General features: G+C 48.2%; 2 pseudogenes; both read left to right on the top strand.

Annotated features, from left to right (window-relative positions):
* Positions 1–32367: 32367 nt before the first annotated feature.
* On the top strand, positions 32368–33984 carry LOC125514596 (annotated as a pseudogene).
* Positions 33985–39545: 5561 nt separating this feature from the next.
* LOC125514595 lies at positions 39546–41145 on the top strand (annotated as a pseudogene).
* Positions 41146–72089: the final 30944 nt, after the last annotated feature.

Below are 72089 nucleotides of genomic sequence, written 5' to 3'. Positions count from 1 at the left end.
GCTATTATATTATCTGTTTTGGATGTTTAATGGGCTTTAATTTACCTTTTATATTATTTTTGGGACTAACCTACTAACCAAAGGCCCAGTGCAAATTGCTGTTTTTTTGCCTATTTCAGTGTTTCACAGAAAAGGAATATCAAACGGAATCCAAACGGAATGAAACCTTCGGGAGAGTTACTTTTGGAACAAACATGATCCAGGAGACTTGGAGTGGGCATCAAGAAAGAAGCAAGGAGGCTACGAGGCAGGGAGGCGTGCCTAGGGGGGTAGGCGCGCCCCCAACCCTCGTGGGCCCCTCGCAGCTCCACCGACGTACTTCTTCCTCCTATATATACCCATATACCCCGAAAACATCCAGGAGCACCACGAAACCCTATTTCCACCGCCGCAACCTTCTGTACCCGTGAGATCCCATCTTGGGGCCTTTTCCGGTGCTCTACCGGAGGGGGAATCGATCGCGGAGGGCTTCTACATCAACACCATTGCCTCTCTGATGAGGTGTGAGTAGTTTACCACAGACCTTCAGGTCCATAGTTATTAGCTAGATGGCTTCTTCTCTCTCTTTGGATCTCAATACAAAGTTCTCCTTGATTCTCTTGGAGATCTATTCGATGTAATTCTTTTTGCGGTGTGTTTGTCGAGATCCGATGAATTGTGGGTTTATGATCAAGATTATCTATGAACAATATTTGATTCTTCTTTGAAATATTTTATGCATGATTTAAATATCTTTGCAAGTCTCTTTGAATTATCAGTTTGGTTTGGCCTACTAGATTGATCGTTCTTGCAATGGGAGAAGTGCTTAGCTTTGGGTTCAATCTTGCGGTGTCCTTTCCCAGTGACAACAGGGGTAGCAAGGCACATATTGTATTGTTGCCATCGAGGATAAAAATATGGGGTTTATATCATATTGCTTGAGTTTATCCCTCTACATGTCATCTTGCCTAATGCGTTACTCTGTTCTTATGAACTTAATACTCTAGATGCATGCTGGATAGCGGTCGATGTGTGGAGTAATAGTAGTAGATGCAGAATCGTTTCGGTCTACTTGTCATGGACGTGATGCCTATATACATGATCATGCCTAGATATTCTCATAAGTATTCGCTTTTCTATCAATTGCTCAACAGTAATCTATCCACCCACTGTAGAATTTGCTATCTTGAGAGAAGCCACTAGTGAAACCTATGGCCCCGGGGTCTATCTTCCATCATATTATTTCCTTATCAATTTTCTATTTCTATTACCATTTATTTTGCAATCTTTATATTCCAATATATATCATAAAAATACCAAAAATATTTATTTTATTATCTCTATCAGGTCTCACTTTCGTAAGTGACCATGAAGGGATTGACAACCCCTTTATCGTGTTGGTTGCGAGGTTCTTCTTTGTTTGTGCAGGTACTAGGTGACTTGTGTGTTACCTCCTACTGGATTGATACCTTGGTTCTCAAAAACTGATGGAAATACTTACGCTACTGTATTCCATCACCCTTTCCTCTTCAAGGGAAAACCAAAGCATGCTCAAGAGGTAACAGTGCTCCCCCCAAGGGCCCAAGGCGCCTAGGGTTGGGGGCGCCTCCCACCAAACTTGGGGCGCAGGTTCCCCCCTTGGCCGCCCCCCCCTCTAGATGCATCTAGAGGGGCGGCCCCCTTTCCCTTCATCCTATAAATAGAGGGGGTGGAAGGCCATCCGTACCCTTCCCCTGGCGCAGCCCTCCCCTTCCGAACACCTCCTCCTCCTCCGTAGTGCTTGCCGAAGCCCTGTCGGAGAACCACGAGCTCCATCACCACCACGCTGTCGTGCTGCCGGAGTTCTCCCTCAACTTCTCCTCTCCCCTTGCTGGATCAAGAAGGAGGAGACGTCCCCGGGCTGTACGTGTGTTGAACGCGGAGGCGCCGTCCGTTTGGCGCTTGATCGGATCTTCTGCGATTTGAATCACCGCGAGTACGACTCCATCAACCGCGTTCTTGTAACGCTTCCGCTTAGTGATCTTCAAGGGTATGAAGATACACTCCCTCTCTCTCTCGTTGCTAGCATCTCCTAGATTGATCTTGGTGACACGTAGGAAAATTTTCAATTATTACTATGTTCCCCAATAGTGGCATCATGAGCTAGGTCTATGCGTAGATTCTATGCACGAGTAGAACACAAAGTACTTTTGGGCAATGATTTGTTCAATTTGCTTACCGTTACTAGTCTTATCTTGATTCGGCGTCATTGTGGGATGAAGTGGGCTGGACCGACCTTACACATACGCTTACGTGAGACTGGTTCCACCGACTGACATGCACTTCATGCATAAGGTGGCTAGCGGGTGTCTGTCTCTCCCACTTTAGTCAGATCGGATTCGTTGAAAAGGGTCCTTATGAAGGGTAAATAGCAATTGGCATATCACCGTTGTGGCTTTTGCGTAGGTAAGAAACGTTCTTGCTAGAGACCCATAGCAGCCACGTAAAACATGCAACAACAATTAGAGGACGTCTAACTTGTTTTTGCGGGGTATGCTATGTGATGTGATATGGCCAAAAGGATGTGATGAATGATATATGTGATGTATGAGATTGATCATGTTCTTGTAATAGGAATCACGACTTTCATGTCGATGAGTATGTAAACCGACAAGAGCCATAGGAGTTGTGTTAATTTATTGTATGAGATGCTTGTCAATGAAAACGCCATGTAATTACTTTACTTTATTGCTAACTGAAAGTGCAACTATCCCTGGGTGGTTTTGGTAATTCCTAACAACATATAGCTCATTGAGCTAACATTATTCCAAGATTAATATTTCAGGAAAAGCTCAATGAATGGCATGGCATGGATGAGGAAAGTGGATCCCTCAAAATTCTAAGGACAAAAAGTTTGGCTCAAGCTTCAAAATCAAGACTCTACATTTTATATTTTAGTGATCCAAGATCACATTGAGTCTATAGGAAAAGCCAATACTATCAAGGAGGGATGAGGTGTTGCTTAATGGCTTGCTTGCTCAAAGTGCTTAGTGATATGCTCCAAAACCCTCAACTACCTTCCCACATCCACATTTGACCTAAACCAAAAGTCAAACTTGGCCCCACTGATTCTATCTATCCGGCGCCATCGAGTTTCAAATGTCATAGCCACTGCCACAAACCCTAGCAATTCGGTTTCACCGATAGGGATCTCGGTCTCACCGAGATGGGATTGTAATCTCTCTATTTCCCTTCGTAACGTTTCGGTCTTACCGAGATGAGCGATCGGTCCCACCGAGATTGCAATGTAAACTCTCTGTTTCCCTTTTGTAACATTTCGGTCTCATCGAGATGAGCGAATCGGTCCCACCGAGTTTACCTAACCAACTCTCTGGTTAGCTTATTACCAAAATCGATCCCACCGAGTTTGTGTAATCAGTCACACCGAGATTACGTTATGCCCTAACCCTAACCATATCGGTCCTACCGAGTTGCATCTCAGTCCCATCGAAAATCCTAACGGTCACTAGGTTTGCTGAATCGGTCCGACCGAGTTTAACCATTCGGTCCCACCGAGTTTGGCAAATTGTGTGTAACGGTTAGATTCTGTGTGGAGGCTATATATACCCCTCCACCCACTCTTCATTCGTGGAGAGAGCCATCAGAACATACCTACACTTCCAATACACATTTTCTGAGAGAGAACCACCTACACTTGTGTTGAGGTCAAGATATTCCATTCCAACCATATGAATCTTGATCTCTAGCCTTCCCCAAGTTGCTTTCCACTCAAATCTTCTTTCTACCAAATCCAAATCCTGTGAGAGAGAGTTGAGTGTTGGGGAGACTATCATTTGAAGCACAAGAACAAGGAGTTCATCATCAACACACCATTTGTTACTTCTTGGAGAGTGGTGTCTCCTAGATTGGCTAGGTGTCACTTGGGAGCCTCCGACAAGATTGTGGAGTTGAACCAAGGAGTTTGAAAGGGCAAGGAGATCGCCTACTTCGTGAAAATCTACCGCTAGTGAGGCAAGTCCTTCGTGGGCGACGGCCATGACGGAATAGACAAGGTTGCTTCTTCGTGGACCCTTCGTGGGTGGAGCCCTCCGTGGACTCGCGCAACCGTTACCCTCCGTGGGTTGAAGTCTCCATCAACGTGGATGTATGATAGCACCACCTATCGGAACCACGACAAAAACATCTGTGTCTCCAATTGCGTTTGAATCCTCCAAACCCTTCCCTTTACATTCTTGCAAGTTGCATGCTTTACTTTCCGCTGCTCATATACTCTTTTGCATGCTTGCTTGAATTGTGTGAAGATTGCTTGACTTATGCTAAGATAGCTAAAATCTGCCAAGAACTAAAACTGGGAAAGGGCTAGATTTTTATTTGGTCAAGTAGTCTAATCACCCCCCCCTCTAGACATACTTTCGATCCTACAAGTGGTATCAGAGCTTTGGTCTCCATTTGCTTTGATTTCCATAGCTTTTGGTGGTCATAGCCTTGGTTTCACAACCTAGGAGAGTATGGCGTCTAGCGAGGGAAATTATCACCGTAGAGGTCCTTACTTTGATGGTACTAATTTTGCTAGTTGGAAGCATAAGATGAAAATGCATATTCTTGGACATAACCCCGCCGTTTGGGCTATTGTGTGTGTTGGCTTGCAAGGTGAATTCTTTGATGGGAAAGAACCAAATCGTGAAGCTACAGCGGATGAGTTGAAGATGCTACAATACAACGCTCAAGCTTGTGATATCCTCTTCAACGGATTGTGCCTCGAAGAATTCAACAAAATCAGTCGTCTTGAGAATGCAAAGGAAATTTGTGATACTTTGATTGACATGCATGAAGGTACCGACTCCGTCAAGGAATCCAAGTTGGATGTGCTTCAAAGTCAACTTGACAAGTTCAAAATGAAGGATGGTGAAGGTGTCGCTGAAATGTACTCTAGGCTTGCTCTTATCACAAATGAGATTGTCGGCTTAGGGAGTGAAGAGATGACCGATAGATTCATCATCAAGAAGATCCTAAGAGCCTTGGATGGAAAATATGATACTGTGTGCACATTGATCCAAATGATGCCCAGTTACAAAGATCTCAAGCGAACGGAAGTCATCGGAAGAATTTTTGCTCATGAGATGTCACTCAAGGATAAAGAGGAACTTCACAACAAATCAAGTGGTGCTTACAAAGCCTCATGTGAAGCCCCCACATCATCAAGTGAGAAACAAACCTTCAATGAAGAATTGAGCTTAATGGTGAAGAACTTCAACAAGTTCTACAAGAGTAGAAGCAAAGAGAGAAGCTCCAAATCAAGGTCCTACAATGACAAAAGATCTTCTAGTCGAGAGCGAAACTGCTACAATTGTGGAAGGCCCGGACACTATTCCGATGAGTGTACGGCCCCCTACAAGAGAAGAGAAGATTCTCCCAAGAGAAGAAGTAGAAGAGAAGAATCACCATCTAGAGAAAGAAGGAGTAGAGATGATCATTATGAACAAAGACCCTCACGGAGAAGCAAGGATTCGGAAAGAAAGGACAAGTCATCAAGGAGCTACACAAAACGAAGACATCAAGCTCATGTTGGTGAATGGGTATCCGACTCCGACTCCGAAAACCACTCCGAGAGAAGCTATCACTCCGACTCCGGATATACTCAAGATGAGGGTGTTGCCGGTCTAGCACTTGTGACAACCAACTCCTACGACATATTTGACTCACCAAATGAAGGAGTTGGAACATGCTTCATGGCTAAAGGCCCAAAGGTATCACACCCCGAGTATGTTGATTTCAATAGTGATGAAGATTACTTGTTAGGTGATGATGATTTACTTGTTGACAACTCTTAGTGATGAATACTATGATGAAACGTCAATTAATCATGATAATCATGATAAAACGAATGACAATGATAAGGAGAAGATTGAGTCTCTAACTAAAGAACTAAACACTCTTAAGTTAGCTCATGAAACTATCTTAGGAGATCATCGAGAACTTTTAAGGACTCATGAGAAATTGTGCTTTGAAAAGCTCAACCTTGAGCAAGAGCATGAGTTCTTAAAAGCAATCAATGATGATCTTCGCAAGAAAATTTCTTCTTACATTGCCAAGCGTTTACTCTTATCCACTTACATGCCTCAAGTCAAGTCTAGTAACAAGAACAAGAAATATTCTTCCTCTAGTAGTAACAATAATCATGCTAAATCCAATATTGTTGCTTCTAGTAGTTCTCTTGATTCCACTAATGATTCTCTTAGCCAAGTTACACTTGAGCAAGAAAATAGCTTATTGAAGGGAATTATAGAGAAAGGTGTTTACAAGAGCCTTGCCGAAAGTAAGCAATTCGAGGAAATTGTACGCAAGCAAGGAAGGCACCGGAAGAATCAAGGTGTTGGTTTTGAACGAAAGTTCAATGCCAATGGAGTTGAGTGGGAAGAAGATCAATACCCCAAGACGAAGTTTGTTCCTCAACAAGAAAAGTATGATCCTACTTCTCTCAAAGGGACACAAGCTCAAGATGATCTTCCACCACAAGACCACAAGCAAAAAGGCAAGGACAAGCTTCAAGAGGAAATTGATGCATTTGAAGAAGCTCCTAAGGCCTTGGTCAAGTGGGTTCCCAAGACTACTTCAAGTTCCACTTCATCAGGTACAACTACAACACCGAGTATTCCCATCAAGATGGTGTGGATCCCGAAGAAGAAGAACTAGAGAGTTCTTGAGGGTGACTCCGCCAACATACTTCACTCTTATCATCTTGGCAAGAACAAGTGCAATCAACTTCCACATCTTGTACTAGTTCAAGGAGTCACAAACCCTCTTGTTGGTAAGACAAGGGACAAGGTAACCTAAAAGCTTTCATAGACATCATCTTGTGTGTGCATCACTCTATGTCTATTGATATCCTTGTTTGTTCCTTATGGGACTAACCCGTGTAGGTATTGAAAGTGCAACTCACTCCAATGGATAGCTCCAAATGATCTACATCAACATTGAGAATCCACATCTTCAACATCTACATGAAGTCATCATCGACAAAACCCAAGGTTAGTTCATCCCTCTTAGGGGGGATCTCACATCTAGGGGGAGATTTACTCTAAGAATTGAGCTAAAGCAACTCTAATGGTGTGAGCACAACGATGCTTTATGAAAAAGTGGTAACCCCACTTGTGCTTAAACGATGAGTATGACCTATGATCAAATGTTCTCATTTGACTCCTAAGTCAATATACTCATATATAGATGACCTAGTCATCGCAAATTGTTTGATAGATGCTAGAATTGGTTGTGCATGCTTTGCCACATATTTCAATTGCCATTTTATTGTGTGAGCATGTTGATTGCATATTTTACTCATTCGAGGACATCCACTTGTTGTTTTGATTGATTGGTTTTCTTTTCTTTTGCCAAGTGGATGGACAAGAATGCCTAAGAACCCTCTCTAGCTATCTATGTTTTTCTCGTCTCAAACTCTATTCATGCTACATCACAAAATTTGATCAACTCAGATTCGAACCACTCTGTGCGAGGAGCACTCGGAGTCCCCGATTCGTCATAGACTTAAACTTCCAAAACTTCTTTGTGCGTTTCGGTCTGACCGATTCATCCATTTCGGTCATACCGAGATCACTAAGTCGATCTAGGTTTTCAATCTCAGTGCAACCGATTTGAACTTTTCGGTCACACCGAGTTGCTGTAACTGTCAACAGTTATGCATCTCGGAGCCACCGAGTTGTTCCACTCGGTCACACCGACAGGGTCGGGCTATATATACTCACGGGCAAAATTTTGGAATTTTTTCCGAAACCCCTTCGCCCGCGCATAGCTCGCTCCGCCTCCTGTCGCTGGTCTCCGCCGCCGTCAATGGAATTCTTCCCCGCCGTTGCCGCCGTAGCGAGTTCATCGCCAAACTAGGGTATGGACTCGATCACAGTGATATCCCCATCCGATTCCTAGCACATTGTGTTTATTATGATTCTTACCACGATTGAAACGCTTCTATCCAGTCAAAACACTCCGTAGATTAGAGTTGAATCGAAAATTTAGGGTTAGGTTTCCGCCGAAACCTTCTCGGACCCACCGGGTTGCAGAACTCGGTTCCACCGATTCGGCCAAGGCCATTGCACATGTGGTTCTCGGTCTGATCGAGAATTGCAAATCGGTGTGACCGAGTTCAGGACTTTGTGAAACCCTAGCAGTCTCGGTGCCACCGAACCGTGACTCGGTCTGACCGATTTCACTAGTTTAGGTTCCAACAGCTGCTTCGATATCATCGAGTTTGCAAATCGGTTGATCTGAAATGCTTTCTGTGGAAAACTAAAACTAAGTTTTTGACTCATTCTTTTGCAAAAACCTCTGTATTTTGTGATGCTCATCCACTCTATCTCATCTATATCTATTCACAGGGTCTGCTGTCAGTGTTTGCAACATGTCTGACCAGAGTGACAGCCAGAACAGGTCAGAGGAGCAGGTTCACCTGAGTGAGGGCACTAGTCCCTCTAGCAGTTCAGATGATGGTAGCAGGAGCACCCCAAGCAATTTGCCAAAGGCTGCCACTAGAGCAAGCAAGAAGAAAACTTCAGAGTCTGAGGATGAAGACTATGTGGCCACTGAGGATGAGGCCACATCAAAGAAGAAAGTGGTTAAGAAGGAGTACAGCTCAGCTGCAGTTAAGCCAGGGATGAAGATCAAAAGGCCAGAAGGAAGACAACCAATGTCTAAGGCCAGAGCATCCTCTCAAGCATCTTTGGAATCTCAACCCAAAGAGCCTGCTGCAGAAGGAAAGAAAAGGAAGGAAAGGGTCAAGAAGACCATGGCCAAAGTGATTGGAAAGGCTTCCATGATGGAAGAAGAGGAAGAAGAGGTTGCTGCACCAGCACCCAAGGCACAGAAGCTTATGGGTGATGCTATCAGGACAGGGGCTGCATCATCAAAGCCCAAAGAAGCACCCAAAGCTGCCTCCAAGCCCAAGACTGCACCAAAGAGAAATACCAGAAACATACCAGCTACTGAGAAGAACAAGGCCCCGGTGCCTGAGACTATTGCTGAAGAAGAAGATGAAGAGCATGTTCTGAGAAAATTGAAGCCAAAAAATCCAGACCACAATGATGCTCATCCTGTGGCTGAGAACATGAAGATCAGGAGAGACTCAGGACTGAGGAAATGGAGAGAGACAGATCCATATGCTACCAGGAGAAGGACTGCTGTTGATTACAGGTTCCACAAAGGAACAACAGGATTTCTATGAGACAGTGCTGCTGGACAAGAAGCCTATAGTGTGTGAAATGAAGTGGGTCGACTGGAAGTATATCAAGGAAAATGAGGAACACTATCCTGGTGTGTTTGACAGCTTCAGTGCTTGTGGAGTTGCAGACTTTGTTGGGCAGAAGCTCACAAAGTGGAATGAGGAGCTCATAATGCAATTCTACTCCACAGCACACTTCTATCCAGATGGCAGGATAGTATGGATGTCTGAAGGTACAAGGTACCACTCAACTATTGAGGAATGGGCAAATCTGATCAATGCTCCTAAGGAAAAAGAAGATGACTTGGATGTCTATGCCAAGAAGAAGATGGATCACAACTCTATAGCAAATATGTACAAGGAGATTCCTGAAGATGATCTTAAGACTCACCAGTTTGGGTCAGTAAAACACTTGCTGTCAGGGCTGCCTACAATCAATTGGATCCTTAGGCACACTCTCTTGCCCAAGTCTGGTGATCACAGAATGATCAGAGGCCACGCAATTAACTTGCTACATATATTTGATGTGCCACAGAAGTTCAAGGTCATGAGCCTTATAGTTGAGACTATCAAGAGGACTGCAGCTGACCAGAAAAGAAGTTGTGGATATGTCCCACAGATCCAGGAGTTGATAAACTTTAAGATGGGCACAGGCACATACTTGTTGGATAAGGAACACTTGCCTATCTATCCTGACTTCGAGGACAACCAAGTTGTGATGAATGAAGATGAACCCTCCTCAGTGCAAGCACAAGCAAAGAAGGAGAAGGCAAAGATGGAGAAGGCTGCCAAGATGCCAACTCAAGAGGAGGCATCTAAGTACTTTTTGAAAAGCAAGCAGGACCAGCTTGGTTACTTGATAGCATCATCTCTGAGGATTGAGAAGGGGTTGGCCACCCTAACTCAAAACCAGGGGAGCCTGGAAAGAATCGTGGAACAAAAATTCAATGATTTAGATGTCAAAGTAACTGGGATTCAGTCTGTTGTGGAGCAGCTACAGGATGACATGCAGGAGAGGAAGGGCATGACAACCACTGATGCATTTGCCAGAGTGCCTCGAGCTCAGAGATCTGCTGCAGTGCCTGTACTAGACACTAGAATCACTTCATCTGCACCAGTTACAGCTCCAGCGCAACCAGCTCCAGCACCTACCCCAACAGCTCCATCTACTTCAACTGAAGCCTTCGTCCTTGGAGTTCTCTGGACACCACCACCTGAAGACCAAGCCTGAGAGACGTTTTAGTGCTATGCATTTGTCAGGACCCCGATTCCAAGCCACATCGATCTAGCCGGTAACACCTCATATCACTTTGCGGCCTCACGCACGGTATCCCACGGGTATCTCCTTACCATGGCCCGGGACCGTTTGCGCCTTTTGGCTCACGTATATGATAGTGTCGCTAGCATCCATATGAAGGAGAACCGGGGCGGACATGGCTAGTCGTGAACCCCAAGCGGCACAGACCTATGGAGACAGGCATACATGAATCACATCGAGCATGTCGGTCATCAGGAGTGATTCCGGGCTGTAGCACTGGGCTAACAGGACTCCGGGGAACCCGGGTTGTAGCAGGCTAGGCAGGACTCCGGATATCACCGCGTGACTTTTCCCCGAAGGGACAGACATAGGAACGAAGTGAAACACATGCCGGCCAATCAAGTGTCCTGAACAGTAGTGCTGGGCTAGCAGGACTCCGGTGAACCGGGCTGTAGCAGACTACTATGGCTCGAGGAACACTAGACTACATTTCCCCATAAGAAAGGCTGCCAAGGATAAACAACTAGATTGTCGGGTCCCACTCATACCAAGCATTTCAATCATACACACAATATGCCCGATATGAGTACATACAACATGGCATCACAACAAAACTCTACAACTCAAGTACTTTATTTAAAGGCTCCAGAGAGCCATACATAACATGTTCATACAGATAGGGGTCACATGACCCGACACTCAAGTCATACAATCATACAAGCACAAGCGGAAGCAACTAGTCTGAGTACAGACACTAGAAACAAAGAAGGCTTCTCGAAGCCTGTCTATCTACATAGGGCCCTCCATGGCCAGGATCACCACCTGGGTGGCTAGTCACTCGTCGACGTCAAGGTCTACGTAGAACCCATCGGAGGGGGCGGTGTTGTCGTCTGAAAACAGTAATTAAGCAAACATGAGTACAAAGGTACTCAGCAAGTCTTACAACAGAACCTACTTTACATGCTCATTCTCAAGAAGGTGGTGGGGTTATTGCAGCAAGCCAGCTTTGACTCTTGGCTAAGCTATCCTACGGAACTCCACTAGTAAAATAGTTTTCGCACACGAGTCCACTACTCACCAACACAATACTCCACCGTGGATCTCAGTTCTTATGGACGGCCTCAATGAAACAACCCACCATGTACTCCTACATGGCCTCTCATCGATTCCTTTACCAAAACATGTTCCACACATCCCTCACATTACCGACATAATCATTTCACTCTAGCCCATCACCCAGATGAACCAGACCTGACACAACTCTAAGCATAGCAGGCATGGCAAGGTAGGAATCACATACATGGCTCAAATAACTCCTACACATGCTAGTGGGTTTCATCTAGTTACTGTGGCAACGACAGGTCATGCAGAGGATAAGGGTTCAACTACCGTAGCACACAGCAGTTTGAATCGCGTTGTCTTAATGCAGTAAACAAGAGCAGAAGCGAGAACATGGGTTGTATCGGAATGATCAATGGGTTGCTTGCCTGTTGTAGAGGTAGTAGGGTACTGCCCTTCAGACGGATACTCAGGGTTATCCTCGAAGGCAGAACCTACCACGAAAGACACACCGAACATAATCAACACATGGCAATATGCAACAATATGATGCATGCTATGACATGGCAAGATGGAAGTGTCTTGGCCTAATGCAAGCTAAAACAGAAAGGGGTGAACTCATTTGAATCAAAGATTCAAATATTAGCTCATTAAACATGGCCTTATTAGTGCATCACCTTATTCTGCTTAAACAGCAAGGTTAACTTGTTTTGTCATGCATGAAACCATTATAGATGGATAGATTGAATTTTTCTGATCATTTTTCATATATAAATCTTTGCATTTGGAGCCATGGTTGATTTTCTATGATTTTTAGAAGTTTTGACTATTTTCTGGAATTTCCTATTAAAGAATAAATCCAGTAATTGAATTAATGTGTCAGCATGACATAGGTGTGACGTCAGCGGTCAACTGGGTCGGCCAGGTCAAACCTGACTGGTGGGCCCTCTCTGTCAGTGACTCAGCTAATTAACAGAGTTAAATTAACTCTAATTAACTGTCACTGGGGCTTGGGCCCACATGTCAGTGACTGAACTAATTAAACTTAGTTAAAACTAATCCTAAACTAATTAGCAGTCCGGCCCCACCTGTCATAGACTCAGGGGGGTCTACCTGGGCCCGCACAGGGTCAAACTAAGTCAAACTCGCCGGCGGCTTGACGCCGGCGACGTCAGACGCGGCGGAGGGGCTCGGGTTTGCGTTTCCGGCGACCAAAACGACGGCGGAGAGCAGCTACGTGGCGCGGGGAGAGAGCCGCATCATTTGGTGGAGGACGTGGGGCTCGGGGAGGCCGGAAACGACGCCGGCGACGACCTTGGCGGTCGCCGGAGTTCGGGCGTGGATGAACCCAATGCTACGGGGCACGGCAAGGCGCGGGGAGTAGTGTGTTAGGCTCCTGGGAGCGCGTGGAAGACGAAGGCGTGCTCAGATTCGAGCTTACACGCCTGTGGCCACGGCGGTGACATGGCCGGCGGAGCCGAGCTCTCGGCCTCGACGGCAGAGGGGGTTGGAGGACGCGGACGAGCGCGGGAAGAGGGGCGGAGGAAAGATGGGCTCACAGGGAACTCGCGGAGAAGGCTAGTGAGCTCGGGGAGGACTTGAGGTCGACGAATCGAACGACGGCATCCGGTGGCCGTAGACAGGGAAGAAGGTCACCACGTCGTCTTGGGGTCGTCCGAGCTTGCGTGGGTCGACGGAGAGGTCGAGGACGGCAGCGCGGAGATAATGGGCTTGTCGGAGAGGCGAGGCAGTGGCGATGGGCGCGGCAACGGCGTGCGGCAGCGACAATGGCTCTCGGTGCGTGCGAGAGGAGAGCCAGAGGAGGGAGAGGAGCACGGGGAGAGTGAGGGAGGGAGAGAGGGGGACGTGGGGGTCGGCGTGGCACCCCTAGACGCCTCCAGGGCGTCGGCGGAAGCAGGAGGTGGACGGCGTGTGGCCGCGGGCGCCGGCCATGCGCTCCTCGTCCTCCTGGCGGGAGGAGGAGGACGACTGGCAAGGCCAGTCGACTGGGCCGAGCCAGGTGGGCTGGGCCAGCACAGGTGTGGCCCAGGTGGGTTTCCCTCTCTCTCTTTTTCTTATTTGTTTTTTGTTTTCTATTTTTTTCTGCAACTGTTGGGCTTTATTAAAAAATACCAAAATGTTTCCAAAAATCCTGAAAATAATTGTGGGCTCTGTTTAGAATGTTTCCAACAGCCCACACTTATTACCAGAATTATTTGAGCATTTAAATTATTTTATAGCATTTAAATGCCCAAAATCAAATACTTATGATTTAATTCAATGACCTTCTGTTGACCTAGAAAATTGTGCACCAATTTTGCCAGAGGTTCTAACCCAAGACAAAGAGAGTGAACTTTTTAGAAGGGCATTTCAGGTTCATTGAAAATAATTTTAGTAAACCCTAGTTGTTTCCAGGGGGTGCTGGGGTTTCTGTCTTCCCCATTTCAAATTTAAGTGGAATTTAAACATGATGCACACTCTAATGCTTGAACTATCTAGGGTGTGACAGCATTTTCTATGAACTTTTTGGTAACTTGTTGCCAAAGGGGGAGAAAAATGTATAGATCATAGGCTTCGAGAGAGAGCGTTGCTTTTTATTCTCTCTTGCTTTGGTGGTTGAACTTTGTTTATCTTTTGATTGCTTGAGATACTATGCTATTATCTGTGAGACATTGATGATCATGTGGTTGATCATAAGCTACACTTATGCTTGTTAGATGATATTATCTTACTTATCCTTATATGATCATTCACTTTGCTTGGTGATGAGTGCATGTATTTAATTCTTATCATTTTGAGCGCTCCACCAAGATGTATGTGGCATGGAAGAGTAACCCAAGATCCTAACTCATTGTGCATTTGCAGTCCAAAGCAAATCTTAAGATATGCACAAATTTAGGGGGAGCTCTTGCTTTTCACATACTTCTCAAAGCGATGATATCTTTCACTCTTATTATCATTTGTCGAAGCTTTGATCTATATGTTGCCATAAATTACCAAAAAGGGGGAGATTGAAAGTGCAACTATCCCCGAGTGGTTTTGGTAATTCCTAACAACATATAGCTCATTGAGCTAACATTATTCCAAGATTAATATTTCAGGAAAAGCTCAATGAATGGCATGGCATGGATGAGGAAAGTGGATCCCTCAAAATTCTAAGGACAAAAAGTTTGGCTCAATCTTCAAAATCAAGACTCTACATTTTATATTTTAGTGATCCAAGATCACATTGAGTCTATAGGAAAAGCCAATACTATCAAGGAGGGATGAGGTGTTGCTTAATGGCTTGCTTGCTCAAAGTGCTTAGTGATATGCTCCAAAACCCTCAACTACCTTCCCACATCCACATTTGACCTAAACCAAAAGTCAAACTCCGCCCCATCGATTCTATCTATCCGGCGCCACCGAGTTTCAAATGCCATAGCCACTGCCACAAACCCTAGCAATTCGGTTTCACCGATAGGGATCTCGGTCTCACCGAGATGGGATTGTAATCTCTCTATTTCCCTTCGTAACGTTTCGGTCTTACCGAGATGAGCGATCGGTCCCACCGAGATTGCAATGTAAACTCTCTGTTTCCCTTTTGTAACATTTCGGTCTCATCGAGATGAGCGAATCGGTCCCACCGAGTTTACCTAACCAACTCTCTGGTTAGCTTATTACCAAAATCGATCCCACCGAGTTTGTGTAATCAGTCACACCGAGATTACGTTATGCCCTAACCCTAACCATATCGGTCCTACCGAGTTGCATCTCAGTCCCATCGAAAATCCTAACGGTCACTAGGTTTGCTGAATCGGTCCGACCGAGTTTAACCATTCGGTCCCACCGAGTTTGGCAAATTGTGTGTAACGGTTAGATTCTGTGTGGAGGCTATATATACCCCTCCACCCACTCTTCATTCGTGGAGAGAGCCATCAGAACATACCTACACTTCCAATACACATTTTCTGAGAGAGAACCACCTACACTTGTGTTGAGGTCAAGATATTCCATTCCAACCATATGAATCTTGATCTCTAGCCTTCCCCAAGTTGCTTTCCACTCAAATCTTCTTTCTACCAAATCCAAATCCTGTGAGAGAGAGTTGAGTGTTGGGGAGACTATCATTTGAAGCACAAGAGCAAGGAGTTCATCATCAACACACCATTTGTTACTTCTTGGAGAGTGGTGTCTCCTAGATTGGCTAGGTGTCACTTGGGAGCCTCCGACAAGATTGTGGAGTTGAACCAAGGAGTTTGTAAGGGCAAGGAGATCGCCTACTTCGTGAAAATCTACCGCTAGTGAGGCAAGTCCTTCGTGGGCGACGGCCATGACGGAATAGACAAGGTTGCTTCTTCGTGGACCCTTCGTGGGTGGAGCCCTCCGTGGACTCGCGCAACCGTTACCCTCCGTGGGTTGAAGTCTCCATCAACATGGATGTATGATAGCACCACCTATCGGAACCACGACAAAAACATCTGTGTCTCCAATTGCGTTTGAATCCTCCAAACCCTTCCCTTTACATTCTTGCAAGTTGCATGCTTTACTTTCCGCTGCTCATATACTCTTTTGCATGCTTCCTTGAATTGTGTGAAGATTGCTTGACTTATGCTAAGATAGCTAAAATCTGCCAAGAACTAAAACTGGGAAAGGGCTAGATTTTTATTTGGTCAAGTAGTCTAATCACCCCCCCTCTAGACATACGTTCGATCCTACACTAATTGTTAGCCATAGTAGTAGAAGTAATAGTTGACGAGACAACTTCATGAAGACACGATGATGGAGATCATGGTGTCATGCCAGTGACGATGGTGATCATGTCGTGCCTTAAAGATGGAGATCAAAGGCGCAAGATGATATTGACCATATCTTGTCACTTTATGATTTGCATGTGATGTTTGTCATGTTTACATCTTATTTTCTTAGAATGACGGTAGCATAAATAAGATGATCCCTCACTAAAATTTCAAGAAAAGTGTCCTCCCTAACTGTGCACCATTGCGAAGGTTCGTTGTTTCGAAGGACAACGTGATGGTCGGGTGTGATAGATTTCAACGTTAGCATAGAACAGGTGTAAGCCAGATCTACACATGTGAAACACTTAGGTGACTTGACGAGCCTAGCATGAAGAGACCGAAAGGTCGAACATGAGTCGTATAGTAGATACGATCAACATGGAGATGTTCACCGTTGATGACTAGTCTGTTCATCTGATGATCGGACATGGCCTAGTCGATTCGGATCATGTATCACTTAGATGACTAGAGGGATGTCTATCTGAGTGGGAGTTCATTAAATAATATGATTAGATGAACTTAATTATCATGAACTTAGTCTAAAATATCTTTACAAAATGTCTTGTAGATCAGATGGCCCACGCTAATGTTGCCCTCAACTTCAACGCGTTCCTAGAGAAAACCAAGCTGAAAGACAATGGTAGCAACTATACAGACTGGGTCTGAAACTTGAGGATTATCCTCATAGCTGCCAAGAAAGAATATGTCCTTGAAGCACCGCTAGGTGACGCACCTATTTTCCCAGCAACTCAAGACGTTATGAACGCATGGCAGTCGTGTAGTGATGATTACTCCCTGGTTCAGTGCGGCATGCTTTACAGCTTAGAACCGGGGCTCCAAAAGCGTTTTCAGCAACACGGAGCATATGAGATGTTCCAAGAGCTGAAAATGGTTTTCCAAGCTCATACTCGAGTCGAGAGATATGAAGTCTCTGACAAGTTCTACAGTTGTAAGATGGAGGAAAACAGTTCTGTCAACGAGCATATACTCAAAATGTCTGGGTTGCACAACCGCTTGTCTCAGCTGGGAGTTAATATTCCAGATGACTTGGTCATTGACAGGATCCTCCAGTCGCTTCCACCTAGCTACAAGAGCTTTGTGATGAACTACAATATGAAAGGGATGGAGAAGTCCATTCCCGAGTTATATTCAATGCTGAAATCAGCGGAGGTGGAAATCAAAAAGGAACATCAAGTTTCGATGGTGAATAAAACCACTAGTTTCAAGAAAGGCAAGGATAAGAAGAACTTCAAGAAGGACGGCAAGGGAGTTGCCGCGCCCGGTAAATCAATTGCCGGGAAGAACCCAAAGAATGGACCCAAGCCCGAGACTCAGTGCTTTTATTGCAAGGGAAATGGTCACTGGAAGCGGAACTGCCCCAAGTACTTAGCGGATAAGAAGGCCGGCAACGCCAAAGGTATATGTGATTGCTACCTCTTGAGCACTTGCGTTGGTTTTCCCTTGAAGAGGAAAGGGTGATGCAGAAAAGTAGCGTAAGTATTTCCCTCAGTTTTTGAGAACCAAGGTATCAATCCAGTAGGAGGCCACGCACGAGTCCCTCGCACCTACACAAACAAATAAATCCTCGCAACCAACGCGATAAGGGGTTGTCAATCCCTACACGGTCACTTATGAGAGTGAGATCTGATAGATATGATAAGATAATATTTTTGGTATTTTTATGATAAAGATGCAAAGTAAAATAAAAGGCAAAGGAAATAAATAAGTATTGGAAGATTAATATGATAGAAGATAGACCCGGGGGGGCATAGGTTTCACTAGTGGCTTCTCTCAAGAGCATAAGTATTCACGGTGGGTAGACAAATTACTGTTGAGGAATTGACAAAATTGAGCATAGTTATGAGAATATCTAGGTATGATCATGTATATAGGCATCACGTCCGAGACAAGTAGACCGACTCCTGCCTGCATCTACTACTATTACTCCACACATCGACCGCTATCCAGCATGCATCTAGAGTATTAAGTTCAAGAGAACAGAGTAATGCTTTAAGCAAGATGACATGATGTAGAGGGATAAACTCATGCAATATGATGAAAACCCCATCTTGTTATCCTCAATGGCAACAATACAATACGTGCCTTGCTGCCCCTACTGTCACTGGGAAAGGACACCGCAAGACTGAACCCAAATCTAAGCACTTCTCCATTGCAAGGCCAAACCAAACTGATAATTCGAAGAGACTTGCAAAGATAACCAATCATACATAAAAGAATCCAGAGAAGATTCAAATATTGTTCATAGATAAACTTGATCATAAACCCACAATTCATCGGTCTCAACAAACACACCGCAAAAGAAGATTACATCGAATAGATCTCCACAAGAGAGGGGGAGAACTTTGTATTGCGATCCAAAAAGAGAGAAGAAGCCATCTAGCTAATAACTATGGACCCGTAGGTCTGAGGTAAACTACTCACACTTCATCGGAGGGGCTATGGTGTTGATGTAGAAGCCCTCCGTGATTGATGCCCCCTCCGGCGGAGCTCCGGAATAGGCCCCGAGATGGGATCTCGTGGATACAGAAAGTTATGGCGATGGAATTAGGGTTTTGGCTCTCTATCTGGTAGTTTGGGGGTACGTAGATATATATAGGAGGAAGGAGTACGTCGGTGGAGCAACAGGGGGCCCATGAGGGTGGAGGGCGCGCCTGGGGGGGGGGGGGTAGGCGCGCCCCCTACCTCGTGGCCTCCTGGTTGATGTCTTGACGTAGGGTCCAAGTCCTCTGGATCATCTTCTTTCCGAAAATCACGTTCCCAAAAGTTTCATTCCGTTTGGACTCCGTTTGATATTCTTTTTCTGCGAAACCCTAAAATAGGCAAAAAAAGGAGCAATTCTGGGCTGGGCCTTCGGTTAGTAGGTTAGTCCCAAAAATAATATAGAAGTGTATAATAAAGCCCAATAATGTCCAAAACAGAATATAATATATCATGGAACAATCAAAAATTATAGATACATTGGAGACATATCAGTGATATACATGTTATTGCTGTGTACCTTACCAGCGCTCGTAGTAGCTCCTGGGTATTTGATACCGGTGCGGTTGCTCATATTTGTAACTCAAAACAGGAGATGTGGAATAAGCGGAGACTGGCGAAGGACTAGGTGACGATGCGCGTCGGGAATGGTTCCAAGGTCGATGTGATCGCCGTCGGCACGCTACCTCTACATTTACCTATGGGATTAGTTTTAAACCTCAATAATTATTATTTAGTGCCAGCTTTGAGCATGAACATTGTATCTCGATCTCGTTTAATGCGAGATGGATACTCATTTAAATCCGAGAATAATGGTTGTTCTATTTATATGAGAGACATGTTTTATGGTCATGCCCCGCTGGTCAATGGTTTATTTTTATTGAATCTCGAACGTGATGTTACACATATTCAGAGTGTGAATGTCAAAAGATGTAAGGTTGATAATGATAGTCCCACATACTTGTGGCACTGCCTCCTTGGTCACATTGGTGTCAAACACATGAAGAAACTCCATGCAGATGGACTTTTGGAGTCTCTTGATTATGAATCATTTGACACATGCGAACCATGCCTCATGGGCAAAATGTCCAAGACTCCATACCGTCGATGTCTTCGGAGTCGAAGTCGAGCATGTCGGTTAAATCGTCGATAGTGGATACTAAGTGGGTGATGGGTGGGCAGCGAATTTCTTCGTTGTCTGCATCCCATTCTAGCCGGACATAGTTCGGCCAAGGTTCTCCAGACAAGGAGAGAGACCTTAACGAATTTAGCACATCGCCGAAAGGCGAGTGCTGAAAGATATCCGCGGAGGTGAACTCCATGATCGGCACCCAGTCGGATTCGATGGGCACGGATGTAAGCGGCTCGGAGTCCGTGGCCGGAGATGAATCCAGTGGTTCGGCGACACGGCTCTCGTAAGGGGTGAAGTCAGTATCCGGCTCTATCGCCACTGAGGGTGCGGCCTCCATGGAGGGGTCTATCCCTCTGCTTTCGTATGGCGTGATTTGCTCCGGATTGACGGCCGGAGTAATTACAGATGCGATCTCCCGAATATTGTCCGACGACAGAGTTACGCCGTGTTCGTCGTGACTGAGCGGCGCATCTGACATGGGCTCGAGTCCGTCGAAGATCAAGTCTCCGCAGATGTCGGCACTGTAGTTTAAGTTTCCGAACCTGACCTGATGGCCAGGGGCGTAGCTCTCGATCTGCTCTAGATGGCAAAGCGAATTGGCCCGCAGTGCGAAGCCGCCGAATACAAAGATCTGTCCGGGGAGGAAAACCTCACCCTGGACCGCATCGTTACCGATGATCGAAGGAGCCATCAAGCCTTATGGTGACAGCACGATGGAATTCTCAATGAAAGCACCAATGTCGGTGTCAAAACCGGCGGATCTCGGGTAGGGGGTCCCGAACTGTGCGTCTAAGGCGGATGGTAATAGGAGGCAGGGGACACGATGTTTACCCAGGTTTAGGCCCTCTTGATGGAGGTAATACCCTACGTCCTGCTTGATTGTTCTTGATGATATGAGTATTACAAGAGTTGATCTACCACGATATCATAGAGGCTAAGCCCTAGAAGCTAGCCTATGGTATGATTGTATGTTGTCCTACGGACTAAACCCTCCGGTTTATATAGACACCGGAGGGGGCTAGGGTTACACAGAGTCGGTTACAAGGGAGGAGATCTACATATCCGTATTGCCTAGCTTGCCTTCCATGCCAAGGAAAGTCCCATCCGGACACGGGACGAAGTCTTCAATCTTGTATCTTCATAGTCCAACAGTCCGGCCAAAGGATATAGTCCGGCTGTCCGGAGGCCCCCTAATCCAGGACTCCCTCAACCACTTTGCAGTCCGAGGCAACTTGTATCTTCTTTTCATAGAGATCATCAGCTACTGCTAGGGCCTCGCTGATGGCATGTGACTCAAGGGTGGTCGGGTCTATTATGTGAGGAAAAACAATGGCACAAGCTCCATGTTGATCCCTACACACAGCTTCGCCAGTACCATGAGAACCTACCCTTCCTACAACAGCGTCGACATCGATCTTAGCTAGTCCAGCTGGCGGTGCAATCCAATGACTTGGTCAGCTTTGTGGTGTGTCAGTTGGAGAGCATCAACTTGTAAGTTTAAGAGCAACTCCAATGTGCCGACCCAAACAGACGTGAGCTTTGTTCATTTTAACTGTTTAGATCAACTTGTCCGCCCCTTCTCAGTTTGGGTCGGCAGTGCGCCCAACGCGCGGGCGCATTTTCGTCCTCGCGGCCGGTTTGCGGCCATTTTAGCTCTTTTTATGACATATCAATAAAATTTGGCCCAACTTCACATAATTCAAACAAAAATATAAATATCTCATAGTTTCACAACCAAATAAATATCTCACAGTTTACAAGCCAAAAAAATTAAATTGTATGGAATACATTTGAAAGATAAAATAGTCGATACATATATTGGTTGCCAACGTGAGCCCACATATGCTCGACCAAATCAGCTTGCATTTGAATGTGAGTTTCCCAATCACGCATTTGATGACGAAATTTGCTGAACTGTGCAAACATTGTCGCTCCTCCATGCTCAGGCACAACATTGTCACCCTGACATTGAAACCCTTGATCGTAAATTTCATCTGGATGCTCATCATCTACGATCATGTTGTGCATGATCACACAAGCAGTCATCACCTTTTCACAGCTTCTTGGTGCTCCAAGTTCTATCAGGATGTCGAATGATGCCCCATCGAGATTGGAAAACACCGAAGGCATGCTCCACATCCTTCCTAGCACTCTCTTGTGCTTGGGAAAATCTCTTCCTCTTCTCTCCTACAGGGTTGGGAATTTTCTTCACAAGAGTAGTCCACTAAGAATAGATACTGTCAGCTAGATAGTGTTGGGGAACGTAGTAATTTCAAAAAAAATCCTACGCACACGCAAGATCATGGTGATGCATCGCAACGAGAGGGGAGAGTGTTGACTACGTACCCTCGTAGACCATAAGTGGAAGCGTTATGACAACACGGCTGATGTAGTCGTACGTCTTCACGATCGACCGATCCTCAGTACCGAACGTACGACACCTCCGCGTTCAGCACACGTTCAGCTCGGTGACCTCCCGCGAACTCACGATCTAGTAGAGCTTCGGGAAAGAGCTTCGTCAGCACGACGGCGTGGTGACGGTGTTGATGAAGCTACCGACGCAGGGCTTCGCCTAAGCACCGCTACGATATGACTGAGGTGGATTATGGTGGAGGGGGGCACCGCACACGGCTAAGAAAGATCAATGATCAACTTGTGTGTCTATGGGGTGCCCCCTGGCCACGTATATAAAGGAGTGGAGGAGGGGGAGGGCCGGCCTAGCTATGGCGCACCCTGGAGGAGTCCTACTCCCACCGGGAGTAGGACCCCCCCCCCTTCCCTAGTTGGACTAGGAGAGAAGGAAGGGGAGAGAGGGAGAAAGGAAAGGGGGGGCGCCGCCCCCTCCTAGTCCAATTCGGACCAGAGGGGAAGGGGGTGCGCGGCCTGCCCTGGCCTCCTCTCTCTCTCTCCACTATGGACCATTAAGGACCATACAATTACCGAGGGGTTCCGGTAACCTCCCGGTACTCCGGTAAAATCCCGATTTCACCCGGAACCATTCCGATGTCCAAATATAGGCTTCCAATATATCGATCTTTACATGTCGACCATTTCGAGACTCCTCGTCATGTCCGTGATCATATCTAGGATTCCGAACTACCTTTGGTACATCAAAACACAAAACTCATAATACCGATCAGCACAGAACTTTAAGCGTGCAGACCCTATGGGTTCAAGAACTATGTAGACATGACCGAGACACGTCTCCAGTCAATAACCAATAGCGGAACCTGGATGCTCATATTGGTTCCTACATATTCTACGAAAATCTTTATCGGTCAAACCGCATAACAACATACTTTGTTCCCTTTGTCATCGGTACCTTACTTGCCCGAGATTCGATCGTCGGTATCTCAATACCTAGCTCAATCTTGTTACCGGCTTTACTCGTTCCGTAATGCATCATCCAGCATCTAACTCATTAGTTGCATTGCTTGCAAGGCCTATAGTGATGTGCATTACCAAGAGGGCCCAGAGATACCTCTCCGACAATCAGAGTGACAAATCCTAATCTCGATCTATGCCAACTCAACAAGTACCATCAGAGACACCTGTAGAGCACCTTTATAATTACCCACTTACGTTGTGATGTTTGGTAGCACACAAAGTGTTCCTCCGGTAATCGGGAGTTGCATAATCTCATAGTCATAGGAACATGTATAAGTCATGAAGAAAGCAATAGCAGTAAACTAAAACGATCAAGTGCTAAGCTAACGGAATGGGTCAAGTCAATCACATCATTCTCCTAATGATGTGATCCCGTTTATCAAATGACAATTCATGTCCATGGTTAGGAAACATAACCATCTTTGATCAGCGAGCTAGTCAAGTAGAGGCATACTAGTGACACTTTGTTTGTCTATGTATTCACACATGTATTATGCTTCCGATTAATACAATTCTAGCATGAATAATAAACATTTATCATGAAATAAGGAAATAAATAATAACTTTATTATTGCCTATAGGGCATATTTCCTTCAGTTTCCCACTTGCACTAGAGTCAATAATCTAGATTATACAGTAATGATTCTAACACCCATGGAGCCTTGGTGCTGATCATGTTTTGCTCGTGAGAGAGGCTTAGTCAACGGGTCTGCAACATTCAGATCCGTATGTATCTCTCAAATCTCTATGTCTCCCACCTAGATTTGATCGCGGATGGAATTGAAGCGTCTCTTGATGTGTTTGGTTCTATTGTGAAATATGGATTCCTTTGCCAAGGCAATTGCACCAGTATTGTCACAAAATATTTTCACTGGACCCGATGCACTAGGTATGACACCTAGATCGGATATGAACTCCTTTATCCAGACTCCTTCATTTGTTGCTTCCGAAGCAGCTATGTACTCCGCTTCACACATAGATCCCGCCATGACGCTTTGTTTAGAACTGCTCCAACTGACAGCTCCATCGTTCAATATAGAATCGCAAACCGGATCAGTGTCAAAGCTTGTATCGACGTAACCATTTACGATGAGCTCTTTGTCACCTCCATAAACAAGAAACATATCCTTAGTCCTTTTCAGGTATTTCAGGATGTTCTTGACCGCTGTCCAATGATCCACTCCTGGATTACTTTGGTACCTCCCTGCTAAACTAATAGCAAGGCACACATCAGGTCTGGTACACAGCATTGCATACATGATAGAGCCTATGGCTGAATCATAGGGAACAATTTTAATTTTCTCTCTATCTTCTGCATTGGTCGGGCATTGAGTCTTACTCAACTTCACACCTTGTAAAACAGGCAAGAACCCTTTCTTTGCTTGATCCATTTTGAACTTCTTCAAAACTTTATCAAGGTATGTGCTTTGTGGAAGTCCAATAAAGTGTCTTGATCTATCTCTATAGATCTTGATGCCCAATATATAAGCAGCTTCGCCGAGGTCTTTCAATGAAAAACTCTTACTCAAGTATCCTTTTATGCTATCCCGAAATTATATATCATTTCCAATCAACAATATGTCATCCACATATTATATTAGAAATGCTACAGAGCTCCCACTCACTTTCTTGTAAATACAGGCTTCTCCAAAAGTCTGTATAAAGCCATATGCTTTGATCACACTATCAAAACGTTTATTCCAACTCCGAGATGCTTCTCCAAAAGTCTGTATAAAGCCATATTCTGGAGCTTGCACACTTTTTGTACCCTTTGGATCGATAAAACCTTCAGGTGGCATCATATACAACTCTTCTTCCAGAAATCCATTCAGGAATGCAGTCTTTACATCCAGTTGCCAAATTTCATAATCATAAAATGCGGCAATTGCTAACATGATTCGGACGGACTTAAGCATCGCTACGGGTGAGAAAGTCTCATTGTAGTCAACCCCTTGAACTTGTTGAAAGCCTTTTGCAACAAGTCGAGCTTTGTAAATAGTAACATTACCGTCAGCGTCAGTCTTCTTCTTGAAGATCCATTTATTCTCGATGGCTTGCCGATCATCAGGCAAGTCAACCAAAGTCCACACTTTGTTCTCATACATGGATCCCATCTCAGATTTCATGGCCTCAAGCCATTTTGTGGAATCTGGGCTCATCATCGCTTCCTCATAGTTCGTAGGTTCATCATGGTCAAGTAACATGACCTCTAGAACAAGATTACCGTACCACTCTGGTGCGGATCTTACTCTGCTTGACCTACGAGGTTCGGTAGTAACTTGATCTGAAGTTTCATGATCATTAGCTTCCTCACTAATTGGTGTAGGTGTCACAGGAACCGGTTTCTGTGATAAACTACTCTCCAATAAGGGAGCGGGTACAGTTACCTCATCAAGTTCTACTTTCAAACCACTCACTTCTTTCGAGAGAAACTCCCTCTCTAGAAAGGATCCATTCTTAGCAACAAATGTCTTGCCTTCGGATCTGTGATAGAAGGTGTACCCAACAGTCTCCTTTGGGTATCCTATGAAGACACATTTCTCCAATTTGGGTTCGAGCTTATCAGGTTGAAGCTTTTTCACATAAGCATCGCAGCCCCAAACTTTAAGAAACGACAACTTTAGTTTCTTGCCAAACCATAGTTCATAAGGCGTCGTCTCAACGGATTTAGATGTTGCCCTATTTAACATGAATGCAGCCGTCTCTAAAGCATAACCCCAAAACGATAGCAGTAAATCAGTAAGAGACATCATAGATCGCAACATATCTAGTAAAGTACGATTACGACGTTCGGACACACCATTACGCTGTGGTGTTCCGGGTGGCGTGAGTTGCGAAACTATTCCACATTGTTTCAAATGAAGACCAAACTCGTAACTCAAATATTCTCCTCCACGATCAGATCATAGAAAATTTATTTTCTTGTTACGATGATTTTCCACTTCACTTTGAACTTTTCAAATGTTTCAGACTTATGTTTCATTAAGTAGATATACCCATATCTGCTCAAATCATCTGTGAAGGTGAGAAAATAACGATATCCGCCGCGAGCCTCAATATTCATCGGGCCACATACATCAGCATGTATGATTTCCAATAAATCTGTTGCTCGCTCCATTGTTCCGGAGAACGGCGTTTTAGTCATCTTGCCTATGAGGCATGGTTCGCAAGTACCAAGTTATTCATAATCAAGTGATTCCAATTCCATCAGAATGGAGTTTCTTCATGCGCTTTACACCAATATGACCTAAACGGCAGTGCCACAAATAAGTTGCACTATCATTATCAACTCTGCATCTTTTGGCTTCAACATTATGAATATGTGTATCACTACTATCGAGATTCATTAAAAATACACCACTCTTCAAGGGTGCATGACCATAAAAGATATTACTCATATAAATAGAACAACCATTATTCTCAGATTTAAATGAATAACCGGCTCGCATCAAACAAGATCCAGATATAATGTTCATGCTCAACGCTGGCACCAAATAACAATTATTCAGGTCTAAAACTAATCCCGAAGGTAGATGTAGAGGTAGCGTGCCGACGTCGATCACATCGACTTTGGAACCATTTCCCACGTGCATCGTCACCTCGTCCTTAGCCAATCTTCGCTTAATCTGTAGTCCCTGTTTCGAGTTGCAGATATTAGCAACAGAACCAGTATCAAATACCCAGGTGCTACTGCGAGCTTTAGTAAGGTACACATCAATAACATGTATATCACATATACCTTTGTTTGCCTTGCCATCCTTCTTATCCGCCAAATACTTGGGGCAGTTCCGCTTCCAGTGGCCAGTCCCTTTGCAGTAAAAGCACTCAGTCTCAGGCTTAGGTCCCGACTTAGGTTTCTTCTCCTAAGTAGCAACTTGTTTGCTGTTCTTCTTGAAGTTCCCCTTGTTCTTTCCTTTACCTTTTTTCTTAAAACTGGTGGTCTTGTTGACCATCAACACTTGATGCTCCTTCTTGATTTCTACCTCTGCAGCTTTTAGCATTATGAAGAGCTCGGGAATTGTCTTATCCATCCCTTGCATGTTATAGTTCATCACGAAGCTTTTGTAGCTTGGTGGCAGTGATTGAAGAATTCTGTCAATGACACTATCATCCAGAAGATTAACTCCTAGTTGAATCAAGTGATTGTTATACCCAGACATTTTGAGTATATGCTCACTGGCAGAACTATTCTCCTCCATCTTGCAGATGTAGGACTTATTGGAGACTTCATATCTCTCAATCCGGGCATTTGCTTGAAATATTAACTTCAACTCCTGGAACATCTCATATGCTCCATGACGTTCAAAACTTCGTTGAAGTCCCGGTTCTAAGCCCTAAAGCATGGCACACTGAACTATCGAGCAGTCATCAGCTTTCTCTGCCAGACATTCATAACATCTGGTGTTGCTCCTGCAGTGGGTTTGGCACCCAGCGGTGCTTCCAGGACGTAATTCTTCTGTGTAACAATGAGGATAATCCTCAAGTTACGGACCCAGTCCGTGTAATTGCTACCATCATATTTCAACTTTGCTTTCTCAAGGAACGCATTAAAATTCAACGAAACAACAGCACGGGCCATCTATCTACAACAACATAGACAAGCAAAATACTATCAGGTACTAAGTTCATGATAAATTAAAGTTCAATTAATCATATTTAAGAACTCCCACTTAGATAGACATCCCTCTAATCATCTAAGTGATCATGTGATCCATATCAACTAAACCATGTCCGATCATCACGTGAGATGGAGTAGTTTTCAATGGTGAACATCACTATGTTGATCATATCTACTATATGATTCATGCTCGACCTTTCGGTCTCAGTGTTCCGAGGCCATATCTGCATATGCTAGGCTCGTCAAGTTTAACCCGAGTATTTCTGCGTGTGCAAAACTAGCTTGCACCCGTTGTATATGAACGTAGAGCTTATCACACCCGATCATCACGTGGTGTCTCGGCACGACGAACTTTGGCAACGGTGCATACTCAGGGAGAACACTTGTACCTTGAAATTTAGTGAGAGATCATCTTATAATGCTACCGTCAATCAAAGCAGAATAAGATGCATAAAAGATAAACATCACATGCAATCAATATAAGTGATATGATATGGCCATCATCATATTGTGCCTTTGATCTCCATCTCCAAAGCACCATCATGATCACCATCGTCACCGGCGTGACACCTTGATATCCATCGTAGCATCGTTGTCGTCTCTCCAACTATTGCTTCTACGACTATCGCTACCGCTTAGTGATAAAGTAAAGCAATTACAAGGCGATTGCATTGCATAGAATAAAGCGACAACCATATGGCTCCTGCCAGTTGCCGATAACTCCGTTACAAAACATGATCATCTCATACAATAAAATATAGCATCATCCCTTGACCATATCACATCACAACATGCCTTGCAAAAACAAGTTAGACATCCTCTACTTTGTTGTTGTAAGTTTTACGTGGCTGCTACAGGCTGAGCAAGAACCGTTCTTACCTACGCATTAAAACCACAACGATACTTCGTCAAGTTAGTGTTGTTTTAACCTTCAACAAGGACCGGGCGTAGTCACACTAGGTTCAACTAAAGTTGGAGAAACTGACACCCGCCAGCCACCTGTGTGCGAAGCACGTCGGTAGAACCAGTCTCGCGTAAGCGTACGCGTAATGTCGGTCCGGGCCGCTTCATCCAACAATACCGCCGAACCAAAGTATGACATGCTAGTAAGCAGTATGACTTGTATCGCCCACAAGTCACTTGTGTTCTACTCGTGCATATAACATCTACGCATAACCCTGGGTCGGATGCCACTATTGGGGAACGTAGTAATTTCAAAAAAAATTCCTATGCACACGCAAGATCATGGTGATGCATAGCAATAAGAGGGAAGAGTGTTGTCTACGTACCCTCGTAGACCGTAAGCGGAAGCGTTATGATAACGCGGTTGATGTAGTCGTACGTCTTCACGATCGACCGATCCTCAGTACCGAACGTACGTCACCTCCGCGTTCAGCACACGCTCAACTCGGTGACGTCCCGCGAACTCACGATCCATTAGAGCTTCGGGGAAGAGCTTCGTCAGCACGACGGCGTGGTGACGGTATTGATGAAGCTACCGACGCAGGGCTTCGCCTAAGCACCGCTACGATATGACCGAGGTGGATTTTGGTGGAGGGGGGCACCGCACACGGCTAAGAAAGATCAATGATCAACTTGTGTGTCTATGGGGTGCCCCCTGGCCATGTATATAAAGGAGTGGAGGAGGGGGGAGGGCCGGCCTAGCTATGGCGCGCCCTGGAGGAGTCCTACTCCCACCAGGAGTAGGATTCCCCCCTTCCCTAGTTGGACTAGGAGAGAAGGAAGGGGAAGAGAGGGGGAAGGAAAGGGGGGCGCCGCCCCCTCCTAGTCCAATTCGGACCAGAGGGGGAGGGGGCGCGTGGCCTGCCCTGGCCTCCTCTCTCTCTCTCTCTCTCCACTATGGCCCATTAAGGCCCATACAATTACCGGGGGTTCCGGTAACCTCCCGGTACTCCGGTAAAATCCCGATTTCACCCTGAACCATTCCAATGTCCAAATATAGGCTTCCAATATATCGATCTTTACGTCTCGACCATTTGGAGACTCCTTGTCATGTCCGTGATCATATCCGGGACTCCGAATTACCTTCGGTACATCAAAACACAAAACTCATAATACCGATCATCACAGAACTTTAAGCGTGCGGACCCTACGGGTTCAAGAACTATGTAGACATGACCGAGACACGTCTTCGATCAATAACCAATAGCGGAACCTGGATGCTCATATTGGTTCCTACATATTCTACGAAGATCTTTATCGGTCAAACCGCATAACAACATACGTTGTTCCCTTTGTCATCGGTATCTTACTTGCCCGAGATTCGATCGTCGGTATCTCAATACCTAGCTCAATCTCGTTACCGACTTTACTCGTTCTGTAATGCATCATCCAGCATCTAACTCATTAGTTGCATTGCTTGCAAGGCCTATAGTGATGTGCATTACTGAGAGGGCCTAGACATACCTCTCCGACAATCGGAGTGACAAATCCTAATCTCGATCTATGCCAACTCAACAAGTACCATCGGAGACACCTGTAGAGCACCTTTATAATTACCCACTTATGTTGTGACGTTTGGTAGCACACAAAGTGTCCCTCCGGTAATCGGGAGTTGCATAATCTCATAGTCATAGGAACATGTATAAGTCATGAAGAAAGCAATAGCAGTAAACTAAAACGATCAAGTGCTAAGCTAACGGAATGGGTCAAGTCAATCACATCATTCTCCTAATGATGTGATCCCGTTTATCAAATGACAGTTCATGTCCATGGTTAGGAAACATAACCATCTTTGATCAACGAGCTAGTCAAGTAGAGGCATACTAGTGACACTTTATTTGTCTATGTATTCACACATGTATTATGTTTCCGATTAATACAATTCTAGCATGAATAATAAACATTTATCATGAAATAAGGAAATAAATAATAACTTTATTATTGCCTCTAGGGCATATTTCCTTCAGATAGTATCCTTTGTTGTAGTGATGGCTATTAATCTCAACATTGACCTCCGGGCAGTTGCCTTCTGCAAGCCTTCAAAACATGGAGAGCGTTGAAGCACATTGATGTCGTTGTGAGATCCGGCCATGCCGAAGAAAGAGTGCCAAATCCAGAGATCTTGTAGCCACGGCCTCAACTATGACAGTGCAAGCTTTGACATGGCCCCTATACTGCCCCTGCCATGTAGAAGGGCAGTTCTTCCACTCCCAGTACATACAATCTATGTTACCAAGCATCCCCGGAAAGCCCCTACTGGCATTGATTACTAACAACCAGGATGTATCTGCAGGAGTTGGCTCTCTCAAAGTCTCAAGTACTCCGGGCCAAACACTACCATAGCCTTGTAGAACTTGTACATGGAGTCTAGGCACGTAGACTCGCTCATCCAGACATACTTATCAGTGAGATCACTGGGAACTCCATATGCAAGCATCTGATTAGTGGCAGTGCATTTCTGATAAGAGGAGAAGCCAATCTTTCCGAGGGCATCCTCCTTGCACTCGAAATAGTTGTCATACACCACCCCCTCCCAGATACGGTTGAACACATGTCTAGACATACGAAAACGGCTCCAGATTAGGTCATATTTGAAGAGCGGGTTAGGTGACTCGAAGTAGTCCCGCTAGAGTAGGCAATGCCGCTCTCTCGATTGTGATTCAACTCCGGAGTATGCCTCGGGATCGAGCCCCTAACCTCGGCCGCTGCTTACTAATGTGGTCATGGACGACCAACGCAGCAGCCACAATCTCCTCATCATTCGACGAACAGTCGTTCAAACCGCAAATGAAATTGTGAAAAAAATACTCGTTGTCGGAGTCCATTTGTACCTTGCGGGCAACCCGTCGAACACCTTGTGGGTGTCGTGGAAGAAGTCGACCAGTGAAGAGCCTCACTCCCTTTGTAAGACCAGGTAGCAGACCTGGAGGCGTGGAGGCGAACGTGACGGCATTCGACGAGCGAGGTAGCCACGCTAGCATGCTACCGGTAGGGGAGGAGAGGGCGTGGTGGCGCCGACGTCAGGGTGCTGCGCCGACGGCGAAAACGGTCCACCAAACGCCGAAGTAGGGGGGCGTCGGGGGTGGCGTGCTGCTGGGGGAGGTGTGGGTGCGGGCGGTCGGCCTTGGCACCAGAACTGGGCAGCGGCGGCGACGGGTGGTCGGGTGTCAATGGGAGGAAGAGGGAAAGGTCAATGTGCCATCGACTGACGGGCCAGGGGGACGATAAGGACGGGCGCCGCGCACGTCCGCTTCATGTCCGCGCCGAGGCAAACCCGACCCAAATTTGGGCTCAAAATGGGCCTTGTGTGGACAAATGTACGCTTATTCATTTGGGCCATCACGTTGGGCCGATTTTTTTGTCTGTTTCGATTGAAACGGACACACGCAGATAGTTTGGGTTGCCGCGTTGGAGTTGCTAGGCCCAAGAGTGAACTGGACTAGGGCATTTCGTTCTCCCAATCGGGCCCAACAACTTGTAGGAAGTGGCGTTGCGGCGAGACCGCGAGAGGTCAAAGACGGACTCTTCTGCAATACCCACTCCGCCGCCGCCGCCGCCGTCGCCGACGCGATGCTCCTCTTCCACAAGCAACTCCTCTCGCTCCGTCTCCCAGCTTCACCCGTGATCTTCTCTCTCCGTCGGGCCCTCTTATCGACCTCGGCGGCCACCGACGCCCCGCCGGCCCCCTTCGCCATCGACGACTACCTCGTCACCACCTGCGGCCTCACGCCGGAGCAAGCCCTCAAGGCCGCCAAGCACGTCTCCCACTGCAAGTCCACCTCCAACGCCGAGTCCGTCCTCGCCTACCTCGCCGGCCCCACCCTCCGCTTCTCCAAGGCCGACATCGCCCACATCGTCGCCCGCGACCCGCGGATCCTCAACTGCAGCGTCGACGACACCCTCAAGGCCCGCGTCGCCATCTTACGCGGCTATGGCCTCTCCGAAGACCACGTCCGGACCTTCCTCCGCATGACCCCCGGCGTCTTCCGCTCCGTCAGCATCCAGGAGAAGCTCGGGTTCTGGTTGCCCTTCCTGGGGTCGCCGGAGAAGTTCATCCGCATCCTCAAGGGCAACTATTACCTGCTCACGTCGGACCTCGAGCGGGTGGTGAAGCCCAACATCGCGGTGCTACGGGAGAGTGGGGTAAGTGCTGCCGATATTGCCAAGATGTGCGTGCCCAACTCGAGACTGCTCACCAGCAGCCCCAAGACCCTAATGTCCATCCTGGAGCGTGCTGATAAGCTCGGCGTGCCTCGCGGTTCGCTTATGTTCAGGCAGGCTGTGACCACGACGACGAGCCTTGGGGTCGAGACAATGGCAGCCAAGCTCAAGCTCTTCGAGGAGATCCTCGGGTGGTCCGAGGCCGAGGTGGCCAAGGTGGTGAGGATGAACCCAACGGTGCTGAGGATCTCTGGGGAGAAGCTTCGCCGTGTTAAGGAGTTCCTGACCAAGGTGGTCGGTGTTGACACCAGGTACATCCTTACCAGGCCCTCAATCCTGATGTACAGCCTGGAGTGCCGACTTGTCCCTCGGCATTACGTGATGAAGGTGCTCCAGGAGAAAGGATTGATTCAGAAAGATCAGAGCTTCTACCCGATGGTCACGGCTAGTGAGAACACGTTTCAGCTCAAGTATATAGATGCTCATAGGCATGTTCTTCCAGGCCTTGCCGATGCCTACGCAGCTGCTTGCCAAGGGAAACTGCGAACTGAAGTTGCGGTATGAAGATCCTGCTGTAGGTTCACATGTTTTGAATCTTCAGTAACCATCTAAATGGCAGCAATGTTTCATTCTTATTACCGCATTCGGATACTCTTGATGTGTACTCTGCAACTCGCTCTGCTAGCACCTGAATTACGATGAAACTCATTGTGCTATAGTACAAACTTATGATGCCCAGCTTGAGGCTACCATTTATCCAGCTAGGTTTGGATTCTGAAATGAAAGGTACCATGTTACAACTCTTGTAGGAGTTTGCAGGGACATACAACTTTTGTTTCTTTGTTTGGAGTTGTATGGGCTTTCATCATGGTTTAAGTGCACTGTATGTCGGATTCTAGAATTGTGGGAAAGATTGTTGGCTCATTGTTTTTTGCACTTGAACATGAAACACTCAATGGCACAGGCTTATATATTCACCTGATCACCTTTGCATATTTGCAGTCACTACATGGGTGAGGGTGCGCTATCGATCATGCATAAATCTCAACCTTTTCCATGGTCAGCCTTTTCCTTCTGTGAACCAGGAATTTGTCTCTTAGCATTTTCTTCAGGTAGATCAGTTAGAATTTAATAAATGTAATCATTGTATGCGTGCTGAATTACCCGCTACAGTAAATTGAGATGGAACAGATCATCCGCTAAGTTTTGTTTGACAACCAATGTGAGTACTGAATTTGATTTTCCTTTTTAGGGGAAGAGTACTGAATTGGATGCATTCTGTGAATGGTTCCTATGTATACATGTATGCATGCCAGTGCCACTGATCACAATCTGACCCAGCAAAAAATATTTTGGGAGTCTATTCTGTAAGGTGCTTCGAAATGAATTTGTCTTTCAGGGCGTTCTTGGCGAAGTCTGAAGTGTGTTCTGGGCATGATAGGATCTTTTGTGCGTCAATGGAGGGTGCTTTGCGACGATGCTCAAGCTTCACTGCTCCTCAAATGTCTGCGCCTACTCGATCATCATCGAAGGGGGCTCCTTAGGATAACTTGGGTCGACTCTTGGCAGCTTTTCTTGTGGCTAGCGTTGTCCATTTATGATGTATATGTTCTCTTGCTTCCTCATGTTGAGCGCCTGGCCTGAGTCCTGACTGTTTGCTGCTGTTAAAAAAACGTTGTAATAATCCCGTTGCAGCTTTTTCTGGTTGTGAGTGAGAGTTGTTCAAATGTTCACTTTTGTAAGTCATTTCAGACAACTCAAGATGAGTTGTTTTGTACATTGTCTGAAATGTCTTCAAAGTCTTATAAAAGTGAACAGAGGGAGTAGTTCTGGCTGTTTCGCTCTGCTTTAATAAAAAGTTGGGGCTTGGGGAATCCCCTTTGATTCAAAAACCTTTTTAAGCCTTTGGGTCAACATCCAACAATTCACATCTCATCTAATTTTGTACTATATCCATAATCAACTATGGATTCAAACTCACACTAAATTTCCATGATCGGAGTACTAACCAAGGTGCAATTTCAGGTGACTGACATTTACGAAAATTCTAGGCAACTGAGTGATTAGCAAGTCTGAATTATTTCAGTATTTTGTCTGATTTCTGGAAGACATTCTAATAAAAAATAGACCATTAAAGAAAAATACTCCCTCCGTAAAGAAATATAGCGTTTATATTTCTTTACGGATGGAGTACAGACTACTCAAAGCATCCCGGGGTCTGTATGCAACCTTTTGAGTGGCTGCATTTTGTTTAGTGATTGCCTTTTAAGTTGGATAATGCTCTGTTGCCCTGTCTAGATAGCCCATAGTGTGATGAGAGAAGTCCATAGCACTCCCTAAACTTGTCCTAGGGTTTACTTTACAATCCCAAACTTTGTTTTGCAGTTTACCCCTCCGAATCATGAAACCCCTTCATTTTACAATCCTTCGTCCCTATTTAGCTGGTTTTGACCTGCTTGACTCCAATTTTGTCCTAGTTAGTGGTGCCACATCACATATCCCCCCCCCCTCCTCTATCATGCCATTTCTCTCTCCTCCTCACAACTAAAATTAAAATAGAAGGTTACTCTCAAATCTTATGCCAATAGTTTGTCGGTGAATTATGCTCAATTTACTGGCATTTTTAAAGGGAAAAAAAGTTGTCTGAATTTTGAAGTTTTGAACCCAAAAGTTGAGCTTGAAATTAAAGCAAGAAGTTTCTCTTAACCTGCATATCGGTTTATCTATAATATCATCATATTGGCCCGTGAACTATAAACAATTTACTTGATAATTTTTATAATTTTCTGTTATGTATGTACTGTAACATGTTTTAGTTTCAAGTTTGAAGTTTTTGGTTCAAAATTCAGACAACAGTAGATGTTTCTAAAAAAATTGTAAATCAATTGTAATTCGGTGAACCTTATAGTAAAATTGTATCTGAAATTGAGATATAGTTTGAGAGAAACACATTGTTTTAGTTTTAGGTAGAGAGAAACTAGATGATGTGACGATAAGAGAAAAAAATGCGATATGACATTGCTGACTAAGAAAAAAAAACAGAGACAAACATGTCAAAACTAGTCAAGGGAGAACGAACATGGTAAAGTACGAAGTTTCATCACGGGTAAAGTGAACCAAACCAAATTTGTGATTGTAAGGCGAATCTTATGACAAGTCTAAGGGGGTCACCCAGACTTCTTTGTAGCACAATAACCACTCTAACATGACAAAATAGCCATGGTTGGTGATTGCTTTTTTAGTTTCGTTTTTCTTAAGAAACACTTTACCACAATGTAGGCATGCGCGCGCGCGCACACACACACACTCGCACATCTACCGAAGATCGAAGTTGCGGAGCTTTAAGACTGATGAAGTCATCACAGTCGTCTTGCTATCTACGGAAATGTTGCTTACCGGTGTAAGACTAATCCGCATGAATGAGACATCAAAGCCCCAAACTTGAGGTTTGATCCCGATGAACTGGGTACCACGACCCTCTTGAGTCCTAAACATCGAACCAATTGCTTACTTAATTGGATAACCCTTCCAAAAAAATTCCTGGGAAGTTGTATAACCCTTTGAGATTGTATGTTTCCCCCCTTTTTAGAAACCTTTGAGAGTATGTTTTTTAGACAACTTTGAGACTGAATGTAAGATCAAATTGTCTGAGCTTAGCCCAAGTAGTGACACTTTTTAGAATAGAATAGTGATAGTTAAACCCAATATAGTAGCTCGAGGGGAGGAAAATACCCTGATACACCTGATAGTAGATGAACCTAATAAAAAAGTTTCGGGATTTTTTTAGCAATTCAGGAAAATGTCAAAATCTTTGAATTTTTTTCCCGAACAAACTTGACCTACTGGCGTGCTCACATAAAAAATTTCACGAAGAAAAACTCCGGTAGAAAATCTGAGCGAGGACAAGGACAATATAAAGTGAATAAGAAATCCAATATAGTGCCGATTTTGTTTTTACCAACAATACCGCGGAAGTCATTTCTTCGCAAAAAAATTATATGAGTGTAACGCTTGAACAAGTTTGTTGTAAAAAAGTTCATGTTTTTTTACCATTTTTGTAGTTACTAATTTGTTTTTAAAAAGGGGTGCACCTACACCCCTGGTGCCATTCGTTCCCCTACCTTGAGGAGAGCAACAAATTTTTTTGAGAAGAGAGGAGAGCAACAACTTTTTTTTGAGGGGTAACATGCTTTTACATTATTGCTCAAAAGAAAGGTTCATAGGAATTACAGAACTGTCATAGGGATGTATCAGCTACAAATGGCGTCCCTCATCTGAGTGTAAAGCATGTTTAGCTATATAATGCGCCCCCATATTTGAAAGGCGACTTTCATGGACGAAAGAGCGAGAAAGAAATTCAGTGGCCGTTCCGTTGATCTCCTTCACCACTGGAGCGATGATTCTGAATGTCCCTGTGTTTATGTCTGATACAACATTGCTGCAATCTAAGGCAACTCTCAGGTGTTGTAACATAAAGTCCTTCGCAAGCGTTAATCCCTCGTGACAAGCAACGGCTTCTAGCGTATTTGGATCCATCAAACCATGAAGGCTGAGGAGTCAAGATAAACGCCCGGTTCATTCCTGCAAACTGCACTAATAGCTCCAACTTGCATATTCTTACATATGGCCGCATCAACATTGACCTTGCTGTAGCCACATGGGGGCAGGGATCCATGAATGAGCTTGTGCTGGAGGTTGGTGTCCAGGTTGGGATGATTGTTTTGGCGAGGCTAGGTCTAGATCTTTCAAGTATCTCTGGGTAAACAAATGAGTGGCCATGGGGCTTTGGTGTTCTCCTTCGTGGATAACTTTACGCCGAGCTGACCAAATTGCCCAGAGAGTCACGGTTAGCTGTGTAAAATCTGCATGCAATACCGAGTCTCGCATCAAGAAAAGCCAGCTCTTTGCATTAGATTTAGCAGTAGCTAGCATATGTTCTAGGAGCTTTTGGTCGGCTAAGGCCCAAACGCATTGCACCATTGTGCAGCGGAGTAGTGAATGCATCCAAGAGCCGTCTTCTCCACAAACTGCACACTGGGACGAGGTCGACTGTTACGGTGGCTTAACAGGTCAGATGTTGGCAGCGAACATCGCGCCAATCTCTTAAGCTTGGAAGAGACAGTAGTTTTCCACAGCTTAGTCCAGTTTTCCTGCTCTCCATTGACATCAGAGGATCCGCCGTGGCCCTCAAGTCACGCTTCCCTGCTTAACTTCGTTGTGATCAGCATTTTGTACGTGAATCTACTGAAAAGTTTCCTTTCTTTTCATGAACCCATGCCCATAAATTTTGCGAACACCTTATGGACAGTGGGATTTTCAGGATCGTTTCTGCGTCCATTGGGAGGAACATTTCCCGAATTTCCTCTACCTTCCAACTCGATGTCGTAGCATTTATCAAGTCTGACACTTGTTCAGGTCGTTGCGGTGTTAGGCAAACAACGGGGCGCATGGATGTATCACTAGGCAACCAATTATGTTTCCCTCTATGATCGCCCTCCAGATTTGAGAAGGTTGGGTGCCAAGCTCTGCATCAAGGAAATCAGTCATTGGAAAATAAAGAGCTTTTAAATTTTTTACGCTTAGGGTGTCTTGGAGATTGCAAAATTCGTCAAGCTTGCCGAGCGAGTAGGGCGAGGTTGAAAATCTCAATATCTCTAAATCCCAACCCTCCTTGATATATTGGTCTCGTCATTACCTCCCATGAGACCCAACATGTTTTTTGTTCGCCCTGCCGACTACCCCACCAGAATTTTCGAATGATGGAGTTGATGTGGTGGCACAATCCTCAGGGTAGTAACTGGTACTGCTTGGACAATTGACTTAATTAGCACTTCCTTTCCACCCAATAGAATTTTTTCCATCCATACTTTTACTTTGCTCCATACTCTTTCTTTCAAATACTTAAAGGCCCCATTCTTGCTACATCAGTACACATGCCCAGTTATTTCTCAGATAAGCTCTCATTCTGAATGTTCAGGATAGTTTTCATTTCCTCTTTATCTGTCTATAAGCAACCCTTGCTAAACAAAACCGATGACTTATCATGATTAATTTTCTGCCTAGATACCTGACAATAAGTATCCAACAAAGAAATCTCGCAAAAAAAAAGTATCCAACAAAGAAGACACCAAACTAGCTCCCTCACATCTGGCCTTGACGAACAAACATGCAGTCATGCACAAAGAGTAAATGGCTTATCGGTGGTGTCGATTCCATCACTTTAATCCCACTGACCATCGAAGCCCGATTCTTTATCTTTTAAGAGACACGAAAGGCCCTCTGCTGCCAACAAGAAAAGATATGAAGAGATTGGATCTCCTTGATGAATTCCCCTTGTAGGAGAACAACAACTTTTTTTTTGAGTAGTGGTAGGAGAGCAACAACTTGTAGGAATAAAGTGGTGTCATTTTAGGCCCAAGAGTGAACTGGACTAGAGTTTTCGTTCTCCCAATCGGGCCCAACAACTTGTAGGATTAAAGTAGTTTTGCTCCGAGGCCACGAGAGGTCAAAGACGGAGCGGCGGACTCTCCTGCAATACATACTCCGCCGCCGCCGCCGCCGCCGCCGCGATGCTTCTCTTCCACAAGCAACTGTTCTCGCTCCGTCTCCCAGCTTCACCCGTGATCTTCTCTCTCCGTCGGGCCCTCTTGTCCACCTCGGCGGCCACCGACGCCCCGCCGGCCCCATTCGCCGTCGACGACTACCTCGTCACCACCTGCGGCCTCACGCCGGAGCAAGCCCTCAAGGCCGCCAAGCACGTCTCCCACTGCAAGTCCACCTCCAACGCCGAGTCCGTCCTCGCCTACCTCGCCGGCCCCACCCTCCGCTTCTCCAAGGCCGACATCGCCCACATCGTCGCCCGCGACCCGCGGATCCTCAACTGCAGCGTCGACGACACCCTCAAGGCCCGCGTCGCCATCTTACGCGGCTATGGCCTCTCCGAAGACCACGTCCGGACCTTCCTCCGCATGACCCCCGGCGTCTTCCGCTCCGTCAGCATCCAGGAGAAGCTCGGGTTCTGGTTGCCCTTCCTGGGGTCGCCGGAGAAGTTCATCCGCATCCTCAAGGGCAACTATTACCTGCTCACGTCGGACCTCGAGCGGGTGGTGAAGCCCAACATCGCGGTGCTACGGGAGAGTGGGGTAAGTGCTGCCGATATTGCCAAGATGTGCGTGCCCAACTCGAGACTGCTCACCAGCAGCCCCAAGACCCTAATGTCCATCCTGGAGCGTGCTGATAAGCTCGGCGTGCCTCGCGGTTCGCTTATGTTCAGGCAGGCTGTGACCACGACGACGAGCCTTGGGGTCGAGACAATGGCAGCCAAGCTCAAGCTCTTCGAGGAGATCCTCGGGTGGTCCGAGGCCGAGGTGGCCAAGGTGGTGAGGATGAACCCAACGGTGCTGAGGATCTCTGGGGAGAAGCTTCGCCGTGTTAAGGAGTTCCTGACCAAGGTGGTCGGTGTTGACACCAGGTACATCCTTACCAGGCCCTCAATCCTGATGTACAGCCTGGAGTGCCGACTTGTCCCTCGGACATTACGTGATGAAGGTGCTCCAGGAGAAAGGATTGATTCAGAAAGATCAGAGCTTCTACCCGATGGTCACGGCTAGTGAGAACACGTTTCAGCTCAAGTATATAGATGCTCATAGGCATGTTCTTCCAGGCCTTGCCGATGCCTACGCAGCTGCTTGCCAAGGGAAACTGCGAACTGAAGTTGCGGTATGAAGATCCTGCTGTAGGTTCACATGTTTTGAATCTTCAGTAACCATCTAAATGGCAGCAATGTTTCATTCTTATTACCGCATTCGGATACTCTTGATGTGTACTCTGCAACTCGCTCTGCTAGCACCTGAATTACGATGAAACTCATTGTGCTATAGTACAAACTTATGATGCCCAGCTTGAGGCTACCATTTATCCAGCTAGGTTTGGATTCTGAAATGAAAGGTACCATGTTACAACTCTTGTAGGAGTTTGCAGGGACATACAACTTTTGTTTCTTTGTTTGGAGTTGTATGGGCTTTCATCATGGTTTAAGTGCACTGTATGTCGGATTCTAGAATTGTGGGAAAGATTGTTGGCTCATTGTTTTTTGCACTTGAACATGAAACACTCAATGGCACAGGCTTATATATTCACCTGATCACCTTTGCATATTTGCAGTCACTACGGGGGCGTTTGGTTCGTGGGCAAGGTTAGCTGGCTAAGGATATACCTAACCACGTGGTTGGGGATATCCTTATTCTCGTGTTTGGTTGCAAATTGAGAGGTGGTTAAGGGTAGCCAATTTTATGTTTGGTAAGAAGGATGGAAGATGGATATCTTATAATTTGAGTTCTTTTTTGTAAATATAAACTAATTATACAAAATATATATATCAATTTTTTTAGAATTAAAACATATATATATATATATATATTTGAATGGTCAACGACACTATAGAAAAAATGCATTGGATTTGTAACTTCATGGTCCAAACATATCCATCTGTACAACCAAATGCGTACACTCCAATCTGACAAAAAACTACAAGCTATACATCAGCAGATTAGAAGATGTATCTAATGGCCAATTCGAAGTCGATCTTGCCATGTCATGTCACAGCTAGATGCAAAAATACTAGTCTGAAGAATGATATCTCCAGGGCATCGCGCGTGGGTGGTTGCCACCATCCGCCATAATTTCGCGGCTCCCCTCAGCCAGCTTTTGATGGAATATTCCCAGGTATCTGGTTATCCTCAGCCATCTTCGCTCACAAACCAAACGAGTGGTATTCCCCTCTAAAACTGGCTATCCCTATCCCCTGGGTGGTTATCCTTTGAACCAAACGCCACTGTTATCAATCATGCATAAATCTCAACCTTTTCCATGGTCAGCCTTTTCCTTCTGTGAACCAGGAATTTGTCTCTTAGCATTTTCTTCAGATAGATCAGTTAGAATTTAATAAATGTAATCATTGTATGCGTGCTGAATTACCCGCTACAGTAAATTGAGATGGAACAGATCATCCGCTAAGTTTTGTTTGACAACCAATGTGAGTACTGAATTTGATTTTCCTTTTTAGGGGAAGAGTACTGAATTGGATGCATTCTGTGAATGGTTCCTATGTATACATGTATGCATGCCAGTGCCACTGATCACAATCTGACCCAGCAAAAAATATTTTGGGAGTCTATTCTGTAAGGTGCTTTGAAATGAATTTGTCTTTCAGGGCGTTCTTGGCGAAGTCTGAAGTGTGTTCTGGGCATGATAGGATCTTTTGTGCGTCAATGGAGGGTGCTTTGCGACGATGCTCAAGCTTCACTGCTCCTCAAATGTCTGCGCCTACTCGATCATCATCGAAGGGAGCTCCTTCGGATAACTTGGGTCGACTCTTTGATAGGCAGCTCTTCTTGTGGCTAGCGTTGTCCATTTATGATGTATATGTTCTCTTGCTTCCTCATGTTGAGCGCCTGGCCTGAGTCCTGACTGTTTGCTGCTGTTAAAAAAACGTTGTAATAATCCCGTTGCAGCTTTTTCTGGTTGTGAGTGAGAGTTGTTCAAATGTTAACTTTTGTAAGTCATTTCAAACAACTCAAGATGGGCTGTTTTGTACATTGTCTGAAATGTCTTCAAAGTCTTATAAAAATGAACAGAGGGAGTAGTTCTGCCTGTTTCGCTCTGCTTTAATAAAAAATTGGGGCGGGGAGAATCCCCTTTGATTCAAAAACCTTTTTAAGCCTTTGGGTCAACATCCAACAATTCACATCTCATCTAATTTTGTACTATATCAACTATGGATTCAAACGCACACTAAATTTCCATGATCGGGAAAGTACTACGTTTATACTCCCTCCGTTCCAAAATTCTTGTCTTAAATTTGTCTAAATACGGATGTATCAAGTCACGTTTTAGTATTAGATACATCCGTATCTAGAAAAATTTAAGACAAGAATTTTGAGACGGTGGGAGTACTAACCAAGGTGCAATTTCAGGTGACTGAGATTTATGAAAATTCTAGGCAACTGAGGGATTAGCAAGTCTGAATTATTTCAGTATTTTGTCTGATTTCTGGAAGACATTCTAATAAAAAATAGACCTTAAGAAAAATACTCCCTCCGTAAAGAAATATAGCGTTTATATTTCTTTACGGAGGGAGTACAGACTACTCAGAGCATCCCGGGGTCTGTATGCAACCTTTTGAGTGGCTGCATTTTGTTTAGTGATTGCCTTTTAAGTTGGATAATGCTCTGTTACCCTGTCTAGATAGCCCATAGTGTGATGAGAGAAGTCCATAGCACTCCCTAAACTTGCCCTAGGGTTTACTTTACAATCCCAAACTTTGCTTTGCAGTTTACCCCTCCGAATTATGAAACCCCTTCATTTTACAATCCTTCGTCCTTATTTAGCTGGTTTTGACCTGCTTGACTCCAGTTTTGTCCTAGTTAGTGGTGCCACATCACATATTTTCTCCCCCTCACAACTAAAATTAAAATAGAAGGTTACTCTCAAATCTTATGCCAATAGTTTGTCGGTGAATTATGCTCAATTTACTGGCATTTTTGAAAGGAAAAAAAGTTGTCTGAATTTTGAAGTTTTGAACCCAAAAGTTGAGCTTAAAATTAAAACAAGAAGTTTCTCTTAACCTGCATGTCGGTTTATCTATAATATCATCATATTGGCCCGTGAACTATAAACAATTTACTTGATAATTTTTATAATTTTCTGTGATGTATGTACTGTAACATGTTTTAGTTTCAAGTTTGAAGTTTTTGGTTCAAAATTCAGACAACAGTAGACGTTTCTAAAAAAATTGTAAATCAATTGTAATTCGGTGAACCTATAGTAAAATTGTACCTGAAATTGAGATATAGTTTGAGAGGAACACGTTGTTTTAGTTTTAGGTAGAGAGAAACTAGATGATGTGACGATAAGAGAAAAAATATGTGATATGACATTGCTGACTAAGAAAAAAAAACAGAGTCAAACATGTCAAAACTAGTCAAGGGAGAACGAACGTGGTAAAGTACAAAGTTTCATCACGGGTAAAGTGAACCAAACCAAATTTGTGATTGTAAGGCAAATCTTATGACAAGTCTAAGGGGGTCACCCAGACTTCTTTGTAGCACAATAACCACTCTGACATGACAAAATAGCCATGGTTGGTGATTGCTTTTTTAGTTTCGTTTTTCTTAAGAAACACTTTACCACAACGCAGGCATGCGCGTGCGCGTGCGCACACACACACGCACATCTACCGAAGATCGAAGTTGCGGAGCTTTAAGTCTGATGAAGTCATCACAGCCGTCTTGCTATCTATGGAAATGTTGCCTACCGGTGTAAGACTAATCCGCACGAATGAGACATTAAAGCGCCAAACTTGAGGTTTGATCCCGATGAACTGGGTACCATGACCCTCTTGAGTCCTAAACATCGAACCAATTGCTTACTTAATTGGATAGCCCTTCCAATTTGTTTCCTGGGAAGTTGTATAACCCTTTGAGACTGTATGTTTCCCCCCTTTTTCAGAAACCTTCGAGAGTATAGACAACTTTGAGACTGAATGTAAGATCAAATTGTCTGAGCTTAGCCCGAGTAGTGACACTTTTTAGAATAGAATAGTGATAGTTAAACCCAATATAGTAGCTCAAGGGGAGGAAAATACCCTGATACACCTGATAATAGATGAACCTAATAAAAAAGTTTCGGGATTTTTTTAGCAATTCAGGAAAATGTCAAAATCTTTGATTTTTTTCCGAACAAAGTTGACCTACTGGCGTGCTCACATAAAAAAATTGACAACGAAAAACTCCCGTAGAAAATCTGTGCGAAGACAAGGACAATATAGAGTGAATAAGAACTCCAATATAGTGCCGATTTTGTTTTTACCAACAATACCACGGAAGTCATTTCTTCGCAAAAAAATTTAGATGAGTGTAACGCTTGAACAAGTTTGTTGTAAAAAAGTTCATGTTTTTTTTACCATTTTTGCAGTTACTAATTTGTTTTTAAAAAAGGGTGCACCTACACCCCTGGTGCCATTCGTTCCCCTCCCTCGAGGAGAGCAACAATTTTCTTGAGAAGAGAGGAGAGCAACAACTTTTTTTTGAGGGGTAACATGCTTTTACTTTATTGCTCAAAAGAAAGGTTCATAGAAATTAGAGAACTGTCATAGGGATGTATCAGCCACAAATGGCGTCCCTCATCTAAGTGTAAATCATGTTTAGCTAGATAATGCGCCTCCATATTTGAAAGGCGACTTTCATGGACGAAAGAGCGAGAAAGAAATTGAGTGGCCGTCCCGTTGATCTCCTTCACCACTGGAGCGATGATTCTGAATGTCCTTGTGTTTATGTCTGATACAACATTGCTGCAATCTAAGGCGACTCTCAGGTGTTGTAACATAAAATCCTTCGCAAGCGTTAATCCCTCGTGACAAGGAAGGGCTTCTAGCGTATTTGGATCCATCAAACCATGAAGAATCAAGGCTGAGGAGTCAAGATAAACGCCCTGTTCATTCCTGCAAACTGCACTAATAACTCCAACTTGCAGATTCTTACATATGGCCACATCAACATTGACCTTGCTGCAGCCGCGTGGGAGGAGGGATCCATGAATGAGCTTGTGGTGGAGGTTGGCGCCCAGGTTGGGATGATTGTTTTGGCGAGGCTGGCTCTAGATCTTTCAAGTATCTCTGGATAAACTAATAAGTGGCCATGGGGCTTTGGTGTTCTCCTTCGTGGATAACTTTACGCCGAGCTGACCAAATTGCCCAGAGGGTCACCGTTAGCTGTGTAAAATCTGCATGCGATGCTGAGTCTCGCATCGAGAAAAGCCAGCTCTTTACATTCAGCAGTAGCTAGCATATGTTCTAGGAGCTTCTGGTCGGCTAAGGCCCAAACGCAGTGCACCATTGTGCAGCGGAGTAGTGAATGCATCTAAGAGTCGTCCTCTCCACAAACTGCACATTAGGACGAGGTCGACATGTTACGGTGGCTTAACAGGTCAGATGTTGGCAGCGAACATCGCGCCAATCTCCAAAGGGACACTTTAAGCTTGGAAGGGAAAGTAGTTTTCCACAGCTTAGTCTAGTTTTCCTGCTCTCCGTTGACATCCGAGGATCCGCCGTGGCCCTCAAGTCACACTTCCCTGCTTAACTTCGTTGTGATCAACATTTTGTACGCGAATCTACTGAATTTTTTTCTTTCTTTTCATGAACCCATGCCCATAAATCTTGCGAACACCTTGTGGATAGTGGGATTTCCAGGATCGTTTTTGTGTCCATTGGGAGGAACATTGCCCGAATTTCTTCTACCTTCCAACTCGATGTCGTAGCATTTATCAAGTCGGACACTTGTTCACGTCGCTGCGGTGTTAGGAAAACGACGGGGTGCATGGATGTATCCCCAGGTAACCAATTATGTTTCCCTCTACGCCCCCCCAGATTTGAGAAGGTTGGGTGCCAAGCTCTGCATCAAGGAAGTCAGTCATTGGAAAATAAAGAGCCTTTAAAATTTTTGTGCTTAGGGCGTCTTGGAGATTGCAAAATTCGCCAAGCTTGCCGAGCGAGTAGGGCAAGGTTGAAAAGCTCAATATCTCTGAATCCCAACCCTCCTTGATATATTGGTCTCGTCATTACCTCCCATGAGACTCAACATGTTTTTTGTTGGCCCCGCCGACTACCTCACTAGAATTTTCGAATGATGGAGTTGATGTGGTGGCACAATCCTCAAGGTAGTAACTGGTGCTGCTTGGACAATTGACTTAATTAACACTTCCTTTCCACCCGATAAAATAATTTTTTCCATCCATACTTTTACTTTGCTCCATACTCTTTCTTTCAAATACTTAAAGGCCTCATTCTTGCAACTACCTACATCAGCAGGCATGCCCAGGTATTTCTCAGACAAACTCTCATTCTGAATGTTCGGGATAGTTTTCATTTTCTCTTTAACTGACTGTAAGCAACCCTTGCTAAAGAAAACCAATGACTTATCATGATTAATTTTCTGCCCAGATGCCTGACAATAAGTATCCAACAAAGAAATCTCACAAAAAAAGTATCCAACAAAGAAGACACCAAACTAGCTCTCTCACATCTGGCCTTGACGAACAAACATGCAGTCATGTGCAAAGAGTAAATGGCTTAGGACGACGATAGCTGTCACACGTGTGGGCATTAAGGGGTCTGGCCACACGTTTTGTGTGGTGTCTAAGAGGACCAGTCCACACGCCTACGTGTGGGCAAAAGAAGTAATGTCCACACGCCTCTTTTTTTTCCTCACTGTCCCTCTCACACGCCTACGTGTGGGCAAAATAGATAACGCCCACCCGACCTCTCTCAGCCACCTACCTCACAGTCCCGCACGCCCCGCGTGACATTCACCACGCGTCCCCGCAGTTGCCATGGTCCGGACTTTGGACCCTCTTCAATGTCCGTTTAATTGCAGTTGTCATGTTGCTATACTACAGTTGCCATGGTGTTGTACTACAGTTGCCATGTCCGACAACTACATTTGCCATGGTTGCTCAACTGTAGTTGCCATCTCAGGTCAAGTGTCAGATGCCATTTTTTGGACAACTGCAGTTGTTGCCATGTATGGTCTGGTTACTATAGTTGCCATGATTTAAAAACTTTAGGAGTTGCCACCTACTAACACTAGGCAGTTGCCATGTATAGTCTGGTTTACTACAGTTGCCATGATTTGAAAACTCTAGGAGTTGCCACCTACTAATACTAGGCAGTTGTCATGTAGCGCTACAAAAAGACATGGCAAAATAACTAGGGCAAGCGAGCTGCCTAGTGTTAGTAGGTGGCAACTGCTAACAACGAACACACTCTGCTTACGAACACACTAGGTCAGTTGCCATGTGAGGGAGTCCTGGATTAGGGGGTCTCCGGACAACCGGACTATCTCCATTGGCCGGACTGTTAGACTATGAAGATACAAGATTGAAGACTTCGTCTCGTGTCCGGATGGGACTCTACTTGGCGTGGAAGGCAAGCTAGGCAATACGTATATGGATATCTCCTCCTTTGTAACCGACCTTGTGTAACCCTAACCCTATCCATGTCTATATAAACCGAAGGGTTTTAGTCCGTAGAACAACAATCACAACATACAATCATACCATAGGCTAGCTTCTAGGGTTTAGCCTCTCTGATCTCGTGGTAGATCTACTCTTGTAACACCCATATCTTCAATATTAATCAAGCAGGACATAGGGTTTTACCTCCATCAAGAGGGCCCGAACCTGGGTAAAACTTCGTGTCCCTTGCCTCCTATTACCATCCGACCTAGACGCACAGTTCGGGACCCCCTACCCGAGATCCGCCGGTTTTGACACCGACATTGGTGCTTTCATTGAGAGTTCCTCTGTGTCGTCGCTGTTAGGCTTGATGGCTCCTACTATCATCGGTAGTGATACGGTCCAGGGTGAGACTTTTCTCCCCGGACAGATCTTCGTATCTGGCGGCTTTGCACTGCGGGCTAATTCGCTTGACCATCTGGAGCAGATTGAAAGCTACGCCCCTGGCCATCAGGTCAGATTTGGAAGTTTGAATTACACGGCCAACATCGGTGGGGACTTGATCTTCGACGGATTCGAGCCACAGCCGGGCGCGCCGTACTGTCGCGGTGGGTATGACCTAGCTCTGCCACCGGACGGTACCCCAGAGGCCGTGCCCGCATCAGCTCCGACCCTTAGCTCGGAGCCAGTTGCGCCAATCGAGGACGGGTGGCTAGACACCGCCTCAGGGGCTGCAGTCTCGACGGCGATCGAGCCAAACACCAGCATAATCCTCTACGCAGCCCGTGACTCCAAGGTGCCGGACTCTCTTCCGGACCCGAACCATCCGCGCCCCCGCCAATCGAATCCGATTGGGCGCCGATCATGGAATTCACCGCTACGGATATCTTTCAGCACTCGCCCTTCGGCGACATTCTGAATTCACTAAGGTCTCTCTCTTTGTCAGGAGAGCCCTGGCCGGATTATGGCCAATAGGATTGGGATGCAGACGATGAAATCCGATGCCCACCCACCACCCACTTAATAGCCACTGTCGATGACTCAACCGACATGCTCGACTTCGACTCTGCAGACATCGACGGTATGGACGACGATGCGGGAGGCGAAGAGGAACCACCGCCCACAGGGCGCTGGACGTCCAATTCATCATATGACGTATACATGGTGGACACACCAAAGGAAGACGACGAGGAACGAAAGGACGCACCGAAGGCTTATTCCCTCGAGAAGCAGTCAAAGCGGCGGCGCAAGCACCGCCCCAAATGACGCCTCGCCAGAAATAACAATAACACAGACCCAGCGTTGGAGCAGGGCGAACCACTGCCGGACCACGGCAATACGGAGAATCAAACCGAACAAACCAATTCTGTCAAAGATAATAGTCCGGACGACACAACGCCGAACAGGCACCCGGAGCAGCAGAATGCCCGTCAAAGGCTTGTTGCTGCCGCGAGGAATCTGAAAAAGCAGCAGCAAATGCTCAAGGCTGCGCAGGACACACTCCAAATCAGATGGAGTAAAGTACTCAACACAGCAGCGAAGTACGACGACAATCGCCCCACCAAGAGCTACCAAAAGCGGAAGTTGCTACCTGAATTCGATGAGGAGGCCTCAGACCCCTCACAACCAAAAATCAAAACAGCCACCTGGCCGGATAGACGACCTCACGGCCAACATAGAGCGGCAAACAATGCCACCCACAAGACAATATGCGATTCACGCGAGGGCTTGCACCAAAAGGACAGCGCAACCAGATCCATCTATGGACCACGCAAGCGCGCCCCAGCATACGATATAACACAACAAACATCCGAACAACGCGGTACACCCAGATATAGGGGTGCCGCACACCCCCTATGTTTCACCGATGAGGTGCTGGATCATGAATTTCCAGAGGGATTCAAACCTGTAAACATAGAGGCATACGACGGAACAACAGACCCTGGGGTCTGGATCGAGGACTATATCCTCCACATCCATATGGCTCGAGGAAATGATCTCCACGCCATCAAGTACTTCCCACTCAAACTCAAAGGGCTAGCTCGTCATTGGCTTAAAGGCCTCCCCGAAAACTCCATTGGAAGCTGGGCAGAGCTCGAAGACGCTTTTCGGGCAAACTTTCAAGGGACTTATGTCCGACCTCCGGATGCGGATGATTTGAGTCATATAACTCAACAGCCCGGAGAGTCAGCCCGAAAGCTTTGGCACAGGTTTCTTACTAAAAAGAACCAAATTGTCGACTGCCCAGACGCCGAAGCCTTGGCAGCTTTTAAGCATAGCGTCCGTGACGAATGGCTTGCCCGACACCTCGGCCAAGAAAAACCGAGAACAATGGCAGCATTAACAAGCCTCATGACCCGCTTTTGCGTGGGTGAAGATAGCTGGCTAGCCCGATGCAGCTCCAGCGACCCAGTACATCTGAAGTTAGAGATGGAAACGGGAAATCACGGCGCAACAACAATAACAAACGCCGGAATAAAAGAGACAGCACGAAGAGCACGACAGTAAACGCCGGATTCAAAAGCTTTCGGCCAGGTCAGCAAAAGCCGCCTCCTAAAGGCGCCATAGATGAACTGTCCAGCCTAAACAAAATTCTGGACCAAACATGTCAGGTCCATAGTACCCCTGGCAAACCAGCCAATCACACCCACAGAGAATGTTGGGTCTTCAAGCAGTCCGGCAAGCTAAACGCCATACACAAGGGGGATGATACACCAAGCGAAGATGAGGATGAGCCTCTCAAGGAAGACACTGGGGAACAAAAGAAATTTCCACCAGAAGTCAAAACAGTAAACGTGTTACACGTGATCAATGGCAGAAACAAAACGGCACTCCCAGCAAAATACACCCGAAGGCCTATCACCACGGAGTCCTGCCACTGGTCGTCTCAACCGATCACTTTCGACCATCGTGATTACTCAGCAAGTGTCCAGCAGGCAGGATGGGTTGCCCTGGTATTAGACCCAATAATTGACGGATACCACTTCACACGAGTCCTGATGGACGGTGGCAACAGTCTAAACCTGATATACCAAGATACAATCCGCGAAATGGGGATAGACCCAACAAAAATTTGCCATAGCAATATTACCTTTAAAGGAGAAACGCCAGGCCCAGGGGCTCATTGCACGGGCTCCCTGCTACTAAAAGTTATATTCGGCTTCCCCGATAACTTCCGTAGCGAACATTTAACCTTCCACATCGCTCCGTTTCAAAGTGGCTATCAAGCACTACTCGGACGCGAAGCTTTCGCTTGCTTTAACGCAATACCACACTATGCTTCCCTCACACTCAAAATGCCTGCTCCACGTGGCATCATTACAGTGAACGGAAGTATTAAGCGATCTCTGCGCACCGAAGAGCATGCGGCTGCCCTGGCAGCCGCACACTAAAAATGGCCTCATCAACTAAAGCATTTAGCAGGTCGTCACGACCTCGGACACGGCTAGACGAGTCCATCGCAACCATATGCAATTTATACCGGATCAATGATCACACCCCTATTACAAATACAAGGGGCTCAACGTGCGCAGACAAGCGCAATTCTTACTTACCTAGAATTATACATGATTTCTTTAAAAAACTATCTTTTTTGCACGAACAGCTTTTTTCACCTAAGCTCCTCTCTTTTACAGATGATCATCGTGCTACACCCGTCCAGAATATGGCACAACGGAGACACAGGCGCAGACGTGCAACAGGGACCCGCTCCAAGGATTCTTTTCAGATTAAGACCCTGCGTAAACCTTTTTTACTGTCTCTTGTTGATACATATCCACCACATTCTTAGCACAGTTGAGAAGTATGCTGGCGTCTTGGCATGTGGCCACGTCAGAATAATGCACGTACCTGGACACAAGGGGTTTCTTACGAAGGGCACTATTTGGGCCCGGTTTATACCATAAAGACCGAATACCTTAGGGAGTGTTCGGCGTCGCGAGTTTGGCCTTATATGCATCAGCTCCGAATCATTGTCTTTGGTTAAATGTTGGGTTTGCCCGGCTCCTGTGTTTTGGTGCCTTATGTTCCGCTTTACCGGCTAAGGTAGCACCAGGAGAACTACTACGATTGTGCCCTGGTTCATACGGACGAGCACCTCAGTAGAGAAAGCCGAAAACTGACTGTCATGATATAGCGTGAGACTGGTCAACCACTCGGTGACCTATCAGAATGTTAGAATTCCTCCGCCTTAACGAAGGGCCGTTTCCCGACTAGGCATGTACGCACCCCGCGATCGGGAGAGTGCGGAGCCACCAGGGGCTATCTAGTAGCCCCACTGTCAAACTCCTAGGGCTAAGTGAAAGTGTTAAAGCATTATAGTCCGGTTGCCTCGCTCGCTACTTTATCACCTCCTTAATAGGACCAAGACGTTGGGTTAAGTGTGAACACACGCTTTTTGCGAGCACCCCCACATTTTATGTGTGGGGGTTGAAGCCGACGGCTACAATCTTTCAGGTTATACACAAGTATACATAAACGGCGGGACAGGAGGCATCATACTACTTTCAGGCAAAAGTATAAAAATAACCTTATAAAATATTCATAAAAGCATTGTGCTTACAATGAGAATACATGTCACTCAAACACAATATTTTTCGAGCACTGGGCCTCTATCAAACGAGCACCCTCGAGAACCTCCTTGAAATAGTGTTCGGCAGCCACCCGGCCTATGGCCGAACCCTGCACCGCAACAGTGGTAGCGTCCATCTCCGCCCAGTATGCTTTAATATGGGCAAGGGCCATCCGCGAGCCTTCTATGCACGCCGACCTCTTCATCGCATTAATGCGCAGCACCGCATCAAGGAACTACTGCACTAAGCTGAAATAGCTGTTCGGCTTTGGCCTTTCCGGCCATAGCTGATCCACAACGGACCTCATGGCGAGTTCGGACAACCTATTTAGTTCGGCACATTCGGCTAGCTGGTCAGTCAATGAAAGCGGACCTCTGGAACATGGAATTGCGTCCAGAACAGCTTGTCCACTTCACGATCTGTCTGACCTTGGAAGTACTTGGCTACATCGGCAGCACTCGCCGCCAAATCCATATACGCATCTGCCGAACTCCATAGCCGATCCAAAGGGGCATATCGGGGATCTCCGAACTTCCTCCGTAACATGAAGGGTTTCCCAGCCGCAATATCCCCGGCTTCCCGCAGCTCCTCCTTCTTCGCTCTCATAGCAGAACGGGTGTCTTTGTGTGCCGCCGTGGCCTTCTCTAGGGCCGTTGCCTTCGCTCGGTTTTCTTTCTCAAGGACCCGGCAACGGTCGGCAGTGTCTTTTAATTCTACGGCCATCTTGGCCATCTTCTCCTGACTCTCGCAATGTGTGGCCTTCTCGGCTTTCAACTCTTCGGCCGCCTTCAAAGCAGCCGCATTACTAATCCTCGCTTGTTCCTTGGCTCGGGCAAGTTCCGCCCGCAAGGCTTCCACGGTGGCAGCTCCATCTGCAGTCACAACATATTAAAGATACTGGCATTATGCCTCTCTTACTATGTGGCGTTCACTGGATAATAACACTTACCCTGTGCCTCGTCAAGCCTCTTGTTAACAAGCTCGATGTCGGCGTCTGCCGCATCCAGTTGCCGTCTTAATTGGGCAAACTCCCTAGTCCGGCTAGCCACCGGAGCTCCCACCACCTACACATAGAGGCAGTCTGGTTATTACCTGGGAATATGATTCTCTGTTCGCCGCCGTTCTCGACGACAACCAGAGTCTCAGGGGCTACTATCTACACGGGGCACACCTAACATATGCAGTACTATCAAATATTATCTCACATACCTCAAAGCCTGTCAATAGACTCATAAAGGCTTCATGTAATCCGCTTTCAGCGGATGAGATTCTCTCCATCACCGTACCCATCAGCGTACGGTGCTCTTCTGAGATGGCCGCTCGCCCCACCAACTCCCTCAAAACGTCCGACCACACACCAGATGGTGCCGGACTCTTTCGTATGCTCTCTTCGGGAGCCAGACACTGGGGACTTCGGGGGTCTACGGGATTATCTTCTGGCCTCACCGGATCCGGAGAGGCCCTCCGCGACGACACTTCGGGGTCGCCCGCTTCTGGAGCGGAGGAGTCCAGGGGAGGCATTTCGCTCTCCATCATCTCTGGAAGAAGATCCCCCGAAGACGAGCTCATTTGAGAGGGGTTGAGGCCCGAACTGCAAGGTGGTTATTTTTTCAGAGGAAAAAGATAGCATACCCTTGCTATTAAAATATTTTGGATCACTTACGACTCGTTGGAGGGCTGACCCCCCCGCGGACTCTGTGCGGCAAAAACACACCCCAAGGCAGGACCCTCAGTGGGAGACCTCTTCTCCCGTTTGGAGGCTTCTGCTTCCGGATCCTCGGAAGCAGTCCTTTTCCTCCCCCGATCATCCTCCTTCGTGGAGACGCTCGTTCTCTCGGTTGGAGCGGATAGCGATGGGGGCCCGCGTCCGCCCGTATTATCTCCCTCGGTATCTTCCTTCAAGGGCTCCAGGCAAGGTGCGACCTCGAGCATCTTCTCCAACACTGGATTTTCCAAACCCTCAGGGAGGGGGGCCAAACACCGAATCATCTTCGCCTTTGTTAGCCAGTCCTGGTCAAAAGGCGAACTCTCAGAAATAACTTCGAATAAAAGATAGCGTGTTCGGCTAGGGGATTTCTTACTTGTTCGGCGGCGCGGTTACTGCTCAGGCCCACGTCCTCGGTAATATCCGGACATTCCACTTGAGGTCCAAAGAATGACTTGTACATCTCCTCGTGCGTCAGGCCGAGGAAACTTTGAATGGCACGTGGTCCCTCTAGGTTGAACTCCCACAAGCGCAGGGGCAGGCGTTTGCAAGGCTGGACTTGACGAACCAATATAACTTGTATTACTACAACCAAATTAAAATCTCCCTCGAAGAGATCTCGGATGCGGCTTTGCAGTATAGGCACGTCCTTGGCTGGACCCCAGCTCAGACCCCTACTAATCCATGACATCAGTTGTGGTGGGGGGCCCGGGCGGAAAGCGGGAGCAGCCGCCCACTTGGCACTTCTGGGAGCCGTGACGTAAAACCACTCCCGTTGCCATAATTCGGACACCTCTGGAAAGGAGCCTTTCGGCCATGGAGCTCCTGCCATCTTGCCTATTGATGCACCTCCGCACGCTGCATGTTGCCCCTCGATCATCTTCAGTTGTACTTCAAAGGTCTTGAGCCACAGGCCGAAGTGAGGGGTCACATGGAGGAAGGCCTCACACACGACAATAAATGTTGTGATGTGGAGAAAGGAGTCCGGAGCTAGATCGTGGAAATCTAGCCCGTAATAGAACATCAAGCCCCTGTCAAAGGGATCCAGAGTGAGGCCTAGACCTCGGAGGAAGTGGGAGATGAACACAACATTCTCGTTGGGTTCGGGAGTAGGGACGACCTGCCCTCGAGCAGGCAGCCGATGCGAAACCTTGGCGGTCAGGTATCTGGCCTCCCTCAACTTCTTAATGTCCTCTTCCGTCACGGAGGAGGGCATCCATCGGCCTTGAAGGCTGGATCCGGACATGATTGAAGATCCGGAGCACCTAACCCGGGCTTTGGGTGTTAGAACTCGAGGCGGGGGAAGGGTTTGCTTGAGCGCGAGAGGGAAAAAGCGAAAACCTTGTCCCCTTATAAAGAGGGTGAATATCAAGCGTCCTCTCCGTAGCCGTTTGGGACTTGACTATAATCTAGGGGTCCTAGACACGGTTGGGTTACCCACGACCGCATTAATGAGAATCCCGTAATTAGGGGAACACGATCTCCGCTTCGGCAAGGCGTGTCAGGAAACCGCCTCGCGCTATGAGTGGAGCTGGTTAAGAGAAACGGTTCGAATAATCACCGGGCCATGACATGACGTCATGCTGTCAAAACAAGCCAGCAAATTAGATATGCGAAAAAATTATTCTCTCTGCGGTGGAATGTGGAACTTATTTTGCAGGGTCGGACACTATCCTTGTATTCAAATTCTTCTGTGATGTGTTCAGGGAAGGAACCCGCCTTGCAATGCCGAAGACAACTGCGCGCCGGACTCATCATCATTGAAGCCTGGTTCAAGTGATACTGAGGGAGTCCTGGATTAGGGGGTCTCCGGACAGCCGGACTATCTCCATTGGCCGGACTGTTAGACTATGAAGATACAAGATTGAAGACTTCGTCTCGTGTCCGGATGGGACTCTACTTGGCGTGGAAGGCAAGCTAGGAAATACGTATATGGATATCTCCTCCTTTGTAACCGACCTTGTGTAACCCTAACCCTCTCCGATGTCTATATAAACTGAAGGGTTTTAGTCCGTAGAACAACAATCACAACATACAATCATACCATAGGCTAGCTTCTAGGGTTTAGCCTCTCTGATCTCGTGGTAGATCTACTCTTGTAACACCCATATCTTCAATATTAATCAAGCAGGATGTAGGGTTTTACCTCCATCAAGAGAGCCCGAACCTGGGTAAAACTTTGTGTCCCTTGCCTCCTGTTACCATCCGGCCTAGACGCACAGTTCGGGACCCCCTACCCGAGATCCGCCAGTTTTGACACCGACACCATGTACCCTGCAAAACACATGGCAACTGGCATGTTCGGGTAAAAGAGAGAGTTTCCATCTTCTTACAAGCACACTAGGGCAGTTGCCATGTACCCTGCTGTCGGCGTTCTGGGAATGGGGGTCCCCAGACTTGCCTGCCTGCGGCCCACGGCGTGGCTTTGCTAGCAGGCCTGTACGGCCCATCTTCATCAACAAGGCATTCAAGACCCTCACGAGGGGCCAAGCCTCGTGAGGCGGACGACACAAGACCTCCTCAGGAGCGGCCTCACCAGGCTGGCTCGCGAGGGGCGGAGAGTTCAAGGTCAGGCAAACCTCGTGAGGTTCTCGTGACGTGAGCCATGACGACAAAGGCCAGGCGGGCGCCAGCGCGCGCAGTGTCCTTATTTCCTCTTTGGTGCTAAGAGGGCAAGCGCAGGCGCGGAGTATCGAGACATCAAGCAAATGTTTTCATATTGGTGCAACAAGGCCAAGACCAGCAGGACGGCAAGACGGAGGCCACCATGGAGCCAAAGACGGTGTCACCACCAGAGCCTTTGGCAGGCGAAGACCACTTTTGTTAGGATAAGCTGTACTAGCTGTCCCCTTTCAAATTGGCCGTTGTTGGCTCCCTTCCCGCTCAATATTTGGGGAAAGGACCAGGGCCTCTATAAATAGGACTAGCCACCACCATAGCTAAGGGAGAAAAAAAGGCAGCCAAAGGGTCAGATAGAGAGAGACCAGAACACACACAAGTTCGCCAAGCACAATAACACCTCAACCTCAGGAGGCTGTTCTTCCCCCTGTACTGTTCATCCTCAGCCCGAGAGGCAATCCACCACCACAATGGAGTAGGGTATTACACCACAACGGTGGCCCGAACCAGTATAACCCTTGTGTCCTTTGTGTTGCGAGTTCGTCAAGTTAGTTCGTAAGATCTTAGCTGAGCTAGGACGCGGATCGGTAGGGGGGAGATCTTCGCGCGCACCCCAATGTTCGGACCTTAAGGGTTTTGCCGGAACCCGTGATCCGACATTTGGCGCGCTAGGTAAGGGTGCGCCAGAGCCTCTTCCCCACCAGTCGATCCGCCGACACTCCGTGGTTCCGATGTCCGACGACCCGAGGGATGACGACGATCGCTGGGCAGCCTGGCCCGCCCGGGCGGCGCCGCCTGCCCAGGAAGGCCTCAACCCCGCATCTCAGGCGGCATGCGCACCGCCGAACACCGCGGGGCTTGGGCGGCGCGGTCACTCACCCTTTGCTCTTACTCGCCGACAGACGCGAGCCGCTGCAAGGGCCGCAAGCCACGCCGCGGCGATGGTGCCGCACACCAGCAGGGAGCAGGCGAACATGCGGGCCACGCCCATGGTGGCACGGGAGCTACTGCGGTGCCGACTGATGGAGAACGGCCGGGATGCACTGCTGGAACGCGTCGCCGAGCTACTGGACGCGGCGGCCACGGGAGCACCGCCTTTCTGCTACCAGCTCACGCCCCAGGTAGCGGTAGGATCCCACGGCGGGCCTCGCCACACCCGTGTACCCCCAAGTGCGCCCGGGGGCTTCATCGACATCAGCACGATCCACGGCAGAGGGCGCCCCCGTGCACCCGCACCACCTCAGATGGATGCGGGCACGATCGTCATCGCACACGGCCCAGGTAAGGCGCCGCCCCGCCATCCTCAGGGCAGCGTGACAGGCCGAGCGACATGGAGCGTGGGGCACTTCGGCGAGGTCTTCGGGGCAGCGGCCTCGGAGGCCTACGTGCCCCGCATGATGGACCAGGAGTACACGCCGGAGGACGACCCCGGCTCGTTCCTCGGGCCAGGATGGGAAGAGGAGGTGAGGGAGTCCTGGATTAGGGGGTATCCGGACAGCCGGATTATATCTTTTGGCCGGACTGTTGGACTATGAAGATACAAGATTGAAGACTTCGTCCCGTGTCCGGATGGGACTCTCCTTGGCGTGGAAGGCAAGCTTGGCAATACGGATATGTAGATATCCTTCCTTGTAACCGACTCTGTGTAACCCTAGCCCCCTTCGGTGTCTATATAAACCGGAGGGTTTAGTCCGTAGGACCAACAACAACAATCATACCATAGGCTAGCTTCTAAGGTTTAGCCTCTCAGATCTCGTGGTAGATCAACTCTTGTACTACTCATATTATCAAGAACAATCAAGCAGGACGTAGGGTATTACCTCCATCAAGAGGGCCCGAACCTGGGTAAACATCGTGTCCCCTGCCTCCTGTTACCATCCGCCTAGACGCACAGTTCGGGACCCCCTACCCGAGATCCGTTGGTTTTGACACCGACATTGGTGCTTTCATTGAGAGTTCCTTTGTGTCGTCACCGTTAGGCTTGATGGCTCCTTTGAGCATCGATAGCGATGCAATCCAGGGTGAGACTTTTCTCCCCGGACAGATCTTTGTATTCGGCGGCTTCGCACTGCGGGCCAACTCGCTTGGCCATCTGGAGCAGATCAAGAGTTACGCCCCTGGCCACCAGGTCAGGTTTGGAAGCTTAAACTACACGGCCGACATCCGCGGGAACTTGATCTTTGACGAATTCGAGCCCCTGCCGAGTGCGCCGCACCGTCACAATGAGCATGATTTAGCTCTACAATCGGACAGTGTTCAGGAGACCGCACCAGCAACCGCTCCGACCCTCAATTCGGAGCCAATTGCGCCATCCATGGACGGGTGGATAGACCCCGCCACGGAGGCCGTATTCTCAGCAGCGATCAAGCCGTGTATTCACCTTACCCTTCACGGGAGCCGTGACGCCGAACTACCGGACTCTTCCCCGGCCACGGACTCTGAACCGCCCGCGCCCGTGCCTATCAAATCCGACTGGGCACCGATCATGGAGTTCACCTCCGCGGATATCTTTCAGCACTCGCCCTTCGGCGACATACTGAATTCATTAAAGTCTCTCCCCTTGTCAGGAGAGTCCTGGCTGAACTATGTCCGGCAGGATTGGGATGCGGATGACGAAGAAATTCGCCGCCCACCCACCACCCACTTAGCAGCCACTGTCGACGATTTGACCGACATGCTCGACTTCGACTCCGAAGACATCGATGGTATGGATGACGATACAGGAGACGAATAGGAGCCACTGCCCACAGGGCACTGGACACCCGCTTCATCATATGATGTATACATGGTATACACACAGAAAGAAAACGACGACGAGGAACGGAAGGACGCAGCGAAGGATCGTTCTCTCGAGAAGCAGTCAAAGCGGCGGCGTAAGCGCCGCTCCAAATCCCGCCTCGGCAGAAACATCGATCATATAGACCCAGCGATAGAGCAGGGTGAGCCACCGTCCGACCACGGCAACACGGAGAATCAAACCGAACAACCCGACTCCGGCGAAGATAACAGTCCGGATGACATCACACCAGACAGGCACCTGAAGCAACAGAATACCCATCAAAGGCTTGTTGCCACTGCGAGGAGTCTGAAAAAGCAGAAGCAAAGGGTCAGGGCTGCACAAGACACACTCAGAATTAGATGGAGTGAAGTACTAAACACTGCAGCAAAATACGGCGGTAGTCGTCACACGAAGAGCTACCCGAAGCGAAAGCTGCTACCTGAATTCGATGAGGAGGCCTTAGATCCACCGCAATCAAAAAACAAAACAGCCATCCGGTCGGATAGACGACCTCGTGGCCAACATAGAGCGGCAAACGACGCCGCACACAAGCCAGTACGCGATCCACGTGAAGGCTCACATCAAAAGGACGACGCAACCAGATCCATCTACGGACCAAGCAAGCGTGCTCCAGCACGCAATGCAACACAACAAAAATCCGAACACCACGGTACACCCAAATACAGGGGTGCCGCACACCCCCTATGTTTCACCGATGAGGTGCTGGACCATGAATTTCCAGAGGGATTCAAACCCGTAAACATAGAGGCGTACGACGGAACGACAGACCCTGGGGTCTAGATTGAGGACTACATCCTCCATATCCACATGGCTCGAGGAGACGATCTCCACGCCATCAAGTACTTACCCCTCAAGCTCAAAGGGCCAACTCGGCACTGGCTTAAAAGCCTCCCCGAAAACTCCATTGGAAGTTGAGAAGAGCTCGAAGACACTTTTCGGGCAAATTTTCAAGGGACCTATGTCCGACCACCGGATGCAGACGATTTAAGTCATATAAATCAACAGCCCGGAGAGTCAGCCCGAAAGTTTTGGAACAGGTTTCTCACTAAAAAGAACCAAATAGTCGACTGTTCGGACGCTGAAGCCTTAGCAGCTTTCAAGCACAGCGTTCGAGACGAATGGCTTGCCAGACACCTCGGCCAAGAAAAGCTGAGAACAATGGCAGCATTAACAAGCCTCATGACCCGCTTTTGCGCGGGCGAGGACAGCTGGTTAGCCCGATGCGGCACCAGCAACCCAAGTACATCCGAAGTCAGGGACGGAAATGGGAAACCACGACGCAGCAAAAACAAGCACCGGAATAAAGAAGACAGCCCGAAGAGCACGGCGGTAAACACCGGATTCAGAAGCTCTCGGCCAGGTCAGCAAAATCTGCCCTCCAAAGGCAACAGAGACGAACTGTCCAGCCTAAACAAGATTCTGGACCAAATATGTCAGATCCACAGCACCCCCGATAAACCTGCAAATCATACCCATAGAGAATGTTGGGTCTTCAAGCAGTCCGGCAAACTCAACGCCGAACACAAGGGGCAGGATATGCCAAGCGAAGACAAGGACGAGCCTCGCAAGCAAAGCACTGGGGAACAGAAGAAATTCCCACCAGAAGTCAAAACAGTAAACGTATTACACGTGATGAAGGGGAGAAACAATGCGGCACTCCTAGAGACACATGCCCCAGGGCCTATCACCGCGGAGTTCTGCCACTGGTCGTTCCAACCGATCACCTTTGACCATCGGGATTACTCGGCAAGTATGCGGCATGCAGGATGGGCTGCCTTGGTGTTAGACCCGATAGTTGACGGATACCACTTCACACGAGTCCTGATGGACGGCGGCAGTAGTTTAAACCTGATACATCAGGACACAGTCCGCAAAATGGGGATAGACCCAACAAAAATCAGCCATAGCAATACTACCTTTAAAGGAGTAACGCCAGGCCCAGAAGCCCATTGCACGGGCTCCCTGCTACTAGAGGTTATATTCGGCTTTCCCGATAACTTCCGCAGCGAAAATTTAACCTTCCACATCACTCCGTTCCAAAGTGGCTATCAAGCACTACTCGGACGCGAAGCTTTCTCTCGGTTTAATGCAATACCGCATTACGCGTCTCTCATGCTCAAGATGCCCGATCCACGTGGCATCATTACAGTAAATGGAAATATTGAGCGCTCCTTGCGCGCGGAAGACCGTGCGGCTGCCTTGGCAGCCGCACACTAGATGGCCTCACCAACTAGAACATCTGACAGGTCGTTAAGACCACGGACATGGTTAGACGAGTCCGGTGCGGCTATATATAATTGATACAAGTTTGATGGCTATACCCCTATAACAATACAAGGGGCTCAACGCGTGTAAACAAGTGACAATTAGGCTCAACCTTACTTATCTTGAACTGTACATGGTTTATTTAGTATAACCTACCTTTTTGCACGACAACTTTTCAACTAAGTTCCTCTCTTTTACAGATGACCATCGTGCTACACCCGTCCAGGATACGGCACAATGGAGACACAGGCGCAGATGTGCAGCAGGGACCCGTTCCAAGGATTCTTTTTAGATTAAGACCCTGTGTAAACCTTTTTTACTGTCTCTTGTTGATACACATCCCTCGGATTCTCAGTACAATTGAGAAGGATGCTGACGTATTGGCATGTGGCCACGTCAGAATATTGCACGTACCTGGACACTAGGGGCTTATTACAAAGGGCATTGTTTAGGCCCAGTTTATATCATAAAGACCGAATACCTTAGGGAGTGTTCGGCGTCGCGAGTTTGGCCTTATATGCATCAGCTCCGAATCATGTCTTTGGTAAAATGTTGGGTTTGCCCGGCTCCTGTGTTTTGCTGCCTTACATTCCGCTCTATAGGCTAAGGCGGCACCAGGAGAACTACTGCGATTGTGCCCTGGTTCATCCGGACGAGCACCTCAGTAGAGAAAGCCAAAAACTGACTGTCATAATATAGCGTGAGACTGGTCAACCACTCGATGACCTAGCGGAATCTTCGGGATTCCTCCGCCTTAACGAAGGGCTGTTTCCCGGCCAGGCATGTACGCGCCCCGAATTCGGATGAGCGCGGAGCCACCAGGGGCTATATAGTAGCCCCACTGTCAAACTCCTCTGGCTAAGTGAAAGTGTTAAAGCATTATAGTCCAATTGCCTAGTTCGCTGCGCTATCACCTCCTTAATGGACCAAGACGTTGGATCAAGTGTGAACATGCGTCTTCTGCGAACACCCCCGCATTATATGCGTGGGGGCCGAAGCCGACGACTGCCATCTTTTAGGTTATATACATATATACATAAACGGCCGCACAGGAGGCATCATAGTACTTTCGGGCAAAAGTATAAATACAGCCTTGATAAACCCAATAAAACATTGTTTTTACAATGGGAATACATGTCACTTAAACATAATATTCTTTGAGCACTGAGCCTCTATCAAACGAGCGCCTTCAAGAACTTCTTCAAAGTAGTGCTCGACAGCCACTTGGCCTATGGCCGAACCCTGTGCCACAACAGTAGTGGCATCCATCTCCGCCCAGTATGTTTTGACACGGGCAAAGGCCATCCGCGAGCCTTCTATGCACGCCGACCTCTTTACAGCATCGATGCATGGCACAACACCAAGGAATTGTTGCACTAAGCTAAAGTAGCTATTCGGCCTTGGCCCTCCCGGCCACAGACGATCCATAACGGACCTCATGGCAAGTCCGGATAATCTATGGAGCTCGGCCCAACCGGTCAATCGCTCACTCAGCAACAGCGGATGGACTGGAGCGTGAAACTATGACCAGAACAGCTTCTCCACTTCAGGACCTTTCTGATCCTTGAAGTACTCGGCCGCATCAGCAACACTTGTAGCCAAATGCATGTACTCGTTCGCAGAACTCCATAGCCGGTCTAGAGGAGCATATTTCGGATCTCCGAACTTAGTCCGCAACAAGAAGGGCTTCCCAGAAACAATATCCGCAGCTTGATTCAGCTCCTCCTTCGTCGCTCTAATTTTGGAGCGGGATTCCTTGGCAGCCACCCGGGCCTTCTCCAGGTCCGTCGCCTTCGCCCGGTTTTCTTCTTCAAGAAGCCGGTAACGGTCAACAGCATCTTTTAACTCCACGGCCATCTTGGCAATTTTTTCTTTGCTCTCGCAATGTGCGGCCTATTAGGCCCTTAACTCTTCGGCCGCCTTTAAAGCGGCCGCATTGCTACTCCTTGCTTGCTCCTTGGCTTCGGCAAGCTCTGCCCAAAGGGTATCCACGGTGGCAACTCCATCTGCGGTCACAACATATTAAAGATACTGGCATCATGCTGCTCTTACTATGTGACAATCACCAGAAAAATCACCTACCCTGTGCCTCGTCAAGCCGCCTGTTAACAAGCACGATGTCGGCATCTGCCGCATCCAGTTGCTACCTTAGTTCGGCAAACCCATCAGTCCGTCTAGCCACCGGAGCTTCAACCACCTGCACATAAAGGCGGTCTGGTTATTACCTGGGACTATGATTCTCTGTTTGCCGCCATTTTCAATGACAACCAGAGTCTTAGGGGCTACTATCTACACAAGGCACATCTAAAAATGTGTGGTACTATCAAAAATGTACTTCTTTTAGTGTACCTCAAAACCCTTCAGTAGACTCATAAAGGCTTCATGCAACCCGCTTTCGGCGGACGAAATCTTTTCAATCACCGTACCCATCAATGTGTGGTGCTCTTCTGAGATAGCCTCTTGCTCTAGTAGATCCCTCAGTACGTCCGACCGCACACCAGACGGTGCCGGACTCTTTTGATTGCTCTCTTCAAGAGCCGGATACTAAGGACTTCGGGTGGCCATAGGATTACCTTCTGGCCTTGCCGGATCAAGAGAAACCCTCCGCGACGACACCTCGGGGTCGCCCGCCTCACGAGGCGGTATGGCAGGGGGAGGCGTTTCTCTCTCCATCATCTCTGGAAGAAGATCCCCTGAAGACGAGCTCTGCTGAGAAGGTCTAAAATCCGAGCTGCAAGATAAATGCCTCGGTTATTTTCCTTAGAGGTAAAGCGAGATATTTTCATTTACCCTTTTACTTACAGCTCGGTGGAGGGCTGATCCCCTTGAGGGAATAGTGCGGCCAGGGTATCCCCTAGGGCAGGACCCTCCGGCGGAGATTTCTTCCCCCGTTTGGAGACTGTTGTCTCTGGATCCTCAGAGGCGGTTCTCTTCCGTCCCTGGGGAGAGGAAGTTTCAGTTCCTCCCCCCGGCTAACCTCCTCCGCGGAGGCGCTAGCCTCCTTGTTCCCCCCTTTATCTTCTCTTGAGGGCGCTTGATAAGGCGCGATCTCCAGCATCCCGGTTAGCACGGGATTTGGTGAGGTCTCAGGGAGGGGGGCCGAACACCTGATCAACTTTGCCTTCGCTATCCAATCCTGGGTCAAAGAGCGGCTTTTTTAGGGCAATGTTGCGATAAATAAACAGACAGTGTGTTCGAATGCAGAGCTACTTACTTGGGTATCCGGGCGATTGCAGCTCAGACCTACATCCTTAGTGATGTCCGGACACATTATTTGTGGTCCGAAGAACAATTTGTACATCTCTTCGTGCGTCATGCCGAGGAAATGTTGAATAGCTCGCGGTCCTTCCGGGTTGAATTCCCACATGCGAAGGGGCCGGCGTTTGCAAGGCTGGACTTGATGAACTAGCATGACTTGCACTACCATAACCAAACTGAAATCTCTCTAAAAGAGATCTCGGATACGGCTTTGCAGTATTGGCACGTCCTTGGCTGGACCCCAGCTTAGCCCCCTGCTGATCCATGACATCAGTTGTGGTGGGGGGCCTGAGCGAAAGGTAGGGGCAGCTACCCACTTGGCATTTCAAGGAGCCGTGATGTAGAACCACTCCCGCTGCCACAATCCGAACACCTCTGGGAAGTAACCCTCAGGCCAGGGAGCGTCAGCAATTTTGCTTATTGAAGCGCCTCCGCACGCTGCGTGCTTCCCCTCGATCATCTTCGGCTTCACATTGAAGGTCTTGAGCCACAGGCCAAAGTGAGGGGTAATGCGGAGGAAGGCCTCACATACGACAATAAATGTCGAGATGTGAAGAAGGGAATCCGGGGCCAGATCGTGAAAATATAGCCCGTAATAGAACATAAGACCCCTAACAAAGGGATCCAGAGCGAGGCCTAGTCCTCGAAAGAAGTGGGAGATGAACACGACACTCTCGTTGGGTTCGGGAGTAGGGACGACCTGCCCTCGGGCAGGCAGCCGATGCGAAATTTTGACGGTCAGATATCTGGCCTCTCTCAACTTCTTGATGTCCTCCGCCATGATGGAGGAAGGCATCCACCGACCTTGAAGGTTGGATCCAGACATAGTTGAAGGTCCGAAGTGCCTAAACCTAAGCTTTGGGTGTTGGAACTCGAGGCGGGAGGCGGATTTGATTGAGCACGAGAAGGAAAAAAGAAAAAGCCTTGTCCCCTTTATAAAGAGGGTGAATATCAAGCGTCCTCCTCGTGGCCGTTTGGGACTTGCCTAAGATCTAGGAGTCCTACCAATAGGCATGGTTGGGTTACCCACATCCGTATTGATGAGAATCCCGTAATAAAGGGGACACGATCTCTGCTTCGACAAGACGTGCCAAGGAAACCGCCTCGCGAAACATGCTGAGATTGGTTATGAAAAATGATTCAAATAAAGACCCAGCTGTGGTGTGATATCACGCTACGGGGTACGTCAGCAGATTAGATCTATGGAAATATTATTCTCTCTACGGTGGTATGTGGAACTTGTTTTGCAAAGCCGGACATGATCCTCGTGTTCAAAATCTTCTATGAAGTATTCGGAGGAGGAACCCGCCTTGCAATGTCGAAGACAATCTACGCGCCGGACTCATCGTCATTGAAGCCTGGTTCAGGGGCTATTGAGGGAGTCCTGGATTAGGGGGTATCCGGACAGCCGGATTATATCCTTTGGCCAGACTGTTGGACTATGAAGATACAAGATTGAAGACTTCGTCCCGTGTCCGGATGGGACTCTCCTTGGCGTGGAAGGCAATCTTGGCAATATGGATATGTAGATCTCCTTCCTTGTAACCGACTCTGTGTAACCCTAGCCCCCTCTGGTGTCTATATAAACCGGAGGGTTTAGTCCGTAGGACCAACAACAACAATCATACCATAGGCTAGCTTCTAGGGTTTAGCCTCTCAGATCTCGTGGTAGATCAGCTCTTGTACTACTCATATTATCAAGAACAATCAAGCAGGACGTAGGGTATTACCTCCATCAAGGGGGCCCGAACCTGGGTAAACATCGTGTCCCCTGCCTCCTGTTACCATCCGCCTAGACGCACAGTTCGGGACCCCCTACCCGAGATCTGCCGGTTTTGACACCGACAGGAGGCGTTAGGAGCTGAAACCTTCCAGGAGCCACCAGAGAGCCCCACCAGCCTCACGGTCGACAACAGATACAGGGTACCACTAATCCCTCAGGGACAAGCTTACGCTAACCATGAGTCACAGAAGAACCAGGTCACGGTGCCAGGCGATGGTTCCGGCACGGCGATGCCTGCCCCATCAGGAGAGACTCACTAGGGGTTGCGTGGGAGGGGCCAGGAGCAAGGCCCCTCCCCGCGTCGCACGGAGCAAGGCAACGCCCGGAGGTAGGCCCTCTGCCGGGGTGGCGCCGGTGACCTTTTCCCTGGCAGAGGACCCTTCGTCGCCGAGGGCGCCGCTGGCGCCCCCTCTACCCTCGTTGGGTCGTCCTAGTTTCCGGTCGTCCCGGCGGTGGTAGGGGGTGGCGCAAGGCGGGGCCCTCGTCAGGCGATATGAAGTAAGGCTCGCGCCTGTGAAGATCGCTGCCCGTGACACTCTCACGTAATAATGAGTGGGGTTGTACATGCCCCGGAGTCTCAGGAGTGCCGCCCTCATGCCTCGGGGGCTCCCTCCCATGCCCAGTGGCAGCACTTAGCTTCGCGCTGGTGAGAAGACGTCGAAGACTAGACTAGGCGCCGGACGTGGCCATTTGCTTTGGATCTCTTTTCTGTAACCCTGCCATCTGGATTTGGATTTAAGTTAAGTTGAATTTTCATTTGATGCGCGCGGGAGGGATGCCTTTTCTCGTTCGAGCTATTTCTCGCAGTCTGGTTCTTGCCTTATTTCGAAGTTCGCGCCTGTCGCTCCCCCCTCGCGGGCCCCTCATGAGCGGGGCTGGGCATGAAGCACACGAGCCACACACATGTCGCGCCACGGCTGGCGCGCGCTTATCACGCGGCCTCCTCGGGCGTGTCGACGAATTCCTCAGGAGCTTCCCAGAAACCCACAATCTCTTGAGCTGGTTTTGGGCTTGTCCAGGCTAAGGTAAACCGCAACAGCAACATTGCCCCATCATACGTGAGTTCGTGAAGATGCATACCCAATTTGACATAGAAGGATAAAAAGCTACGATTTGTTTACATGAGGGGCTCCCCCTCTCAAAAAATGCTCTCACAATCTTTGGGGGCCACGCCCAAGTTTTTACAGGGTAAACAACTGGGAAATGTGGGGTCAGCCAGATATGTCGCTCGCCGCGTCCCCCATGTCATCTTCAGACGCACCATTGGCGTTGCTGCCGCCGTCGTTGGCGTCGCCTCCACCTTCACCGGCGCCGGCATCACCGTCGTCAACCACGTTGCCTTCGTCTGCAGAGACTACCACCCCGTTGTCGTGAGAAGTGAAGGCCCTGGCCAGCGCATCCATGTTGTCTTCAACCCATCGTGCCAGGTCACCCTGGATGGCTTCAGGTACGGGAGCAATGGCGGCGTCAAAATCGAAGTTGGGATCGGCGTTCCGGAGATGGCTGAAGACACGAGAGAACACGCGCCCGAGCAGGCTGCGACTCCTCTCTTCAACAAGCTGGTGAGCCCTATCGGAATGGCTCTGCAGGCGCGTCACCACGTCAGCGAAGAAGCGGAGGTGGCTGGCGTAGTCGTTCGCATGGGGATGAGGAGCATTCTCATCGCAGATATGGCCCAGGGCGGTGTTGGCCATATTCCTGAGGTCCTCGAGCATGGGGGCATGCACGCGCTCCAACGTCTGCCGCTGAAGCACTTCGTCCTTGTTCTACTGTGCGACGGACTCGGCATCTGTCGGTGTTCTAGGAACGGGGGTCCCCAGACTTGCCTGCCTGCGGCCTGCGGGATGGCTCAAGTGGGGGCCCAGCGCGGCCCATCTTTATCAGCTCAAGCTCAAGACCCTCGCGGGGCGGACGAGTGGAAGCTTTCTCAGAGGCAGACTCATCAGGCAGGCTCGCGAGGAGGCGGAGAGATCAAGGCAGGGGTACCTCGCGAGGAGCCTGTGACGCAAGCCATGACGATCGAGACCAGGCGGGCGCCGGCCTGCGCAGTGTCCTTGTTTCCCCTTTGGTGCAAAGGGGGAAAGCACAAGCCAAGGCACCAGGCAAAGGTTACCATTCCGGTGCAACGAGACCAAGACCAACAGAGCGGCAGGACGGAGGTCACCGTGGAGCCCAAGACGGCGTCATCACTAGTGCTTTTGGCAGCCGAAGACCACCTTTGGTCAAGATAACTTGTACTAGATGTTCCCCTTCAAAATGGCCAATTGTTGGCGCCCTTCACGCTCATTATTTGGGGAGAGGCCCAGGGCCTCTATAAATAGAGCTAGCCACCACAGAGTAGAGGACAGGGACAAGAAGGGACCGAAAAAGAGAGATAGAGAGAGATAGAGGCGATTGAACTCACCCAAGCAATTCATCGCACCAGCTCAAGAACACCTCTTGCGAGGCTGTTCTTCCCTTGTACTGTTCATCATCAGCCCCTGAGCCAATCCACCACACTACACACTGGAGTAGGGTATTACACCACAACGGTGGCCCGAACTAGTATAAACCTTGTGTCCCTTGTGTTGTTCGTTGTTTCCAGATAGATCACGCGAGGAGATTGGACGTAAATCGGTAGGGGAGAGATCTCCACGCGCACCCTAGTGTTCGAACCTCAAGGGTCTGCCGGAACCCGAAATCCGACATTTGGCGCGCCAGGTAGGGGTGCGCCGGAATCTTTCTTCTGCTGTTCACGTACGATCTTCCGTTGTGTCCATGGCTGACACCCGCCGGGCTCGCGCCGAGCGCCGAGCTGCTCTCACCACCCGCATCGCCCAGGCGGCACCCGTCGGCGGACGCCCTCGTCGTTCCCCGTCGCATGCCGCCAACGCCGCCACCGGCCCGGCGGGGAACGAGCAGCAGGCCTCGTCCCAGCATCCTTCGGTGCGGCGAGAGGGCCGCACCGCCACGCCATCGCTGACTCTGGCCGCTTCGTCGTCCCACGCCCGTCGCGCCCCCACGGACGCGCATGTCGCGCTGCTCCTGGCAAGAGAGCTCTTGCACTACCGCCCCGTCGACGACCTCTACGAGGACTGGCTCGCCCGCATCACCGAGCTCGTCAGCGCCGCAGGGGGCTCCCCCTTGCCGTCCCTCTCGCTGCCTCGACCTCCATTCCGCGCCGGAGGCGGGGATCAGGAGGCGCCTCCACCACCTCCTCCCCAAGAAGGCGCCCTGACTCCAAGGCGCGCAGCCCCAGGGTGAGACCCTCCGCCTCCGGTGCCTACGCGGCAAGAAAGGAGCTGCCAAGAGATCCCTTGTCCCCGAGAAGGTGCTCGCGCACTCCCAGCGCCGGCACGCCAAGATCGCGTCCCTGCACCTCCACGCCAAGACCCCGCGCTGCTCCAAGCGGTGGCGCGCGGTAATCCCTAGGAACAAGCCCAACACCAGCAAAAGGCACCGGTGGCCACGGCAGGCTGCTGCGCCCTCACCCCCGAGCTACGCGGCGTCGCATGGCCAGGCAAATTCAAGCCTAACCTGCCCCCTCACTACGATGGCACGACGGACGCCGCGGAGTTCCTACAGCTCTACGAGCTATGCATCGAAGCCGCCAACGGATACGAAAGGGTCATGGCGAACTGGTTTCCCATGGCGCTCAAGGACGGGGCGCGCACCTGGCTCCTGAACCTGGCTCCTTGCACAATCTCCTCCTGGGATGAGATGCGCACTCGCTTCATCGCCAACTTCCAGGGCACTCGCGACCGGCCCCCGGCCGTGAGCGATCTGCGCCGCATCAAGCAGCAGCAAGGGGAAACCCTGCAGAAATACATCCAGCGCTTCAACAATGCTCCCCTCAAGATCCCCAAGGTGACTGAAGAAGCCATCATCTCGGCCTTCTCCGATGGCGTACGCGACATCAAGATGAAGGAGGAGCTAGCAATCCATGAAGACCCGTGCACATCCCTGGAGCTGTTCAACTTGGCGACCAAGTGCGCCAAGGATGAGGAAGGGCGCCTTTCCCTCCTCGAACTCCCGACTGCCGACCCAGAAGAGAAGAAACCCAAGGCCAAGGACGTGAAGCGCAAGGGGGCTGCCGTGCTTGCAGCGGAACCAGACACCAAGCGAGGCAGAGATCAGCCTGAGTCATCCAAGGGCAGCCGGTACTGCGTGTACCACAACCTCCACACCCACAACACCAACGAATGTCAAGAGCTCAGGGCCGTGAGAGATGGACGTGTCGGCCGACGCCCCGAGCGCAACGACAGGGGCTATGGCCGAGGAGGAGGAAGAGGTGGCGGACGATGGGAAGACCGTGGCCCTTGCCAAGGGTGGCGTGACCGACCTCGCGAGGATCGCTGGCTGGACCAGCTGTCGGAGTAATGGGCCACGGGTAGGCCAACCCAGGCCCAGAACCTTTCAAGACATTGGGGCAGACTACGCCCTTCGAGGCCCTAGGACGAAGAGCCGCCTTCTGAGAGTCGGCGGCGAGGCGGCCGGCTGCTCACTCGCGGCCAAGTCCCAGGGACGACTTCAGGATAAGCCGACTCCTGACTGGCGACTTCCAGAGAAGCCGGCCTTGGGGAGTCGGCCCGCGACGCCAACAACCCCCATGCCCTCATAAAGAGGGACGGGACGGGGAGTGGCCACAGTGAGGACCACTCCCACCCCTTTTCCAAGGGCAGGCGTAGCTACAGTACGCCGTACCCGCGAAGATTTCCGCGCGGCGCGACACTGTTGCCATGCCGGCCCTGACATCAGCCCCAGGGGACGGAGCCCTGTGCCCACGACGGCCTGCTGGTATGACCCAGGGTTGATGGGTCCCACCAGTCGGCGGGCGTACGAAAGACGGTGAAAGCACCACCAGTCGGCCCGAATGGGAGTCGGCCACCAGAAGTCGGCCGGACCCTCCCACGGGCCCCACGCGCCATTAATCCAACACGACAAGTAGTGGCCATAGTGATCGCCCGCCAGACGACAGGGCTATCGCCACGACCTCATGAGCGAGCCTGCGTCATTAGAGGCACGGCTACAGTAATCTGC

Source organism: Triticum urartu, chromosome 6 (genome assembly GCF_003073215.2).
Source record: "Triticum urartu cultivar G1812 chromosome 6, Tu2.1, whole genome shotgun sequence".
NCBI lineage: Eukaryota > Viridiplantae > Streptophyta > Magnoliopsida > Poales > Poaceae > Triticum > Triticum urartu.
This window is presented reverse-complemented; position numbering and strand designations above follow the sequence as displayed.